This window comes from Acipenser ruthenus, chromosome 12, assembly GCF_902713425.1.
Source record: "Acipenser ruthenus chromosome 12, fAciRut3.2 maternal haplotype, whole genome shotgun sequence".
NCBI classification, from domain to species: Eukaryota; Metazoa; Chordata; class Actinopteri; order Acipenseriformes; family Acipenseridae; genus Acipenser; species Acipenser ruthenus.
Window position 1 is genome coordinate 21,705,091 of NC_081200.1, and position 72,089 is coordinate 21,777,179.

The 72,089-nt window shown below is 41.9% G+C and overlaps 1 protein-coding gene and 1 long non-coding RNA gene across 2 annotated transcripts; both read left to right on the forward strand.

The window, feature by feature from the left end:
- Nucleotides 1-19,327: 19,327 nt before the first annotated feature.
- LOC131739997 (uncharacterized) lies at nucleotides 19,328-30,367 on the forward strand. The gene is made up of 3 exons (XR_009330630.1): nucleotides 19,328-19,481; nucleotides 29,900-29,968; nucleotides 30,285-30,367. It is a non-coding gene; the product is annotated as an uncharacterized LOC131739997 (long non-coding RNA).
- Nucleotides 30,368-36,324: 5,957 nt separating this feature from the next.
- Nucleotides 36,325-40,568, forward strand: LOC131739998 (box C/D snoRNA protein 1-like). Its single transcript, XM_059034178.1, has 3 exons — nucleotides 36,325-36,396; nucleotides 39,212-39,336; nucleotides 39,696-40,568. Exons 1-3 carry the CDS (start codon nucleotides 36,362-36,364, stop codon nucleotides 39,800-39,802), a joined length of 267 nt encoding a protein of 88 aa, XP_058890161.1. The 5' UTR covers nucleotides 36,325-36,361; the 3' UTR covers nucleotides 39,803-40,568.
- Nucleotides 40,569-72,089: the final 31,521 nt, after the last annotated feature.

Below are 72,089 nucleotides of genomic sequence, written 5' to 3' on the forward strand. Positions count from 1 at the left end.
TGTGAACATAGAGCTGATGTGACTTGCCAAAAAGCTCCAGTTTTGACTCCTGTCCAAAGAACATTCTCCCAGAAGGATTGTGGCTTGTCAATATGCATTTTAGCAAATTCCAGTCTGGCTTTTTTATGTTTTTCTGTCAAAAGTGGAGTCCTCCTGGGTCTTCTTCCATGGAGCCCACTTTCGCTCAAAAAGCGACGGATGGTGCGATCAGAAACTGACGTACCTTCACCTTGGAGTTCAGCTTGTATCTCTTTGGCAGTTATCTTTGGTTCTTTTTCTACCATTCGCACTATCCTTCTGTTCAATCTGGGGTCGATTTTCCTCTTGCGGCTGCGCCCAGGGAGGTTGGCTACAGTTCCATGGACCTTAAACTTCTTAATAATATTTGCAACTGTTGTCACAGGAACATCAAGCTGCTTGGAGATGGTCTTGTAGCCTTTACCTTTACCATGCTTGTCTATTATTTTCTTTCTGATCTCCTCAGACAACTCTCTCCTTTGCTTTCTCTGGTCCATGTTCAGTGTGGTGCACGCAATGATACCAAACAGCACAGTGACTACTTTTCTCCATTTAAATAGGCTGAATGACTGATTACAAGATTGGAGACATGTGTGAAACTAGTTAGTTTGAAATATCACTATAATCCAATTATTTATTATCTTTTCTAAGGGGTACCAACAAATGTGTCCAGGCCATTTTAGAATATCTTTGTAGAAAAAGCAATAATTCATCTCTTTTCACAGCTTCTTTGCTTTATTCTATGACATACCAAAGGCATGCAAGTATACATGATAAAATAGCTTTTAATTTCATCACTTTTCAAGAGGAATGAAGCATTATTTCAATGAGCTGTAAGGGTACCAACAAATTTGAGCACGTCTGTATATATATATATATATATATATATATATATATATATATATATATATATATATATTGGTCAGTTGTTTAGATTACCAATACATAAAGCTTTATTACTTCAACATATGCATCTGCTGCATGTGTTCCCCACATATACTGTAGAATCAAATGCAATTACATTGCTTAAGCACTTTTCATGACAAGCATCCCAAAGAGCTTTACTAAAATAAATGTTAATTTATACAAACCAAGCTAGCACTGATTTATATGTCACCAAAAACCCACAGTGGTATTATTATGTACAGTTGGGTGTGCATTATTCCTTATTTTATTAACAGTGTACAGTCATTTAGTACTACACAAACAACAGAGGAATGCTGTGGGTCCCTGTCTGATTGCATCTAGACCATTGGAATGAAGCTGAGCCACAGGACAGGGTGTGGATAGATAAGCAGGAACAACTGTAACATCTAATTTTATAGCATTGAATAATTGAAGTATTTAACAAGCAAAAGAGCATCAAAAAATGGAGATCAGTGACAAGGTTGATCTTTATTTTATGGATTGCTGGACAATTAACAAAGATTTATATGAATGCAACAAAAGTGCTAGACATTACATCAGCGGACTGAGTCATAAAACAAAAATAAATAGCAAAGCCCACTGTTTTGATTGCCATTTAATTATTGAGGAGAAATCCCATGGAGTAGCTTTTTAGCCCTAAGCTTATTGTGTATTGTACAAGGGGAATGTTTGGAAGGCTACAAGTGCACATTTCTCTTGGTGCCATGACAACTTAAACACGGGTTGATAAACACTAATCTCACTTTCTGAGGGACATCCAACACTTCTGCTGGGGATGCTGTTTAACTCAAGACATTATCCTTCGGGGAGGCCTTGCAGCACAATTGGTGCTGACATTACTGATGTCTCAGTTCATATATAATGTGAGCTCCCTGAGTGAGGCTTATCCTGTTTTGTTCTCAGAAGAGCTTCAGTTTTTCTTTACCCCCTGTGAGAACAAGAATGCTTTTGTCCTTTGTTAAGCCCTGTAAACTTCTATGAATTCTTGCGAGGTGTCTCAATATTCTACCAGCTCCCTGGTACCCAACAGGTGGCCCATGGGGTCCGCAGCCCTGGGACTAGCCCTCTGCTGCTGACCCACAATTATTAAACAGACTGGGAAATAATATCTAAATGGCATGCATAAAAAGGCATGCTAATTACTGTGCTTATTATAGTTATTTAGCTACTTTAGTATAAATATATTATTTTATTTAAGGTATCTTGATCTACCCCTCTATTGTTATTCATTTCAAAGCAGACACCCTTATCCAGGCCAACTTACAGTTGTTACAAAGAATCACATTACAAAATCCTACGATGCACTGGATTTGCCTGGCCTCAGCACTACGTTACTGGATACTCAGCTAATGTATTATTGCACTACTATATCATTGTAGACAAAACTTGTTGTAATCCTAACTTGTTGCATCCTATTTCATATTGTATTATGTCAGTATTATTGCACTTACTGTAAACTATACTATATTTAAATATTAATTTTGCATTGTAACCCTGTACTACCCTGTAACACCTGTAAGTCACCTTGGATAAAGGCATCTGCCAAATAAATAAATAAATAAATAAATAAATAAATAAATAATAATAATAATAATAATAATAATAATAATAATAATAATAATAATAATACATTATTTTAAATAACAAAATGCTTCAGTATGTGAACCTTAAAAGCAACTAGCTAAAAAAAGGAGAAAGTTCTGTGTGTTTCACTGAATATAATAATATTTAACAATATGTATTTTTATCTTTTACAACAAACAAACTACAAACATTCAGGTTGGTGAATTTAACCTTGTTCAACACAAGGGGGCGCACCATCTCTGCGGTTTATACTGCAAGTATGTAGTGTCGCAATTCGAGAGAAACCCAGAATACGGCTGTGTCTTCAATTTTCTTGTGGATGGTCTCAAGAAAGTGTGTTGTGTTGGTTTCCAGTTGCAGAGCTCAGGGACTCGACAAGAAGCAATGAGGGAGGGTTTTATGCTCCCAAAAAGTGAAAGCGATTTGGACAGTACTGTAGAAACACTTAGAACAATGAAAAGAAGACTATGCGGCGATCTGATTCAGACATTCAAAATCCTAAGACAATATCGACCAAGGGGACTTTTTTGACCTGAAAAAAGAAACAAGGACCAGGGGTCACAAATGGAGATTAGATAAAGGGGCATTCAGAACAGAAAATAGGAGGCACTTTTTACACAGAAAATTGTGAGGGACTGGAACCAACTCCCCAGTAATGTTGTTGAAGCTGACACCCGATCCTCTTCAAGAAGCTGCTTGATGAGGTTCTGGGATCAATAAGCTACTAACAACCAAACGAGCAAGATGGGCTGAATGGCCTCCTCTCGTTTGTAAACTTTCTTATGTTCTTATGTTCTTAAAAGAAAAATGTCTCTGTCAAAGTAAGACACGAAGTGTTTATATTTGGCATAAATACCCAAGCACATATGTAAGACAGAATATAAGTTGCAAGTATCTGTTGAGGAAGAACGGTCTAGTGTTATGTAAAGTTTAAAGTTTAAACCGAGTATTGTTTTAATGTACATATTGTTTTCTTTGTGTTACGTTTATAGGATAAACATGTTACATTCTAAACAGACAAGAATTAACCAACAATGCATAATCCCATTTTATCTGTATGCATTTCTTCCACGTATTTTGTTTTCTCGCATGTTAATTTGCTGCTCTGAATGTTAATAAATGCATCCTGTTGGATTCTCAGCGTGTCTGTTTTTATTTTTTTTTAAATTAACAGTTGTGAAGCCTGCGGCTGCGGTGAAGCGAAATACAGATGCCCAGGGTGCATGAAGCATTCTTGCAGGTAAGAACTAAGTTAAGTCGCTGTTGCCAGTTGCAATACAAGCAGGACAAGATAAAATTGGAACCTGATTGTGTTGACTTTTCAGTTTGTTCACGCTCCCTAAGGTAGTTTCAAATGCAGGCACACAAGCTCCTCAAAGCCTCCTTGTCACTGGAACTGGACACGGTAGGTTGTACTAAGTTTGTATTAAAAATGCAGACAGTAAATGGAATTCCTTTATTGCTAACCTTATAAGAGAACTTTTTTACATGTTTAACATGGGATTACAGTGATGGAAATAAGACTCCTATTGCATAGCAGTTTCACCCAATATAGGTTTTACTACAAGCTCGATTAGCCAGAGTATACAGGTCACAAGCTCAGAAGTGCCTTATTAAACAGTAAAACCAGGAATGGATCAAATTGCAATGCAAGAGAGTCTTATTTCCATCCCTGGGTTATAAAAGGATTAGTTCAGCAACTTCAGAACCCCCTATGGACCAAGATGTGTTACAGACTCCCACCATCAGGTCGTCAGGACTGTGATGAAGGACAAACCTGCTATGTTGTGATATTGTAGGATCATTCCAGCTCAAGATCAGGTTTTTGGAGGGTTCAAGGGTAGGTGTGTGCATGCAAAAACGTGTCTGAAAATATGTACATTTTAATGACCTGCTTTTTCTTTGTGGGTGATCACCTACACAAATAATAGCATTTAAACTTGTTTACATGACTTTCCAACAAAATCTAAATAGGAGGAGGGCTTTCAGGGGATGGTGTATTGCAGGAATGACTGTGGACCTGAACTTTAATAGAATAAAAGAAGGACCTTCCTCAGAGTAACCGGAATACTCGGGTGCCTGTGACCAGGATGGCGGAATGTGGTGTAAATAATGGCCAGACCAGTCCAGTTTTCCTTAACAAGCCCGGTTTTATTTCAAGTAAAAAAAAAGCGCCAGAGGGCACCAAAATTTAAGGACAACAAACAAAAGGGAAGCCGGGGTACACAGCAATGTGTAACCCGACAAAAATAACAAGAACGAGGGGTTGCAGTCCCAAACAAGGAGAAACAAAAATAAAACAATCCGTCTTTTTTTGTGATCCGGGAAGGGAAAACAACGGGTAATAAATCCAGCACTTCCGGGTTCTCGCTCCTCTGGCGTATTCCCGGAGCGTCCCGTTATTGCTCTAAAATACACAAAAAGACACAGGGGGTTAACAGGTATGCACATACACAACAACGACCCCCTTCCTTATTCCCCTTTTCCCTCTTTAATTCCCTGCTCGTTTCTCTCTCTCTCTCTCTCTCTCTCTCTCTCTCTCTCTCTCTCTCTCTCTCTCTCTCTCTCTCTCTCTCAAATTCAAATTCAAATTCAAATTCAAAAATGCTTTATTGGCATGACGAGAGCGCTCAGGTATTGCCAAAGCTTTTATAATACAAAACAGAAATAATAAAACGGAAATACAATTACAGAACCTAACAAACACAAAAAAACATTGTTCCCTTCCCTTTGAACGATATAACTCCCTCCCTCCCTCCCTCCTCATCAACAGTACCCCCTGGTCGTGTATGTAGGGTGTCACACACTGTCCCTCAGGTTGTGGCAGGCAGACACATACTGTGCTGCTAGATTTGCAGTTCGCTCCTCCTCTCCTAGAAGGATGGGGATTTTACTCGAATTGGAGAGGAGGTTAAACTCTGCCATTTGTTTTTCGAATTGGGGGATATATCTCTCCCGTATCTCTGTGTATTTTGAGCAGGACAACAGGAAGTGCATTTCTGTCTCTACCTCTCCCAGATCACAGTGACCGCACAGCCTTTTTTCTTTGGCAATCCAGGTTTTTTTGTGCCGGCCAGTTTCGATGGCCAGGCTGTGGTCACTGAGTCTGTACTTGGTCAGGATCTCGATCTCGATCTCTCTCTCTCTCTCTCTCTCTCTCTCTCTCTCTCAAATTCAAATTCAAATTCAAATTCAAATTAAAAAATGCTTTATTGGCATGACGAGAGCGCTCAGGTATTGCCAAAGCTTTTATAATACAAAACAGAAATAATAAACGGAAATACATTTACAGAACCTAACAAACACAATAAACCATTGTTCCCTTCCCTTTGAACGATATAACTCCCTCCCTCCCTCCCTCCTCATCAACAGTACCCCCTGGTCATGTATGCAGGGTGTCACACACTGTCCCTCAGGTTGTGGCAGGCAGACACATACTGTGCTGCTAGATTTGCAGTTCGCTCCTCCTCTCCTAGAAGGATGGGGATTTTACTCGATATGGAGAGGAGGTTAAACTCTGCCATTTGTTTTTTGAATTGGGGGATATATCTCTCCCGTATCTCTGTGTATTTTGAGCAGGACAACAGGAAGTGCATTTCTGTCTCTACCTCTCCCAGATCACAGTGACAGCACAGCCTTTTTTCTTTGGCAATCCAGGTTTTTTTGTGCCGGCCAGTTTCGATGGCCAGGCTGTGGTCACTGAGTCTGTACTTGGTCAGGATCTGTCTATGTTTTGTGTTTTTGACCCTGACCAGATATTCTGCCAGGGTAAATTCTTTTTTTAGGGCCAGATAGCATTGTAATTTATTGTGTGATTCAATTTCGTTATTCCAATGTACTTTATAATTGTTTTCCAGATTTAGATTAATTTGTTTCATTTTTTGTGCTGGGAGTTTTTTGTTGGTGGTGTTCTGAAGCTCGCTGGTATTAATTTGACTTATTTGGCTGAGCTTCAGTACCATTCTACTGAGGGGATTCTCTTGTGGGGGCTGTGAGCAGCTCCGCAGTGCAGTGTGGTGGTAGGACTGCGGATCAGCCTGCTGTAGATGGACCCAGTAGTTGAGCGCTCGTTTCTGTATGGAGTGGAGTAAGGGGAACCGGCCCAATTCAGCCCTGCAAGCGCTATTGGCTGCACTCCTGTGAACCTGCAGGAGGTGTTTACAGAATTCCAGATGGAAATTCTCTATAGGGCTTTGATCCCATTTTTTATAATCAGGGTTCATAAGGGGACCCCATACTTCACTACCATACAGAAGGATTGGCTTTATTATGCTGTCGAAAATTTTTAGCCAAATTTTTATTGGTGGTTTAATTTTGTATAGCCGATTCTTTATTGCATAAAAAGCCCTGCGCGCTTTATCTCTTAATGCATTTATAGCCAGGTTGAAGTTCCCAGACGCACTGATTTTTAGACCCAGGTAATTGTAGCTGGTGCTATGCTCCAAGGTGTTGTTTCCCAGGGTGAAGTGGTACCTGTTTCCCTGAGATCTGGCTTTCTTCTGGAATACCATAACTCTGGTCTTGTCCAGGTTTACTGTCAGTGCCCATTTCTGACAGTACTCTCTCTCTCTCACGCATTGTACCTTGCCAGAAGGAACAGAACCCTGGGCCACGCCCCTTTTTGTACACTCCGTCCCGTCCCCATTGGTCAGCGAGGGCAACCGTCGTTAACCAACACGCGATCGCCACAACGCTTCCCGTCTGGGTCGATGACGTTGCGCACCGTGGTCCCGCCCCCTCCCTGGCGCCCTAACCGGTCGGGAAGGAGATCTAAAACAAGAGTTCATTCTCTCTTTGTCACAGTGCCTTATCTAATAGACGAACTACAGCACGTGTTCAGATAGCTTCAGAACATTGGCCATTTAGCAGAAATAAATATGTGTAAAAACTGCTGGTTTTCATGGTCTCCATGGAAAAATGGTTAGTGAATTACTTGAGAGAAAAAAGCTGCCATTAAATTCTCAAATCATTAGGAGACAAGAGTAACAGCTTCGACAACCTGGCTTCGGAAATACTGGAAGAGTACAAACACAGACATTTTTCTGTCAAGATTCAATGTGCTTGAGATGAAAGCAGATGGTTTCTGATCCAAACTTAATCCCTTCCAAAGGTCAGGGAAACTTAAAAAAAAAAAAAACTCTTGGCTTTGCATTTGCTAGTTTTCATACAGTTGAGTAATATGTGCTTTGAATGTGTCTTGTAATGAGACCATTCCTGTTTCCCATTGATGTGCATTCCAATTCTGTCACCTGTAGCTTTTCATTATTGGCAGCCTAAAAATGCTTTGTTATACCTCCATTAGGGTACTTAACCATTTTCTGTTCATGGTTGTCTGCATTTGGTATTGTGGCTGTGCTTGTGTGTCTGTAAACACAGTTCAGCTAAGCAAGTTGGTTTGAGTGACAGATGTAAAACCTTGATGACTTCTGCCATGTTAAATTGCATTACAAGGTTTCTATCGCAAGAAAAGGGTTTTACTCTGTATCTCTGCATCTGTTTAATTTGATGAAGATTCACTCTGTAATGCTGTGGTGATGCATGTGTCTCTCTTTCATAAAGCTTACCCTGTGTGAAGAGGCATAAATCAGAGAGTGGATGCAGCGGGGTCCGAGACAAGGCTGCATTTGTGCCCATTGGTGAATTTGATGAAATTAATCTTCTCAGTGGTGAGGCTATGCATCCCGTCTATTTCAAATTCCCTGTTTGCAGTTTTGTTTAACAATGTCTAACCATCTTGTTGTCTAAATCCTTTTGTTCAGATTACAGGTTTCTGGAAGATACAGGGAGGCTGGCAGATGGTGCTAACAGGGATGCTCTTATTCACAAGCCTATATCAAACACATTTGTAAGTTAATTAACTGGCTGCGTTATTAGTGCTGTTGATGATAAATACCTGTGATATGTAGCCTTTTGGCTCAACACCTCCAGGGAGTCTAGTACACACACAGGTTTGAATACAATTGAAAATTATTTCATGTGTAAATGGCCTTCGCTTTGTGTGTTTGATTTTAATGTTTGTTTGATTATTATTATTATTATTTATTTCTTAGCAGACGCCCTTATCCAGGGCGACTTACAATCGTAAGCAAATACATTTCAAGTGTTACAATACAAGTAATACAAGATGTATAACTGCTGCATCTCCTTGTTCCAAGTCAGTTCTCAGTCAAGACAGCAGATCTAACAGACTAGTAAGCTAGTGAATTGCTGTGACTCAGTTTGTCAGATGTCCTCCACTGCAGATTTCCAATCCAAACTTTCCTAGCGACTATCATTATGAGGAACGGTCACATATTCCTCAAACAATATTTGATGGCCCCACACCCGGTGGGCAGGTGTTTCATACATACACATTTTAAAAGACGGAGCAAAAGCCATAGGAGAACAATAAAAAGGACCATTAAGTACCTCCTAGTGCTTGGAATGGAGACACATTACATATCAGCCACAGCATTTTATTACCTCCTGTGCTTTTTGAGTGTGGTAAATGGGGTTTTGGAAGTGTAGTCTGCTGCATTAATTTTTAATGTGGCAATGCATTAGCTATTTGGTGGAAAAATATTGCTCTAACCTCAGGATAAAACAGTCTGAAAAGAATGTGCTCTAGTAAAGCGATGACTTGTTTTTAAAAATGTAAATATGAAGGCTGTGTTCCCGAGGAATCGCATATTTGATCATGTTGGTTCACTGATAAAGAATAAACTGGTAAACAAATCTGTTACCAGAATTGGTTTTCCATCCATCTGTTCCCCAAATTGTATTGCTCAATGAAATCGGATGTCTCCTCTTTTCAGTACTGATTAACAATGGGGCTGAGCAATTAAAGCTTATATCTTGGGAACCAAGCCACATGACTTTATTTCCTGATGTTAAAGAATAGACGCTTTAACATTATTTGAGGCTGTGAGTGAATTATGAGAGCTTGCTTAAATATTACCTAACACCCTTTGTGGCAAAGCGCCCCGCCCCTGTGTGCATTTGTGTTATGTGTTGTATGTTGCGTGTGTAAATGTTGGTGTATAGATTGGTACACGGGATATAAACGGGTCTGTGTTTCACGTGTATTTAAAGTGTAGATTTGTATTTAGGCACGAGGAGAGCACAAATCACTTCACGTGCTGGTTAAATGTAATATGTGAGCACGGGGTTGCACAGAATTAATTCACGTGCTGGGATTCAAGTGAATAATTAATTAGTAATTGAATCCCAGCACAACAGTATAAATAGGCACATTTTTAGTCAGTCAGGGTTGGGTGTTCGGAAGAGGAGAACGGGTGAGAGAGCGAGGAGTAAAAGTAAAGTAAATAGAAAGATCGTAAATATAATAGTTGTTTGTACTCACCGTGTTTGTTTGTCTCCGTGCACCGTTTGTTTAGTGTTTAGTCCGTTTTGTTTATATGTTTCTTTTGGCTACCAGTGCCGTGTCCTGTTTTTGTACTGTTAAACCTTTTTATTTGTTAATAAACGCTGAGTGCAGCCATTGCACTCAGCTCATCATCACCACCGTCTGTCTGTGTATTCCTTTTCTGGTCTGACGCCACCCACTCTGGCCGTCTTTGTGACACCCTTATTTTTAGGGAGGATATGTAAGGATGCTGAGCTCCTGCACTGCCAGGATTTCGTTCTAACATGTCTCTCTCGCTCTCTCTCTACAGCTCAAATTTCTTAAAAACAGGGCTCGAAAATTCGATCTAGAGCTGAAATTCCTGTCTATTGGATACAAAAAGAAAAGAGAACTCAACATTCTTCAACAAAAAGTAGGTTTTCAACTCCAGTTCCAGTAAAAGATCACCAAAACAACTGTCTATTGTACAGTTCTGTCACAAAGACGGCCGGAGTGGGTGGCGTCAGACCAGAAACAGGAACACAAACGACAGAGAGATGTGGAGTTTGGTGGAGCTGAGCGAATGCTTTCGCTCAGCATTTAATGAATAAACAGACAGAAAATAAACGTTTGTAACAAAACACAAAAACAGGACACGGCACTTGAGCCAAAATAAACAGACAAACAAAACGGACTACACAGACAAACACGGTGAGCTTCTTTTACTACTTATTTTACTTTACAATACCCTCCGTCTCCTAACCCGTTCTCCACTCACCGAACACCAACCCCCGAGTGACAGAAACGTGCATCTATATATACCGTTGTGCTGGGATTCAATTACTAATTAATTACTCACTTGAATCCCAGCACTTGAATTCATTACGTGAAACCCCGTGTTCACATATTATATTTTAAATGCACGTGCGTGATGTGCAATCCCGTGCCTAAATACAAATATACAATTTAAACACATGTGAAACACAGACCCGTTTATATCCCGTGTACCAATCTATACACCAACATTAACATACGCACGCATATATACAACACAGAACACACAAATGCACACAGGGGCGGGGCACTTTGCCACATATACCCTCCCTTGTGCGCAGCACACATGGCCTCAACGGCCACCTCCCCCCTTAAAAACCCAGCAGTCCAGGACAAAGTCTCGGGCTGGGAAGGGAGGCTTCAGTGGGCCCATGGCTGGAAATGCTGTCAGCTTCCCTGCCGGTAGTGGCCCGGCTGACAGCATGCTGGTCCCGTCCTGCAGCGAAAAAGCTGCGGGGGCAGGTGGTCCCCCGACCTCCCCCTTCTTCGTAGCCGGCAGCTCCCTCCTGTGGGGCTCCGGCCACAAGAACTCCTGCAGCGAAACTGCTGCTGGGGAAAGTGGTCTCCAGACCTCGTCCCCCTTCTTCGTGGCCGGCAGCTCCCCTTTCTGGGGCTCCGGCCACCGTACTCCCTGCGGAGGTACGGGCAGCAGAGGCAGCTCCTGCTCCTCTGCTCTGGGCGGTGGCGGAGGCAGAGGCAGCTCCAGCTCCTCTGCTCCTGGCGGTGGTGGAGGCAGAGGCAGCTCCAGCTCCTCTGCTCCTGGCGGTGCTGGCTCCCTCTGCTGTGGCGGCTGGGCATGTGCGCGCCGTGCTGCCTTCAGCAGCATAGCTAGAGGCTGCTGGGGGACACCAGCATCCTGCCCTTCTCCCCCCCAAAAATTTTCAGGGGGTTGAGCCTGTAACCCCTCCCCTTCCGGCTCTTGGGGCTGAACCAGCAGGCATTTTCCCTCTGCTGGTGGCTTGGGTCCCAGGGCTGTGGAAGCCCCGACTTGCCTCCCTTTGGGCTGTGGACGCACCGACTCCTCCCTTTTGGGCTGTGGACGCACCGACTCCTCCCTTTTGGGCTGTGGACGCACCGACTCCTCCCTTTTGGGCTGTGGACGCACCGACTCCCCCCTCTTGGGCTGTGGACGTTCGGGCTCCCCCCACTCAGGCGTAGGACGTTCGGGCTCCTCCCACTCAGGCGTAGGACGTTCGGGCTCCTCCCACTCAGGCGTAGGACGTTCGGGCTCCTCCCACTCAGGCGTAGGATGTTCGGGCTCCTTCCACTCAGGCGTAGGACGTTCAGGCTCCTCCCATTTGGGCTGTGGACGCTCAGGCTCCTCCCGCTTGGGCTGTGGAGGCAAAACCAGCAGGCATTCTTCCTCTGCTGGTGGAGACGGGGACAGCAGGTACTCCTCTGCTGGTGGTCCTGCTACCTGGGCTGCTGTTCCATTTAGGGTTGCCTCCAGGTAGCTGAGGACAAACTCCACACCTTCCTCCAAGGTGTTTGGGGTGTGTTCCTCCTGATAGGCCTCCCATCTCTCACTGTCCATCATCCACAGGGCCCGGACGACTATGGGCAGAGACTGGGCCTCCAGCCCAGCATTCTCCAGGAACCAGCCCCGCAGTTTGATGGCGTCTTCTGCCATTGACTTTTTTTCTTCTTTTTTTTCCCCCAAAAACAATATTTGTAATCCTTTATTTTTTTTTTTATTTTTTTTTTTTTTTAATCCAGACCCCTCCTGGTCTGACGCTTGGAGGCGCGGCTATCCCACTTCTGACACCACGTGTCACAAAGACGGCCGGAGTGGGTGGCGTCAGACCAGAAACAGGAACACAAACGACAGAGAGATGTGGAGTTTGGTGGAGCTGAGCGAATGCTTTCGCTCAGCATTTAATGAATAAACAGACAGAAAATAAACGTTTGTAACAAAACACAAAAACAGGACACGGCACTTGAGCCAAAATAAACAGACAAACAAAACGGACTACACAGACAAACACGGTGAGCTTCTTTTACTACTTATTTTACTTTACAATACCCTCCGTCTCCTAACCCGTTCTCCACTCACCGAACACCAACCCCCGAGTGACAGAAACGTGCATCTATATATACTGTTGTGCTGGGATTCAATTACTAATTAATTACTCACTTGAATCCCAGCACGTGAATTCATTACGTGAAACCCCGTGTTCACATATTATATTTTAAATGCACGTGCGTGATGTGCAATCCCGTGCCTAAATACAAATATACAATTTAAACACACGTGAAACACAGACCCGTTTATATCCCGTGTACCAATCTATACACCAACATTAACATACGCACGCATATATACAACACAGAACACACAAATGCACACAGGGGCGGGGCACTTTGCCACAAGTTCACATGAGCCAATGTTTAAAAACCTATTAACAAAAGGTATACAATCTTGGTGAGATTAAGTTTGCACATCGGAAGAACTTTAATCTAACCAAATTGACTGTGTACAACTTTATTATTAAAGACTGTGTCTTTATTGGAAGCATGACATGCTTGAATCTCTCAGTCTTGCAGATGTACAGTGCCGAGAAAAAGTTTGTGAACCCCAATGATAATTATGGCATTTCCATAGTTTTACCATGATTGCCTTCTTGAATCAAAACCAGTATTTTCTTAAATATCCAATAGGGTTTATATTAACGAATTCCATTTCTTTTGAAACAAAATGATGTATAAATTGACAAACAATGAGTAATTAAGATTCAGGGTATGAAAAAATAAGTGAACCCCTGGTTTTATCAGCTCAATTAAGGACATAATTAGAATCAGGTGTTTAAATAATTAGGTATATCTTCGGGGATGAGTTTGGGAGGCCCCACCCTATATAAAGATCAGAAACTTTGTGAGTTTGGTCTTCACCATACAGGTGTGTGGAAACACGTCATGCCACGATCAAAAGAAATCTGAGGATCTCAGAAAAACAGTTATTGATGCTCATCAGTCTAGAAAGGGTTACAAAACCATTTCTAAGGATTTGGGGCTCCACCAATCCATTGTCAGACAGTCAAGTTCAAGACCACAGTCACTCTACCCAGGTCTCCAAGAACAAACATGAAAATCATCAAATAAGTCACAAAGAACCCCAGAGTAACATCCAAGGATCTGCAGGCCATTCTCGCCTTGGCAAATGTGAGTGTTCATGACTCAACTATCAGAAAAAGACTGAACAAGAATGGTGTTCATGAAAGGATAGCCAGGAGGAAACCACTGCTCTCTAAAAAGAATATTGCTGCCCATCTGAAGTTCAACAAAGAGCACATAGATGATCCACAAAACTTCTGGAACAATGTTCTCTGGACAGATGAGTCAAAGGTAGAACTTTTTGGCCTCAATGAGAAACGTTATGTTTGGCGAAAACCAAACACTACTTACGAACAGATGAACCTCATCCCAACCGTCAAGCATGGTGGTGGAAGTGTGATGGTTTGGGGCTGCTTTGCTGCCTCAGGACCTGGACGGCTTGCCATCATTGACACAACCATGAATTCTGCATTGTATCAGAAGATTCTAGAGGAGAATGTCAGGCCATCCGTCCGTGAGCTGAAGCTGAACCGAAAGTGGGTCATGCAGCAAGACAATGATCCTAAACATACAAGCAGATCTACAAAAGAATGGCTGCAGAAGAAGAAATTCCACGTTTTAGAATGGCCAGTCAAAGTCCGGACCTAAACCCCATCGAAATGTTGTGGCAGGACCTGAAGCAAGCTGTCCATGCAAGGAAGCCCTCAAATGTCACCGAGTTGAAGCAGTTCTGTAAGGAGGAATGGGCCAGAGTTCCTCAAAACCGATGTGAGAGACTGACCAACAGTTACAGGTAACGCTTAGTTGAAGTCATTGCTGCTCAAGGGGGTGCCACCAGTTACTGAATCTAAAGGTTCACATACTTTTTTACACATGGATATTGAATGTTGAATCATCTGTGGATAAATAAATGTTGAAAAAGTATCATGTTTTTATGTCATTTGTTTAATCTGGTTATCTTTATCTATTATTAGGACTTAGATTAAGATCTAATAACATTTTAGGTTTTTCTCGGCACTGTATGCTGTATTGCATAAGGCAGGGGCTCTCAAACCTTTTTTGCTGGGCCCCCTTTGGAAATGTTTCAGGTTGTGACGAAACTCCCCCCACCCTGCATGCGATATCGTATGAAATTACTATACATACTACATAGGAACTTTTTTTTTTCCTTCCTTTGACTCCCATATCTCCTCTCGCATTTCAGATTGTTTCTCAGCATCTCATATTGGACACATTCACATGACCTCAAACTCAACTTGGACCTCCTTTACTTTCCTTCTACTTCTCCTCTGACCTGTCTATCAATCTCCCTTGATGCTATCAGTCTTTCTCCTTCTGCAAGAAACCTAGGTGTATTTTGGACCCTTCCCTCTCCTGTTCTCAACACATCTCTTCACTAACATGTACTTGTCACTACTTTCTTAGCAACATCTATATAATCCACCCTTTTCTATCTACTTAATCCACTCAACTCCTGATTGAAGCTCTTGTTCTGTCTAGATTCCATTATCGTAACCCCTCGCTGGTCTCCCTGCTTTGGTTATTCAACGTTTTCAAAATTCTGCTGCTTGTCTGGTATTCTCCCAACCCCACTACTCTCAAGCTACCCCTCTGCTTCACACTCTCCACTGGCTACCTATCTCTGCTTGCATCCAATTTAAGACCCTTGCTCTTGCCTCTCGCTCTGTTCATCATACTGCCTATTCCTATCTCCAATCCCACGTGTTTCCTTATATTCCCTCTTGCCCTCTCCGCTGATCCACTACTGGCCACTTGTTATGCCTTCACTCTCCTTCCTCCCATTCTCGCTCCTTCTCTTCCCTTGTGACAACCAGCTAACGGTTGTCCTCAGGACTGTTCAGTTTTTTACTGCTTTCTGCCATCTTTTCAAAACCCACTTATTCAATCTTTATTTGTAAGGGGGTTTGGGGGTTTGGGGGTTTGGAGGTGGGAGGTGGGAGGTGGGGGGGGAGGGGGGGGGGGGGGGGGGGACGACCACGGTTTTCAGGAATAAATGCAAAAATTGATTTTTAGCTAATATAAAATGCACTTTCATTTCGACCAAACATCTCAACTATAAAATAAATAACCAGGTTACAAAATGAAACCAAGACATATTAGACCCCCAGAGGCAGAAGTGTTTAAATCACCAACAAGCCTGTCATTTGTGTCACTTGTGTGTTTCTGCTTCAAGATGGTCTTTCTGTGTGAATTAAGATTTAATTTTGCCATCAGAAATGGAGCGAAGCATCGAAAACATATAGTATTGGTACCGTCTACTTGTAGGCTCCTCTGATTTGTAAATTATGGCTGGTTTGTTTAAGTTCCACTTTCAAAGTTTCTTCTTCAGGGGTATGTAGTTACTGTCTGTCTGAAAAATGCATGTCTTACCTTTTGCAGCCAACAGGATGCAGTTATGGGAGCTGGAAGTGCTTGCAAATAAATAGAGTTCGCCAATCATTGTGGCAATAATCATAACATTATTGCCACAATCCTTGGACAATGTTATGATTATTGCCACAATTCTTGGACAATCATAACATTGTCCAAGGATTGTGGCAAATTGAGAAACCATGTGAAACATGAAAAAAAAAATCTGAACATTTGAAAACCGTTTTTTTGACTAGCACTTTATAAGCAACTACATACACATATACACAAGCATCTGGACAACACAACAGGAGGTCTGGCTTAATATTACACCATTTACTGTTAATGATTGAGTGTATATGCGCTGTAATGTAATGCTAAAGATCTTAAGGTTATGTCAGTATTTTTGGGTCTGGACCCCCAGTTTGAGAAAGTCTGACATAAGGCACGCAACAGATATTTAAAGTATTTAAACACGGAACACATACGTGCTATAACAAGGTCTGAGCATAATCATTAGTTTAATGTACAGACAATTTGCTGGTACAGAACATTCACAAAACAGGTAAAGATTTGGTGCAAGACACAATGTAGCCTATTAGTAGCATAATATCAAGGCCAGTAGGAATGCTCAAGGATAAGAAAGGCGACAGAAAATATTGTGAAATTTCACCTGTTACCGTTCATTGACGCCAATCCTAAAACGCTGTTTCTCAGTTCAAGGTTCAGCCATCACAGGCCATACGTCCATGAGTTACAAGGTAGGTACAGTCTCCTCTTATTTCCTGGATTGATGCTTGTGGCTGTTTCTTTTAAATACAGTAGTTATTCTTCAAGAGCAGGTTAGACCATGCTTGCTCTGTTTCCACAGGACACCCGCATCCTTAGAAAAAGAAAAAACAAATAACCTTTTTCCAGGGAAGGAACAGAAACATAAACTCAGAAAACAAAACAGAAAAGAAAGTGATGTCTAGAAGCATCAACCAACCAAGTCAACCAAATGAATGAATGGATTAAAAAAGGACTGAAATGGATAAAAGAAACAGTATTTTATGGATTTTCCCCCTTGGGGAATAAGGAGCAGTCTAGCTTGCTGTGCCTTTTACAAGTTTAGCTTTATCGAGGATAAAAAAGTTCATATTATCCTGAAACCTATTTTGTAATGAGGCCTAAAATCTTTAAAAAAAAAATAATAAAATTCTGGCAATGCTAAAATAATTTGAACCAAAATAACCTTTGTTGAATGTCCAAATTTCCAAAATGATACCATAGAGTGCATGACCATCTTTTATGGGTTTATAAATATTGGCAGACAGTTGCCTAGGGTCTTTAATTTTGAACATATTTGGTAAATAAAAATCAGCTTAATAACAACTGTTAGGCAGGCAAAGGGTTAAGCAGAATGTTCTCCCTTGGTTAAGCAAGTAAAATCCCACTCAAAGTTTACGTGAGAGGCACTAGTTTCTTTTATTTTTGGTTCCTAATATTTATCTGGGAAACTTACGTTTTTGACAACAGTTTTCACTAAACCAGTGAATTGCAGTGAAAGGGTTCCAGAATGTACCAAGAACATTATATAAAAAGCAGATGTTTCTACCCAAGCAAATGGATAGTGACATATTCATGGATCACCAGCCTTTATTGCCAAATAATTTGAGATAATTATTCTTGGATGGGTGTAGAACTATTCCTATTTGGTGGGGAAAAAAATACATAAAGGATTTTTTTTTCCCCCTCTCTTGCTGATCTGCTGATTGGAAAGGGCACATAGTGAAGTATTTCACCCAGATATAATTCGTTTTTATATTGGATTTGAAAATGCTAATTTTAGCATTTAGTGATAATAATAAAAAAATAATCATATGGTAATTATTAGGCAGGCTAATCTTGTGGATACCTCATATGGCCACACATGCAACTATGCTAACTATTCCCTTACATTTCAGACATTTAGGGTGCAGGTATGCCTTTTTAACATTGATTGGGTCAAACATTAGACTCAACAGATTGTAGGGCCTGTATAGCACTGATCCAGCATCAGCCGTCATCCAGGTGTTTCAATGACTATGGAGGGGTACGTGATCACTGCTCAATGATATCTGTCTCTTAATGCGCTGGGAGTGAAAAACTGCTGCAAAGTCTTCACTGGAAACTGTTCCTCAGGAAACAGCAGTGGTCTACTGTCTTGCCCAACCCAACTAGGGCTGGGGTCAATTCCTGTTTTTCAATTCCAACTCTATTGCAAGGGAATTGGAATTGCTGATTTAGAAACATAATAATTGTTCAACTGCTTTCATTTGAAGCCAACTGAATTGCCTAACAGTGTCTTCAGTTTAAGTAATGTGTTACCCCTGTGAGAAGCTCATTTTAACAGAATACTGCTAATTGCAATGTTATTATTATTATTATTCGTTTATTTAGCAGACGCCTTTATCCAAGGCAACTTACAGAGACTAGTGTGTGTGAACTATGCATCAGCTGCAGAGTCACTTATAACTACGTCTCACCCGAAAGACGGAGCACAAGGAGGTTAAGTGACTTGCTCAGGGTCACACAATGAGTTAGTGGCTGAGGTGGGATTTGAACCGGGGACCTCCTGGTTACAAGCCCTTTTCTTTAACCACTGGACCACACAGCCTCCTATGTTGATCAATGATGTGTTTGAATTGATTAAAAGGGAATGGGAGTTGGAATTGGTAATTGATTTTAAAAAGGAAATGGAATTGGAATGAAAAAAAACAAAACTGTAATTTACCCCAACTGAAGATGGCCAGCAACAAGGAAGTGCAGCCCAGTTATATGGAAGTGTGTATTTTTTTCCCCTATTCCTATTGGTATTGAGCTACCTATGATTTGTCTCTGGTGGTCATTGTACTTTTTTTGACTGGGCAGGTTTATCTGTAAAAGCTTGGGATTCAGTGCTGGATGTCTGTTATAGCCTGCATTGTCCCAGATCCTGTTTAACTGTGTTGGCTGCTACAGTTGTGAATTGGTAGGGGGATATGTTATAAGGCTACAACATAGCTGCAATTAAGGATTAAGTCAGTCGCTAGCGAAGCACCATCTAATTGAGGCAGCTTAGAAAATATCTGACAGCAAGCCCAGCCTCCCACTCTGAAGCTTCACACATTGCTTTATGTGGGACTGTCACAAAGACGACCGGAGTGGGTGGTGTCAGACCAGAAGCAGGAAATAAACAGACAGAAAGGTGTGGTTTGGTGGAGCTGAGCGAATGCTTTCGCTCAGCATTTAATAAACAGAACAGAAAATAAAAGGTTGGAACACAAAACAGGACACGGCACTATACGCCAAAACAAAAAAAGACAAACAAAACGGACTATACAGTGCACGGACAGACACACAAACAAACACGGTGAGTTTTAAATAAACAAGTATCGTGCTGGTCCTACCAGCACGTGATCGCAATTGATATTTAAACTTATTTCTCCTTCTCTCTCACCCGTTCTCCACTCTCGAACACCCCACCACGAGTGAAAGAAAATGTGTCTATATATACTGTTGTGCTGGGATTCAATTACTAATTAATTATTCACTTGAATCCCAGCACGTGAATTAATTCTGTGCAACAACGTGCTTACATATTACATTTAACCAGCACGTGAAGTGATTTGTGCCCTCCTCGTGCCTAAATACAAATCTACACTTTTTAAATACACGTGAAACACAGACCCGTTTATATCCCGTGTATCAATGACTATACACCAACATTTACACATGCACGCAACATACAACACATAATATACACACAGGGGCGGGGCACATTGCCACAGGGACTGATACATTTTCATTCAGAAAAGCCTTTAATCTTGACCCAAATGTCTGGACACTTGGCTCTGGCATGGGCTTTTTCTGGATGAGTAGCATGTGCTACAAAAGAAGAGGCATCGGTAATCCGAACTATAACTGCTGTTGCATTGCAGGTTAAACCATTCCAGGTTTTACAACTAACTTAGTTATACAAAGGTTACAAAATTAGGTGTATCAAATAAATAAATAGCCTTTGTAAAACAGTGAGGATGTTCACAGGCTGCTCTAACATACTGTGTAAGCTAGATTGTTACAAATGGCAACATCACAAGATGTTAATGTGAGGGAAAACATTTGAGACCAAAATAGGATTGTACATTACTATCCAACAAGCATTCACGTTATTCTTCTTATTGAACTGAAAAACTGTATTACTTCAATTTGGCGCCGCTGCGTTTATTCTAAATTGATCAAAATGACTGCAGCCCTTAAACGAGGGTGGCGATTATATGAGGGCGGCCTTTATTAATAATACTTTGCTTTAAAAACGCTGCAATGTTTTATTAAATGATTTAAGTCATTTTAGAAACGGCGCCATGAGATGCTCCGATCTGCAGCACTATACTCTTGTGTGTTTTGGGAGCTGGAATGCAGTACATTTACTGACAGTTAACAAGAGCCTATTAGGTGGGAGTTGGGAGGTCAGGGGAGTACTGTACCAGCGAATCATGAGTGTATATTGGTTGCTATGGGGTGAGACAAGAAGAGGAGAGAGGACGGTAGTTGAGTGTGATGCAGTTGTTTTTCTTAACGAAAAATATTATCTCTGACTATCGGTTTGATATTCATTTGCACAGGTTTCTGTTGAAACTAAAATATATCCTACTTGGTTATTTTTTTTTTCTCACTGTAATTTACCTGCTTCTTTGTAATTTCTCTGTAAGAGAAACCAAAACTAAACCTTCTTATAAATAGTAAGCAAGTTTTTTTTTTTTTTTTTTTTAATATAATTGTAAAGGGCTGAGTAAAATTCCAATTGAGTAAAACACAAAACAACTAAACCCCCTACAAGAAGATATCTTCAGCCAGCTTTCGGATAGAGCTTAGAGTGACTGGCAAAGCTCTAAGTTTGTCTGAGTAAGTTTTCACCATCCAAGCTGACAAAGAGGTAAACAGACAGCCCATGTTTTATTCCCTGCTGTGTTGGCACTGAACTCTGCTGGGGAAAAAAAGGGACATGAAGGACTGTTGTGCTATAAGTAGTTCATCTTGGGTTGTCTGTCGGGACTGTACTATAAAATAACATTTACTTACTAAGGTGGGTGTACATGCTGGATTGAGGTTGCAGTCTCTTTGTACATAGGCAAGGTTGCGAGTTTCTTTATTTTTTGAGCAGGGGTAGAAAAAAATACCTTTACGTTTCTTTATTGAGAGCGGCGTTTATTCGAAGACGGCGTCTATTAACCCTTAGCGGTCCATTTATTCAGCGCGTCTCAGACGCGTCAGGTCCAATTTATTTTCACACGCGCAGTTTATTTTAGATGCACGGTTTAAAAGTATTTTTTTCACAGTAAAACAGGTTTAAAAGGCACTGCATATCAACAGGACACTCAGTACTGCTTCTCCAGCCCCACCCCACCCCTTGTTTGCTATATTTTTCAAATACCTCTTAATAATAGTACATACTGATAAATCATCTCTTGATCATTTGTTTTATCACCAAACTCAATAATTATTATTTGTCTATTTAGCAGACGCCTTTATCCAAGGCGACTTACAGAGACTAGGGTGTGTGAACTATGCATCAGCTGCAGAGTCACTTACAATTACATCTCACCTGAAAGACGGAGCACAAGGAGGTTAAGTGACTTGCTCAGGGTCACATAATGAGTCAGTAGCTGAGGTGGGATTTGAACCGGGGATCTCCTGGTTACAAGCCCTTTTCTTTAACCACTGGACCACACAGCCTCCTGTGTATGCAATAATAATGCGATCCAAGTTGTTATTTTATTACTATAACATCTAAAAAAATCTCTGCAAATGTCTGTGATGTTCTTTGAGCGTTGGATGCGGAAGCAGCAGTCTTGTTTGTTTATGTCCATGTTATCTATGTGGTGTTGGGTCTATCAGTATTCACCCCTTTTTTTCGGCTTCTCTCGGCTCCTAATGGTCTTACTAGGCCATTGAATGGTTTTCTCAGCTTTGTCCGGAGAAAAAACGACTAGAGACCTGTTCTTTGCTTCTTTTTGATGATGTCGGACAGGGTCCAACATTGGACCGGAAAGGGAAAATTGCTATGTTGGACCAGGTCCGACATAGGACCGCAAAGGGTTAAAAAGCTGATATTTGAGTGAGGCGTTAATTCGAGGTTGGCTTTAATTAGAAGTAATACAGTACATTTTGTTTTGTTTTTTAAACTGTCCTGTTGCCATGTTCATTTTGGATCTGTTTTAGTTGCCTGAGAATAGTGTTACCTACTGAGGTTTCAGAAACAGCGCTTTCATTGTTCTGTTGTGGGCCCTGGAGCATAAACTGCATTACTGTTGTTTTGTTTATTTGATAACTTGAAAGAGCTGCATGTGGGAATGTGCCATCTTCTTACAGTAGTTGTTGTTTATTTGGCTGTGCTGAAAAGTATATTGAAATGCCCAAGGGTAAGGGAAGTAGAGACTTCATGTGCCTGCATTTGCACTTTTATATTTCCATCAGGATTTCTCAAGCTTGTAATGTGGCCTGCTCTGTGTTGGCTTTCTAGTTACTGCTAAAATAATTAATTTTTTCGTACGGAGTGAGGCATAATTGTAATACATATATAGTACTTTATTCCAAAATGTATATTTTTTCATTTGAAGGTCAATGGTTACAGTCAGGCACACTGCCACTGCGTGCTGTGGGAGCTGACCTGAACACCCTTTACATTGAGTCCTGTGCTGCTCTCAGGCAAAGACATACAATTGTGCCAAATTTGAAGTAAGTTTTGAGATGCAACTTTGGCATATGAGACAGCTGTTTACCCTCACAAGACAAGCAACAAACACCAACAAAAAAACAGACGCCATCCTCAGTTACAAAACAACAACTTTCCATTACCAACCATGCTTACTGCATCTCAACCTTCCAAGTGTATGCTCTGTGATGGCTGGTTATCATTAACCCTGGCATGAACAATGTGTTTGACAGGATTTCAAGAGACACCACTGTAGGAAACATGAGTGCTGACTTCACCAATGGAACTCTGTACATTATCGCTGTGTTTTTTAAATCACTAGCCAAGATCTCCTGGTGAAAAGAGATGCATTCATTTTCAGGCTATAACTTAAAAAAAACAACAAAAAAATATCTAAATAGAAATCTTTCTGGAACTTGGATCGCTGGTCATTTCCAGAACCTATAAACTACAGTACACAAGCTGTCATGCAACCAGTGCTCTGTGTATTTAAAATCATTACCGGGGAACATAGTTTGCATGACTGTTTTTTAATTCGATTTATGATGCCTGAATGATTCATAAAAGTTGTGACGTTTCACATAACAACACTGGCACTGTTTACTGTTTGAATACTGGTAGTTATGAGAACAGTAGCTAAAGTGCTGGCAGGTGGCATTAAAGACCTAGCGAGAAGCACATTGGTTAATAGTATTCATATAAAAAATAATCCTTTAAACTTGGTTGTTATCCTAATGTTTTGGTTCTTTCCATATGGATTTGATTGTCATTTTCTATAGCAGGAGTGTAAAATAAATACCTAAATCTGTTGATCTGGTATCTGATTGGGTTTTTGAGATGAGGGCCTGGCATAGACAGTTGCAGATACTACCAATTGCCTTATACCAAACTATATCTTTGAGCCTTCACAAGGAAGTCACATCTGAGGTTTTATTTTTGGTTAAATGTTTCTGTTTCTCTACCAACTGTGTTGCTCCTAAATTGCCTTGCGTAATCTAGCTGCATGATCTACAATTTATGATTTATATGAATGTTGGAGTTCTTTCTTTCTTTCTTTCTTTCGTAAATCCCACAGACAAGAAGGAGATGGAATACCTCCGTACCTGAAGGGATTTTCTTCAAACCTCCAGCATGTTGCATTTCAAACTGGCTACTAATCCACCACTTTTATGCTGTGTAATGCTAAATCTTTACCTATCAGAATTCGGGACACTTGTATTACCTTTCAAGTGACTAAGGGCTGTGAGTTTCACACTTCCTTCACCTATCAAATGAGATGCAAAGGCATCCATTACCTCAGTACTTTTGGTGACCCACCTACAGCTGGCTCTAGATGAGACAGAGGTGGGCATAATCTGGCACTGCCTGTAGAGGGGTGCAGATATTCCAAAAAAGGGTAGTAGTGCTACCAAGCATTGCCTTCAGAAATCGAGGCACAGGTGCAAGAATTGGAAAGGTGTAACAGCAAAGGGTTTCTTTTGTTTTTTTTTAATTGCACTGCTTAGTTCAACTTTCCCTTCCTAACTTTGTGATGTATTTGAATATGTGTAACAGGTCTGAGGCTGGGTGCGAACTGACAACCCCTCACACCACAAGTGAGCATCTTAACCACTTGTCACAAGGCTGGCTGAGTGGTGACACGTCAGACCCGGAAGAAACACACAGACAGACGGTGGTGATGAGTGAAACTGAGTGCAGGCTGCACTCAGCGTTTAATAACAAATAAATAAAAAGGTTGAACAAACAGAACACAGGGCACGGCACTTGAGGACAAAAATAAATAGACGAACAAAAACGGACTAGACAGACAAACACGGTGAGCAGATACTTTAACTATTCTTTTTATAATTCACAATTACCTCCGTCTCCAATCCCGTTCTCCACTCACCGAACACCCAACCCCAAGTGAGTGAAATGTGCATCTATATATACTGTTGTGCTAGGATTCAATTACTAATTAATTATTCACTTGAATCCCAGCACGTGAATTAATTACGTGCAACCTCGTGCTTAAATACAATTACATCTTAAATAACTCGTGCTGCACACACCCATTTATATCCCGTGCAGCCATCTCTATACACCAAATTTACACACAACACGTAACATATAAACAAACTACGCACAAGGGCGTGGCCACATTGCCACATATACCCTCCCTTGTGCGCAGCACACATGGCCTCAACGGCCACCTCCCCCCTTAAAAACCCAGCAGTCCAGGACAAAGTCTCGGGCTGGGAAGGGAGGCTTCAGTGGGCCCATGGCTGGCAATGCTGTCAGCACCCCTGCCGGTAGTGGCACGGCTGACAGCATGCTGGTCCACTCCTGCAGCGAAATTGCTGCGGGGGATGCTGGTCTCCTGACCTCTCCCCCTTTCTTCGTAGCTGGTAGCTCCCTCCTGTGGGTCTCCGGCCACAAGAACTCCTGCAGCGAAACTGCTGCATTGGGAGCAGGTCTCCTGACCTCCCCCACGATCTCCGGCAGCGAAACTGCTGCTGGGGTTGGTGGTCTCCAGACCTCCTCCCCCGTCTTCATGGCCGGCAGCTCCCCTTGGTGGGGTTCCGGCCACAGTACTTCCTGCTGCGATGCGGAGCAACAGGCAGCCCCAGGCGATGCGGAGCAACAGGCAGCCCCAGGCGATGCAAGGCAAGCATCCTTGGGCGAAGCGAGGCTGGCATCCTTGGGCGGTGCGAAACTCAGCTGCAGCTCCTCTTGTGGTGGAGGTGAAAGCAGCAAGCAGTCCTCCCATGTTGGGGAAGGCGGAACCAGCAGGCATTCACCCTCTGCTGGTGGAGGTGGGAGGGGCAAGCAGTCCTCCCACGACAATGAAGGCGGAACCAGCAGGTATTCACCCTCTGCTGGTGGAGGTGGCGGAGGCAGAGGCAGCTCCTGCTGCTCTGCTCCTTGCGGTGGAGGCAGAGGCAGCTCCTGCTGCTCTACTCCTGGAGGTGACGGAGGCAGAGGCAGCTCCTGCTTCTCTGCTCCGGGCGGTGGCAGAGGCAGAGGCAGCTCCTGCTGCTCTGCTCCTAGTGGAGGAAACGGTGGAGGTGGCGGAGGCAGAGGCAGCTCCTGCTCCTCTGCTCCTAGTGGAGCAAACGGTGGAGGTGGCAGAGGCAGAGGCAGCTCCTGCTGCTCTGCTCTTAGTGGCGGAAGCGGTGGCGATGGGAGCAGCGTGTAGTCTCCTGACGTTGCAGGGGACTGGTGCGGCTCTGCCTCTCTTGCAGGGGACTGTGGTGGAGGCAGTGGCGATGGGGCTGATGCTGGCCATTCAGAGGGAGGCTGTGGCGGTGCTGGCTCCCTCTGCTGTGGCGGCTGGGCTGGTGTGTGCCGTGCTCCCTTCAGCAGCATAAATAGAGGCTGCTGGGGAACACCAGCATCCTGCCCTTCTCCCCCCCAGAAAAATTCAGGGGGTTGAGCCTGTAACTTCTCCCCTTCTGGCTCTCGGGATGGCAGCGATGGCTCCTCCCCCTCTAGCTCTCGGGACGGCAGTAGCAGGTGAACCAACAGGCATGCTTCCTCTGCTGGTGGACACGGGGACAGCAGGCATTCTTCCTCTGCTGGTGGAGGTGGAACCAGCAGGCATTCTCCCTCTGCTGGCAGCTTGGGTCCTAGGGCTGTGGAAACCCCGACTTCCCTCTCTTTGGGCTGTGGACGCACCGACTCCTCCCTTTTGGGCTGTGGACGCACCGACCCCCCTCTTGGGCTGTGGACGTTCGGGCTCCCCCCACTCAGGCGTAGGACGTTTGGGCTCCTCCCACTCAGGCGTAGGACGTTTGGGCTCCTCCCACTCAGGCGTAGGACGTTCGGGCTCCTCCCACTTAGGCGTAGGACGTTCGGGCTCCTCCCACTTAGGCGTAGGACGTTCGGGCTCCTCCCACTCAGGCATAGGACGTTCAGCTCCTCCCCCATCTCTAGGAAGGTGCAGCTGGCCATGAATCCTCCTGCTGGAGACCCTGCTACCTGGGCTGCTGTTCCACTTATAGCTGCCTCCAGGTAGCTGAGGACCAACTCCACACCTTCCTCCCAGGTGCTTAGGGTGTGTTCCCTCCCATAGGCCTCCCATCGCTCCCTGTCTATCAGCCACAGGATCCGGGTGGCTATGGGCATAGACTGGGCCTCCAGCCCAGCATTGTCCAGGATCCAGTCCCATAGTTTCCTGGCGTCTTTTGCCATTGTCATTTCCCCCCCCCCCCCCCCAAAGAAACTGCGGTACTCTTTCCGGCCTGAGTCTGGGGGGCGCTGTTATCCCACTTCTAAAACCATATGTCACAAGGCTGGCTGGTAGTGAAACGTCAGACCCGGAAGAAACACACAGACAGACGGTGGTGATGAGTGAAACTGAGTGCAATGGCTGCACTCAGCGTTTAATAACAAATAAATAAAAAGGTTGAACAAACAGAAAACACAGGGCACGGCACTTGAGGACAAAAATAAATAGACGAACAAAAACGGACTAGACAGACAAACACATCCGAAGAAGGAGAGGAAGAGTATTCACCCTATAATAACGAGCAACGGGAAACCCTAGGGGAGTACCAGAATCTTGTGCAACAGCTGAAATGTACTGTATATATTTATATAATCTCAAATTGTGTTCTTGTTAACAAATAATCTCAACAATGGTATTGGCAGCAAAAACGAAAATTAGAAGTACAGACAGGACTACCTTTTTTATTTATTTATTTTTTAAATAATGCAGTACACACAGGAAGATGGTACTGTCAATGCAGATGTAACGTCAGACAGTGTTTTTACGTTATTGGGAAAAAAATACATGTATACTAACATATATGATTGACATAAAACTCTTTTAGACAGTTTAATTTGCTGTAAATGCAATACCGCTTACCTGCGAATGCTACTGGATATAATTAGGTGCGTGATTTTGTTTTGTAGTTCAGTCTATATTTAATAATGTATCTCATGGGATGCACTTTCCAGAAGCTACTCCTGGACATTTAACGAAAACTTGTAGTCAAAAGTGTTTATTTTAACATACTGCTTACTTTCCAATTTCCTCATATTTTCCAATAATTTCTGTTTGTATTCTTTATCGAGATATTTCTTGTGCTGCTTATCATAAAGAACAAGATATCGGCACAACTACAATCAGACGTTCCCCCCTCCCTCCCCACGCAGCGAATAAACGCTATAGTGGGAACAGCCCTTTACATTGAATTATAAAAAAAATTAGACAAAATATTTTGGTTAAAACTTTATTGTGTCTATTTGCCCTATTGTGTTGTGCCTTGAGAGACTGTTCGTAGTGAAATGTTTGGAGGAGCAGTGCAAATTGTACTGAAATTTATAGATTGTAGTAAAGTGTATTTAGTGGTGGAGAAACACATGATCTACACATATTTAAAATGCACATATCTCCCAATGAGGGGCGGCGCATCAAAGGAAAAGATGAAAAGATCATTGTTTGCCTTAAAGAAGTAAAACAAACAAACAAACAAAAAACGTTAAGTTGTGCCAAGTAAATATAATGTCAGCTCTCATTAAGAATTTTTACATTTATTTTTAAGTCTGAGGACCTTCGTGCAGCTTTGTATTCTGTTAGGACAATTTTATTTGATGATGAATTCATCTAGCTGATTTGGGTTTCTGATAACTGGGTCACTGTAACCCCTACTGAAAAATAATAATTGTGTATTTGTGAACAGGCTGGCTGTAGGGGTGACGTCAGGCCAAGAAATGAATGCAAGACACACAGCAACTGCGGGCGAAACTGAGACGCTGCGGCACTCAGTGTTTTATTAACACAAATAAAATAAAATGTTTAAACAGAAAACAAAATACTGAACAAAATATATAGACAGACAAAACAGACTAAACAAAACCAAACGGTGGACAAACAAACAAGTATTGTGCTGGTTTAAAGCCAGCACGAGTAGCAATTGTTATTTCTCTTTTTTAATTATTTCTCCTCTCTCTCTACTCACGAACACACTAAACCTGAGTGAGTGACTCGTACATATATCTATACAGTTGTGCCGGGATTCAATTACTAATTAATTATTCACTTGAATCTCAGCACGTGAACTAATTTATGCAATCCCGTGCTCACATACTATTACATTATTACATTATTTGCACGTGAAGTGATTGTGCAATCCCCGTGCCTAAATACAACTATATATTTTAAATCACTCGTGCTACACAGACCCCTTTCTATCCTGTGCACCACTATATCCACATATGACGGACAACATGAAACACAAAGATATGCACAGGGGCAGGGCACACTGCTACAGTATTGTATTGCTTTTTAATGTAGGATTTTTGAGTTCTGAATGATTTTCAATGTTTTTTTTATTTATTTTTTTTATGTCTACCTGGTAGCACATACAGTAGCTCCTTCATATATTTAGCCAGCTCGACTTAGATGTGACAGCATGTCACCCCACACCCTGACAAGTCAGATGAACTAATTTCAAACAAAAAAAAAACGTCTGAATAACCTCAGGCTGTTTTTCTCAAGAAACATAATTATGTTATAGAAAATTACCTTCCCTGCACAGTAAGCTTATTTCACCTTAATCTAATTGTTGATGTGAGGGAGTAGCTTTCCAAATATAATTCAAATTATTAAAGTGCAGAGGCCCACACAGTTTTACAAATAGCCTTTACATATTTCAAAAGGTTGTTGCCTTCAGACCATGCTGAAGAATATCAGCTAACAGCAGAGTTACCTTGTGGCTCTTCCAGTGCAGAGCCTTGTTCCAGCCATGTCCTTCTATTGAATTGAGCCATCCAGAGCCTGATTACGACCTGCTCTTTAAGGCCCTGGTTGGGAAAGACTGAAAGCACTGTAAATGTTCCACTCTTCACTTCTGTATTTATGGAGGTGTCCTGTAAAACATTATTGGTATGTAAAAAAAGGAAGAAAAAAAGTCAATCCAACTACCTTTGCCAAATTTAAGCAAGCGAACTGGTCAAAAAGGTCTGCTTTGTGAAAAAGAATACTGTAGCCTTTAGTAGGCGAACACCATGAAATTGTATTTTAATGTACAGTTGAGCATGATTATGGGACCTTATGAGCTTTTAACTACTTTTCCTCTTTTATCCTCTAGGGACAGTAAGTTCTTCTGGCATCTGAAGCTCATTTTTCCACAAAGCCACACCGAATATGTAGAGAAGAGGTAAAGCAGTATTAATAATCTTTAGAGAAAAGACAAGTAAAAAAATAACTGAATAATCTGCCTTAATCTTAATGAAATAAGTAATATATGGAAATCCCAAGGTCATGTTCCTTCTTAAAATTATTTATATGTAGATGAAGGACTCGCTGGTGGAGTCCACGTGCAGCTTGTTAGTTTGGTCTTGGAGCTGTTCTTTATCATTAATCACAGACTTGTGTGACTAATAGTTAAGGATTGTTTTGTGGTGCTGTTAAGGTCCACAGTTTTTTTTTTTTTTTTTTTTTTTTTTTTTTTTTTAATTTTGTGTTCCTTTTAGGGTACCTGATGACAGAACACTTGATGAGATCCTAAACTCCTATATCCATCCAACGGAATCTGATCCCACAGTTCGTCAGAAGTAAGAAGCTGTTTAACTTATACAATAGGGGTATTTTATTAAGATTTTAAACAAATTTGCAGCGCACCCAAAATATGTATGTGTTACTGTCACAAAGACGGCCGGAGTGGGTGGCGTCAGACCAGAAGCAGGGAGTAAACAGACAGAGACTTGGGGTTTTGGTGGAGCTGAGCGAATGGTTTCGCTCAGCATTTAATAAAACAGCACAGAAAATAAAAGGTTTGAACAGACAAAAACACGGGACACGGCACTTGCGCCAAAATAAACAGACATACAAAACGACTAAACACTAACACACAGGTGAAACGGAGACGAACAAACACGGTGAGTACAAACAAAACACTTATTATATTTACGCTCTTAATGATTTACTCCTTCTCTCTCACCCGTTCTCCACTCTCTGAACACCTAACCACGAGTGACTAAACGTGCATCTATTTATACTGTTTGTGCTGGGATTCAATTACTAATTAATTACTCACTTGAATCCCAGCACGTGAATTCATTACGTGAAACCCCGTGTTCACATATTATATTTTAAATGCACGTGCGTGATGTGCAATCCCGTGCCTAAATACAAATATACACTTTTTAAATACACGTGAAACACAGACCCGTTTATATCCCGTGTACCAATGACTATACACCAACATTTACACACGCAACATACAACACATAACACACAATTGCACACAGGGGCGGGGCACATTGCCACATATACCCCCCCTTGTGCGCAGCACACATGGCCTCAACGGCCACCTCCCCCCTTAAAAACCCAGCAGTCCAGGACAAAGTCTCGGGCTGGGAAGGGAGGCTTCAGTGGGCCCATGGCTGGCCATGCTGTCAGCACCCCTGCCGGTAGTGGCACGGCTGACAGCCTGTTGGTCCCGTCCTGCAGCGAAAAAGCTGCGGGGGCAGGTGGTCCCCCGACCTCCCCCTTCTTCGTAGCCGGCAGCTCCCTCCTGTGGGGCTCCGGCCACAAGAACTCCTGCAGCGAAACTGCTGCTGGGGAAAGTGGTCTCCAGACCTCGTCCCCCTTCTTTGTAGCCGGTAGCTCCCTTTGGTGGGGCTCCGACCACAGTACTGCCGGCAGCGAAGAAGCTGCAGTGGGAGCAGGTCTCCGGACCTCCCCCACGATCTCCGGCAGCGAAACTGCTGCAGTGGGAGCAGGTCTCCTGACCTCCCCCACGATCTCCGGCAGCGAAACTGCTGCTGGGGTTGGTGGTCTCCAGACCTCCTCCCCCTTCTTCGTGGCCGGCAGCTCCCCTTTCTGGGGCTCCGGCCACCGTACTCCCTGCGGAGGTACGGGCAGCAGAGGCAGCTCCTGCTCCTCTGCTCCGGGCGGTGGCGGAGGCAGAGGCAGCTCCAGCTCCTCTGCTCCTGGCGGTGGTGGAGGCAGAGGTAGCTCCAGCTCCTCTGCTCCTGGCGGTGGTGGAGGCAGAGGCAGCTCCAGCTCTTCTGCTCCTGGCGGTGGTGGAGGCAGAGGCAGCTCCAGCTCCTCTGCTCCTGGCGGTGGTGGAACCAGCAGGTATTCACCCTCTGCTGGTGGAGGTGGGAGGGGCCAGCAGTCCTCCCACTGCGGTGGAGGTGGAACCAGCAGGTATTCACCCTCTGCTGGTGGAGGTGGGAGGGGCAAGCAGTCCTCCCACTGCGGTGGAGGTGGAACCAGCAGGCATTCACCCTCTGCTGGTGGAGGTGGAACCAGCAGGCATTCTCCCTCTGCTGGCAGCTTGGGTCCTAGGGCTGTGGAAGCCCCGACTTCCCTCTCTTCGGGCTGTGGACGCACCGACTCCTCCCTTTTGGGCTGTGGACGCCCCGACTCCTCCCTGTTGGGCTGTGGACGCACCGACTCCTCCCTGTTGGGCTGTGGACGCACCGACTCCTCCCTGTTGGGCTGTGGACGCACCGGCTCCTCCCTGTTGGGCTGTGGACGTTCGGGCTCCCCCCACTCAGGCGTAGGACGTTCGGGCTCCTCCCACTCAGGCGTAGGACGTTCGGGCTCCTCCCACTCAGGCGTAGGACGTTCGGGCTCCTCCCACTCAGGCGTAGGACGTTCGGGCTCCTCCCGCTTGGGCTGTGGACGCTCAGGCTCCTCCCGCTTGGGCTGTGGAGGCAAAACCAGCAGGCATTCTTCCTCTGCTGGTGGAGACGGGGACAGCAGGCATTCTTCCTCTGCTGGTGGACCTGCTACCTGGGCTGCTGTTCCACTTATAACTGCTTCCAGGTAGCTGAGGACCAACCCCACACCTTCCTCCCAGGTGCTTACGGTCTGTTCCCTCGCATAAGCCTCCCATCGTTCCCTATCCATAAACTCCAGGAACTGGACGACTACTGGGATAGACTGGGCCTCCAGCCCAGCATTTTCCAGCATCCAGTCCCGCATTTTGATGGCGTTTTCTGCCATTTTTTTTTTTTTTTCTTTTTTAAATCCAAACTGCGGTTCCTGCTCTGGCCTGAGTCCTGGAGGCGCTGTCGATCCCACGCAGGACACCACGTGTCACAAAGACGGCCGGAGTGGGTGGCGTCAGACCAGAAGCAGGGAGTAAACAGACAGAGACTTGGGGTTTTGGTGGAGCTGAGCGAATGGTTTCGCTCAGCATTTAATAAAACAGCACAGAAAATAAAAGGTTTGAACAGACAAAAACACGGGACACGGCACTTGCGCCAAAATAAACAGACATACAAAACGACTAAACACTAACACACAGGTGAAACGGAGACGAACAAACACGGTGAGTACAAACAAAACACTTATTATATTTACGCTCTTAATGATTTACTCCTTCTCTCTCACCCGTTCTCCACTCTCTGAACACCTAACCACGAGTGACTAAACGTGCATCTATTTATACTGTTTGTGCTGGGATTCAATTACTAATTAATTACTCACTTGAATCCCAGCACGTGAATTCATTACGTGAAACCCCGTGTTCACATATTATATTTTAAATGCACGTGCGTGATGTGCAATCCCGTGCCTAAATACAAATATACACTTTTTAAATACATGTGAAACACAGACCCGTTTATATCCCGTGTACCAATGACTATACACCAACATTTACACACGCAACATACAACACATAACACACAATTGCACACAGGGGCGGGGCACATTGCCACAGTTACAGATGGGGATCTCGGTATGTAATTTATACAATTGCTTATTCATGCAAATATATATATATATATATATGTGTGTTTGTATATATATATATATATATATATATATATATATATATATATATACAGTATATATATATATATATGTGTGTGTTTGTATATATATATATATATATATATATATATATATATATATATATGTTTTATTCTGGGGTGCAAGGGGGGTTTTAACATTTTCACACTAGGTTTGATAAGGTATTGAAAGCACTGCAAGCAATTCCAAAATTAACTAATTTTACCCCCATAGGTATTTAATATTGAATTTAAAAACAGTAAGTAGTGATTGAGCAAGTACTGCACAACTACAATAGTCGCTGTGTAAGTAAATTATTTGTAACTCTGTAAAACTTTCTGTACTAGTTCCCTTTTGTGAAGCCAACAAGGTGCAACTGTGCTTTTAGTTTGCAAAGAGTCCCCGTGTGCTTGTACCTGAAGTTTGCGATCTGTATTCATTAAGGTTTTAAGGAATTGAAACCTAATCTAATGCGTCGTCAAGGGTTGCAGTTTAATTACGTGCCTGCCTTCAACGTTAAAATAATCTGTCATGAATCCATCTTTCATTGTAGGCTGAAGCTCCATCAGAGTTTATATGGCAAAGCAACCAGCATAGGCTGCTAGTTAACACCTAAACAATTAATATGTTGTATTTAACATTAAATCTTTTTTTTTTTTAAAACAGGGTTGGGATAAATTCCCAATTCCAATTCTCATTCCCTTTTAATCAATTCCAACACATCATCATTGATCATTAAAATTACAATTAGCAGTATTCTGTTAAAATTAACTTCTCACAGTGGCAACAAATTACTTATGTAAATTGAAGTCACAGTTTGTCAATTAAATTGGCTTCAAATGAATTATCTCTAAAATATCAATTCCAAGTCCTTCAAGGAAATTGGAATTGGGAATTGATTTTAAAAAGGAATTGGAGGGTCCCTGAGTGGTTCAACAGGTAGAAGCAGATCTGCGTGGTGTGCAGGGCGAGTCATACAGCGCAGGTTCACGTCCTGGCTGTGCAAAGTAGGACAGTCTTCTCTGGGGACTCCGAAGGGAGCGTCCCATTGCCCAGGTGCGTGCGTGGGTTAGGGAGGTAAAACTGGCAGAGACTGTTTCTCCTCATCGCTCTACAGTGAACCCTGCTGGACAGGCGCTCAGTGATTTCATAGCGGACACCTGCAGGGCTGGCCTTTGTCCTCCAGAGGTCGGTAGCTCGCTGTCATCCGCTATAGAGTTCCTGGGTGAAAAAGGAAGCTGGCTTGGTCGTGGGATCGGAGGATGCCCACTGAATCTTCTGGTCTCCTGAGCCGTGTGGGGAATTGCTGTGGTGAGGAGAAAAGCGATTGGGCATTCCAAATTGAGAGAAAATCAGGGGGGAAATTATAATTAGACACACCAAATAAAAAAAAATTAAGGAATTGAAAGTAGAATTGGAATTAAAAAAGAAATTGACCCCAGCCCTCCAAATAAAACGTTTATATGGATGTTTTCTTGCTTTACAACAGTTTACTGTGGTATCGATATACACACTATGTATACATACAGTTTTTCAATGTGTAATGCTCCAATTCGTGTTGACATTACCACTTAGACATTTTAATAGTTATTGAAGAATTCAAATGTAGTACAGTGGCACGGCTGAAGTTCGGCAGAGGTTTAAATCTGTCCCTGCCAACTTTCACAGGTGTGGCCATTCCCTAATCTCTGAAGTGTGTTTCTGACTTCAAAAGTATGTAAAAGTACATGTTTGTTCCTATTTTTAATATTTAAATGGTGATGGTATTTAAGTGTTATAGACACCCTATGGCAGTGGATTGTCCTACAGAATGTATATAACATATACATGTTGTAGACTTCTGTGCCAGTGCAGCAAACTGATTTACAAGCACTCCTCCTCCTCCTTTTCTTCGCTTTGTTCAGTCTTCTTTCTAGGGCGTGATCTCAGGCTTACGATGTGATAGTGGCTGTTGGAGTGAGAATCAGTTGCTATAGTGGTCGGCTGACCTATTTTAATTCAGCTTTTAATTGTTAGCAAGCCCAGTATTCTGACCTAAAAAACATGGGGGCGGGGGTTTACACTGTAAAGGCATGTGACACTAGTGGAGTCACGAACCAGTGGGACAGAAACACTATGTGACTTGGCGTGCTGTGTTACACAAACAAATGTGCATGTCTTTGCATCTTCTGTTATCTGTGACTTTTGGTGTAGGTAAGAAAAATCTTCCTGATTTTAGATTCACTTTATATACCATATCGCAGCTGGTACACCATAGTGTAGCTTTTACCTTGTTCACCGTGCCACAATCTGACCCCAGTTGAGGTATGTTGTTTTTTGTGATATTTCTACATGCACTAGGGACAGTTTTTTAAATTTTTATTTTATGTTGCAATTCACAATATTTTGTATACCCTAGTCTATTTAATATCCAACATGGGAGTTATTCTGTGGTTATTTTCCAAAAATTATGTATTTTGTTGTATATTTCTACTACTAGATCAGGGGTGCCCAATCCTGGTCCTGGAGGACCGGTGTCCACCTGGCTTTTGTTCCAACTGCCCCCTAAATTACTTAATTGGACCAAATCAAGCACTTATTAGAAGCTTAATTGGTCCAATAAAGCAATTTAGTGTACAGTTGGAACAAAAACCAGGAGGGACACCGGCCCTCCAGGACCAGGATTGGGCACCCCTGTACTAGACAATTGAACATTTCAAGGTGATTTAAAACGACTCTAAGTCTTTGACAGCTGACACTTTGCAAATTGTCTTTCAGGTTGAAGGTGTACATTCTGTCTTCTTGCACACAAAAAATCTTCATGAAAGTTGAAAACAGAAAGTCAAACTCGCTCAGGTAAGAGTATGTATTGCATACCTCAACTGTTTGAAAAAATGTCATTTATATCTCCATCAAAGAACTTCATAGAAAACAAGACCTGCAGAAGTTCCCTTTACCCCTAGTATCATTTATTTGTTGTATAACTTTCTAATGGTTAGGTTTTTGAGTTGGTTGGTCTGAAATACCCCTTTTCCACTGGCTACTTTTTGTCCGTACTGAGCCATATGGATGGTTTTCCACAAGATCATTTGTAATGCCGAGCGAGAACCAAACTGTGAAACTCTGGCCTCAGAGCCAAGCAGGGCCAAGGGTAGGGTTAATGATTTTCATCATTATGTTGCGTCAGTCAGTATACTTGAGGAAGATGATCTACATGGTGTGCAGTGAGTCTTGAAAAGTACAGCCTTAGGACACTGATAAAACTCATTTGTATTCAGTAATACCGGTATATAAAGAACGCAAACAAAGAAAAACCCAACCATAACCTCTGGATGTGATGCGTGTGATGAAAAACAACCAGGCTCCTCCTAAGCTCGGTTGTACAGCGTAAAAAAGGTATAAGTGTAGAGTAGTTCAGACTTTATTATTGCTTGATTAAATGCTTAAAAGCATGGTGGATATGGGACCTTAGCCAAATACTATAATTACACATGCTGGCAAATCATACTTAAATAAAATAAATAAATAAGTAAATGCCAGCTCTTTTCATTAAGTTTTTCACCAATAGAACAATTATTTTAAAATAGTGTCTCGTTGCTGGTAGGATTTTTAAAAATAAATATGATGCCATTCTCAAAGAAAGGTTCAGATTTTAAACTAAACCCTCGGTCTGATCAGCACTGAGCAGTTAAACAGCAACAATGGCTGAGACGGTCGTCCTAGAGCGTGGCTGAAGTCCTCAGTACTTGTACTACTCAGCATTGCAACAAACAAGTTACAGAAAAATGAGAAGCAGTAAAATGGAAAAACTCTTCTGCAGGGTGAATCTTTTATTGGGACCATTTAAACAGCCACACAAGTTCTCTCAAGGCCGTTCCAGTACAGGTGTTGTGTTTACAAACTATTCGATGTGACATTACCCTTCTGCTCCCCAGGGCTGCTTTGTTTTTCGAGCACTGAAGAAAAAATGTTTTAAACATGGGTCGTTAATAGCAGTGGGCATAATAAAAAATATATGCCAGATTAGCAAACAAACAAAGCACGGTGTTTAACTAACCTATTCAAAGGGAGATGAAATTGCTTCCCTCGGGAAGACTGTGTAACTGAGAAATAAGTTAAATGCTCATTTTACAGCTAGTTAATCGCCCCCTTTTACCCTCATCATAAGGCCTGGTTGGGAGCCAAGCAATTTTGCTTATTTTAACAAGGTTCTGGATGTGTTCTTAGCAGGATTCAGTGCAGCCTTTAGCCAAGGAAGAGTGACCTCATATCAGAAGCGCAGTTACATAACTCATAGTAGCCTCATAATGAGGGTGTGGTTTGCATCTCAACTGGGGACAACGTTGGAGCCTCTTAAATTGTAGCACTTTTATTGAGCCACTTTAGGGATCGAGGCAGCATGCACAAGTTTTCTTTTTATATTCTCTAAAAATACATGAATTTGGTCGGCAGCTATATTTAAAATTGGCTTAGTACTGAGGCTGTTGGAGAACAAACATTCCTGTGGTGTTTACTCTTCTAATCCCATGCTATTACCCCACTCACAGGCTTGTAATACTCTTTCCTAAAACTGATCTACTGCTATTTTGATGCAAGTTATTAAAGCATTGCCCAGTGTTTCATAAGTTTACCAGATCACTGTAGAGCTCTTTATTATTTCATAGATCCATTTTGTTTTTAAAAAAAACAACAGTACCAAATATATCAGTTGCATTTGCAATGAAGTAGAACACAATATACATAACAGATGTCTGCAAAACAACTGAGTGCCAACTGAGTGAATTTCATGGCCAGGGTTCAAATAAACTTACAAAGTATGATGTATGGTGTTTGAAACGTTTACTACTCTTTATTTACTTTTAATATAAAAAATTAAAAAAATCTACAAAAACATGGCATTGCTTTTAACTTAAAGCATAATATTTGCCTTTTGAGTTATTGTGGCCTGCCATTGCCAGATAGGCTGCCTGCCTTGTGTCACAGATGAAGAGGAATACATGTGCTCTCGCCAAGAGAGCAAAGAGAAGTGACTATTTTTAAATGTACTCCTATCACAGGAAATGCCATGGCAATTGGTATTAATTTGTGGCTGGAAGCATGATCCAGCGATTAAGAACATTTGTTCAACTCTTCAGTAGGCGTCTTAAGGGACATAAACCTCTGATAGTGTCAAGCTCTATAGCCATCAAAACTAATGTTCTTGCAGTCACACTGTCCACACGTCCACACTTCCACACACCTTGTTACAGGCAACCAGCAGAATCGGCCAATCAGAAATGAAGAATCCTGCTCTACACCTCGCAACTGCGCATAGAGCCACAGCGACATCTGTGCCTACACTGGTTGATTGTTAGCAACAGACAAGCAAACCATGTGTAGCTGTGTACTTCTACTGAGAATGACTTGCCAAAATAAAATGTCTGTCTTTATGTACATGCATAAGTCAAACTGACTTTTTTTCCTGTTATCTGGAGAACCACTCATGTTCTTATTGTTCTAAAATCGTGTGCAAACAGTGGGTGTTGAGCATGGTAGTGTAGGTGATACACAGTACTTCATGATAACTATGTACAGTATTTATACAACCTCAGCTGGAAATGTTTTTTTTTTTTTTTTTAACCAGTATGGGGCACTACTCCTGTAAAAACATTTTATTCCTGATTTTATAAAGGTATTATGAGCTGGATTCCAAGAACGGCCTTCTTGAGAACCTGAAGAACAAGACTGTAATTGGGTACCCAGTGCTTCATATAGTACTCGAAGATCACTTCCATCAGTATGTGGGTCTTGGACAAGGTCAATAAATTACCTTTTTTTTTTTTTTTTTTTTTTTTTTTTTGCCTTTTATCAATATTAAAAAAAAAATTAAAGAAACCATAATGAGATCATTGTTTTTCAGCTCAACGTTAGGTCTCTTGAAAGCATTAAATCATGTCTAAAATGTTGTAAATGGGACCAGGGGGCTGTTTATCATCTAATTTAACTTGGCTGATTTAAAGTCAAAACGGTGATTAAATAATGCGATCAAAGACTTATTTGACATGTTAACATATTTTATCCCCTACTTTTTACAACTTCTGGGTAATGATTATCTTAATGTGTTTTTTTCTTAACTGTATTTTTTTCCTGTTTACATGTTATGCATGTTTTAACAGGGACCAATGAAGGGAATGAAGACTCCTCAGCAGGTATTCCAGTTAAAGAGTCGGTGGAGCAGGAGGAAGGGGAAATCCAGGATGATACTGACGGAGTTCTGAGTTAAGGATATCGGACAGCAGTATGTGATACAAAATCCAGAATGAATTACAAAGTTCTTCCTTATATATAATGTCAATGGCACCCAACACCCCCCTTTTTTGTTAAATGATGCCTTCATTTTTACATGAGCAGTATATACGTTTGAATATGATATTTCAGCAGTGGTTATGTTGAAAAGAAAACCTACATGCACACAAGGTGTGCACTTTTTATTTCTGTACTGCAATTGTTAATCTCCATGTTTTATCCTCTTTTAATGAATTTAATTTATCTACAGAGCCATACCTTATGCACAGTTGTGTTTTTTTTTCATTATTAGGCTATTGTGTGTGATCTGTAACAAACAAAATGATGTGCCTTACAAAACTTTCCCTTTTAGTGAATCAAAACAAATTATGCTGTTAACATGCTTTTTGTATACATTATATGCTGACAGGTTTAGGAGTACTACCTTCATCCACAGCTAGAAAGTCTTTAGTGTCAACTGTAAAACACAAGGAGAGGCATTATCTGACAGCTCAGTGTACATAGGTACTTTGGTAAAAGCGATTATTTGCTGTCGAGATGTGATAAATGTGGTTGTTTTATGTCATCTACAGTGCCTATAGAAAGTCTACACCCTCTTTCAAAATTTTCACATTTTGTTGCATTATAGCCTGGAATTAAAATGCATTAAAATAGTTTTTTTTTCATTTATCTACACATCCTACCCCACATCTTCCAAGGGGAAAAAATATTTTAGAAAATTAATTCAAAATAAAAACTGAAATAGCTTGGTTGGATAAGTGTTCACCCCCCCCCCCCCTTGTAATAGCAATCCTAAATTAACTCAGGTGTAACCAATCGCCTTCAAATTCACACACCAAGTTAAGTGGCCTCCACCTGTGTTAAATTGTAGTGATTCACGTGATTTCAGGATAAATTCAGCTGTTCCTGTAGGTTCCTCCTGCTGGGTAGTGCATATCAAAGCAAAGACTCAACCATGAGCACCAAGGCGCTTTCAAAAGAACTCCGGGGCAAAGTTGTTGAAAGGCACAGATCAGGGGATGGGTATAAAAAAATATCAAAGGCCTTGAATATCCCTTGGAGCACGGTCAAGACGATTATTAAGAAGTGGAAGGTGTATGGCACCACCAAGACCTTGCCTAGATCAGGTCGTCCCTCCAAACTGGATGACCGAGTAAGAAGGAGACTGATCAGAGAGGCTACCAAGAGGCCAATGGCAACTTTGCAAGAGCTACAGGCTTTTATGGCCAAGACTGGTCAAATTGTGCATGTGACAACAATATCCCAAGCACTCCACAAATCTGGCCTGTATGGTAGGCTGGCAAGAAGGAAGCCATTACTCAAGAAAGCCCACTTGAATCCCGTTTGAAGTATGCAAAAAAACACTCAAGAGATTCTGTAGCTGTGTGGCAAAAGGTTTTGTGGTCTGACGAAACTAAAATGGAACTTTTTGGCCTAAATGCAAAGCGTTATGTTTGGCGCAAACCCAACACAGCGCATCACCCAAAGAACACCATCCCTACTGTGAAGCATGGTGGTGGCAGCATCATGTTATGGGGATGTTTCTCATCGGCAGGGACTGGGGCACTTGTCAGGATAGAAGGGAAAATGAATGGAGCAAAGTACAGAGAAGTCCTTGAGGAAAACCTGCTGCCCTCTGCAAGAAACCTGAAACTGGGACGGAAGTTCACCTTTCAGTGTGACAACGACCCATAGCACACAGCCAAAGCTACACTGGAGTGGCTAAGGAACAAAAAGGTAAATGTCCTTGATCTAAATCCAGTCGAAAATTTGTGACATGATATATAATCTTTTTTCTCAATAAAAACTTTTTTCCCCTTAACAGTGTGGAGTATAGTGTGTAGATAAGTGGGAAAAAAATCCTCATTTAAATGCATGAAACTCTGAGGCACTGCCACAACAAAATGTGAAAAAAGTTCTAGGGGGTGTAGACTTTCTATAGGCACTGTATATCTCTTCAGATGAGAGGCTGATTATTATAACTAACTGCTAGATGTCTGTGGTTTCCCCAAGTGTTTTGATGTGCACTCATGCATTTGGTTCTGTCAATATTCATACTGTGGTTTCATAATATGTTCAACGTAAAGTTTGCACAGAGGAGAATGTAATACTAAATCAATTTTATTGAGTGCAGGGAATGTTTGTATAAAAGCTCTGTGCATAGCAGTTGAGCGTTTGACCTATGTACTTCTGTATCCTTAATCAATCAGGATCTCTTTTTTATTGTATCATTTTGTGTAGATTTTTGCTCTGTCTGTCGCAGAAAACAATGGAATTTTTCAGGTAGCACCCCTAGATTACTGGCATTAGGCTGACCTAGCATGTCTATGGGGGCCCATAATAAAGCCGCTATGATGCAAGATGTTCAACATACCACACTTCTTTTACCCCATGGTACAATTAGGGCTGCAAAGAAGGGTACATTTTGACCTTCGAAGGTTTGGAACACATTACCGAAGGAAGGTTCGAACCTTCATTGGTATTAATTTGCATAATGTACTGGTGATGTCACCATAGCTACTTGTTTATATTTGATTGAAAATCCTATTGTTTTACAGGTAAGCCATATAAATAGAATAAGACATTCATATGTAGTTTAAAAATACATTATATAGAACAGTAATTATGTTTTTATAATTTAAATAAAAATACATGTTGTTTATTTACATGTAATTGCTGCTTGTGAGTAAGCTTGCATTGCAGCAGCACGAACTGCAGTGGACTTGGGCAAAACAAACTTAATTTAACAGTCACCGTTTCCAAGCAGGTTATCAGTCACAGTCACATTTTACTACTAATAAAAATAATAGTAATAATAATAATAATAATAATAATAATAATAGTAATATGAACTTACACATGTCAAGTGACCCCAGAGATTGGTTATGCCTCCATGATACGAGTCACTTGCACAGTTTGCATTCAGCTTTTATTTTGGTCGTCTGGGCATTTAACAAAAAAGATCCCAAACAGCAGAGGGGTTTCGAGGCATTTCTTTCAATACAGCTTACGCTATACAATGCTTTGCTGTTGAGATGGTGAATGAAGAAATTTGCCTCTGGTTAACATGAGCTGGAGGTGGGAGGGACGGATGGTGCTCAGTTTTTTCTAAATTAAAATTTAGTGTTAGCGTATACTTTGTATGTTTCAAACATATTCTACCATAGCACTGCTCTACACTGTCTTGTACACTAGATATTCAGATATTCAGTGCATATTTTACTGAAGCACTACAACCGTTATAGGTACCGCCCCAGTGCTTTGGATAATATACCCTGCTGTAGAGTTGCTACGTATAACGATTTGTTTGGATTTTAATACAACAACTTTTGTTTAACCTGTACATTGCATACACTATAAAGCTGTTTGCTGGGGAGTTTGATATGCCTGGGTATGAGTTTCACTGTGATCACAGCCATACAGATGTGTCTCCAGGAAGACCGCATGGACACAGGACACTCAGGAACACCCAGAGAACTCCCAAAAAGAACTGTGACTGATGGATGTGACCAGACGGCTCAGAGAGCACCTGAGATAGGAGTCCTGCACAAAGCTGTACATGACCCACTGTGCTGCACAGAATGTCCTTCCAGGGCACCTTCTGAAGTCTATATGTGTGCACCTCTTTGTTCACACATTTATTTTAGATGAAGGTGATTGTACATTAGTGTCCTCTTTGTCAAGTGAAACAACCATGCGAAGAATATAAAAACAAAATGCCATGAATAAAAACAGACTTGTCTATTTTTATATTGTTCTTTTTTTTAATTTATTTCTGAAATGTGTTTTTCATCTTATCAAAACTAGGTATCTATTGGTTTGCCTTTGAAAAAAAAAAAAGTCTACAATTAGGGGAGTTTGGGGAGTCAAAGGTTTTTATACTCTTGCAAGCTAAATGCAAAAGAAAATGAAGTGGACCTTGTAAATCTGTTTCTAATATTTTGTTGTTTTCCATAAAATATGAATAACTACTGCCATTGATTGTTCTGGTCCTTTCCTACAGTAAAACCTGTATGTGAAGTCACTTGAATTAAGTAGTCGCCTGCTCTTGCCAGTAAAACCCAGGACAAATACAAGTAAATGATGGAGGCACGTTGAATAAGCAGCCACAAATGTCCATTAAGTGGTTCCATAGTAGTATACTATTTGATTTCGAACGCACACTTCCCCAGGGAACAGTATGTTAACCAGACTGCAACAAACCTTTGGGAGTTGGCATTTCAGGCTCTCTATTAACATATGGGTCATGTATATTACGTGTGTGTATATACAGTATGTACTGTATGTATGTTTAAGCAAAACAGCTGGAAAGCATTTGGCAACCTTTACATCTGGTTCTTTTAGGTACATTTTTATATAGCTGCATATCACTGAAGTAAAAGCTGTTTTTCTATTTAAGTAAATTGACTTTTAACAGATAGCTCTGAATGCAAAACATTTAGATAATACATACAATGTGTCTGCTCCCCATCCAATTTTTTTATAAGACAATTTTGAGATCTATACAATGTAAATATAGACAAGTGTTAAGAGATCTGCTTTGATAAGAAAAAAAGTCCAGATTTAGAAATATTGCAAATCTGCATCCCTGCTACTCTGAGGAATGGAATTCCAAAGGAGAGGGTCCTGAAAACAAAGCCAGCATTTCAAATGAAGTTGATCCCCTCTTATTTGCACTACTGCTGCGAGTAGCTGAACCACCTATTTGTATCACAGAAAGATGAAGTATAGGGACAAAGAGGTTTTGAGAAGGAGGAAACTTGATACCCTTTATTTTTAAATCATGGAAGCCTATATAGCAAACAAACACCAGAGATATATATTTAAGTAGTTGTGATGTCTTGGTACTTATGTTAGGACCCCAACCCGAAATACTCCCCCATCTAGGTCGGGTCGACCACATAGGGTTGAGGTTAATTAAAATGTTGTGAACCGTGAAATCTTTTCATGTTTGAGGTGGGGTTGTCTTGAGAATGACCCCCTCGCGATGCAGAAAATTCACTTCAAAATCTGAAGATCATCCGAAAACACAAGCAGTGAGCAGCAACGTCGCAGTGCGCACCAGTCTTCCAATTAAAGCTACAGTACCACATTAGCTGCCCAGTACACAACAGAGTACTATCATTTTTGCTAAATACTCTACTTTCCTGGCTTACTAGTAGGCAAATCTGAATGCAGTCAGCACCTAAGGATTCATGGTGCTTAGAGAAGTATTTAACCTTGGCTGTTTTCATATGTATTAGAAATACTTTTTATTCTGTAAGTCTTTTAACGTGCAACTGTTCTCATGGTCTAATTTTAGAATCTGAGTCTTGCTGTGTTGATACAAATTACTTTTGGATTGTACTTCATGTTTCCTTTGCTTTAATCTGTTTCACTTGTTTTTTAATTTCTTTTTGGAACAAATGGCTATATGTTTCCATTTTAAAGTAAAATCATTTTCCTCCTGCTTTCTCAGTGTTTGCTGTAAGTATTTCATATCAGCTTGAAGTCAGTAATTTTACCCATTTTTATAAGGGTGGGGAGAGGGGTTGAATATATGTTAAAGAATAGTTAGTTTCAGTCAAGGATTGTATTGAAATTTCTTGGTACAGATAAAACACTGGAATTATTTAGTCAGAATATTTCAAAAATGAGTATTATTGCCATTTTGTCCCCCTTTTTGAGCATGTGTTATAAATCTTTGTGGTTCAGTCTTCTGAAGTGAGAAAGGTCGATTTCTTCTTGATGCTGTGTGATTCTGATCTCTTCCCAACAAATGCATTCTTGTTTGCTGTTTTGGCCTTGATCAAAGAGTGGGTTACAGAGCAGATATGGGATCAGATATACAAAGTACATGAAAGAGGATAAAACACTGTTCATCCACGTCGAAGTGTGAGAGATTACCCACAGTAAGAATGCTACTGTTCTTAATACCTTTAGTATTAAACTGGGTCGGTCAGATGCAAATGCAGTCACACAGGATCTAAGGGCACAAATTGCACTCCAGCCCACATTTAGATATCAAAATAGTTCTGCTCTGAGTGCCCTTTTATTGCAAGTCCTATATAAAGAACAGAGGAGCTTGCTATTGAAACTGCTTAGTTTCTTGTTAGGTCTGTTTGCTTACAGCACAGGTTGTCCTCTGGTCTTTGTGAGATATATGTGTATGTGTGTGTGTACAATATATATTTTAATAGTTTGTCTACACTGCAACCTACTTATTGGTCATAAGGCCTGAAGATCAGCGGGCATCCAGTGATCGTGTCATCAGCTGCTAAACCTAGACAACATGATATCAAGCTACTGTACCCAGGAATCGAACGCCTAGACTGAGGTACACCAACCAGACTCATCTGCACCTGACCGTAGGTGTTGTTGAAGCAAGATGAGATGCACAATCCCCAGCCGTTGTTGCTCCCTACTCAATGCAGCACTCTGTGGGTCCCCAGCCAAGATCATCAACTTGGTACAACCGGGATTCATACCATTCTTACATGACTCGTCCTGCACTCTTAGCAGCAGTGTACCCACATCTGTAAAGAAAACTTTACAAGTCTCAGATACATTAGATGGTTTTTTTTGTTTGTTTGTTTGTTTTTCATATCTTAATTGAATGATTTACTGAAGCAAAGATTAACATACATATATATTTACATGTTAACTTGATCTGGAGATATGCTTATGCAATTTTTACAGTTTCACAATCTAGGGATCAGGGGCATCATTTGCTATGGGTAGGGCCCTACCCAATTCACTGCCGTGAAAAACATGACACAGACTATGAAATTTATTCTGCACGGTGAAATCTGGTCTGTTTTGTGTACTTTTACCCTGCACTAAAATCCAATGAAGTTAAATGTACCGTTACAGGTTCCTGAGGTGGTTGTTAGCTTGTTTCAATTTAAACATCATGAACTGGAAAGGATTTATTGACTGACACTTGACTATAGCCAATAACTGGGCTCTACTCACTGAGTGCTAGACAAGGGCATCCAGGGTGGGTTTAGTGTGGCCTACAGTACTACCGTCAGGCGAGTCAAATTAGACCCATATTTTAAAATGAGTGTCCAAAATAAAGTTCTACATTCATTACTGCAGCAGATCATGTAAAAGAATTTGGAAGCCAAATATATACCAAGTAGTAGTATGAGCAGAAAAATACATTAAAAGCACTGCAGGACAAAACAATAAATAAAATACATGTGTCAGTAATTTCAGAGACTTCACGATTTTTTAGCCTTTGAATTCACTGCTGCTAAAGCCATGGTGTTGGCTCTCGAGGCAAGTGCAGATTTTCTGCACAACCTTCCATAAATTCATCCACAAACAACGCTAGGGCTGTGCTTTCTGTCATGAAAGTTTGCTCTTCGTAACACACTGTTCAATAAGAGCTGACTTATGTTACGTAGCGCCACGGCAGAGCACTCTGCCTATTGAACGCAGCCCTGGTTTTCACGCCCATCCTTTGCTTGATCGGGGTGAATAAAGCATTATTTAAATTATCAATAGTATTATACGGTATTGCAGTTCTTGCAGAATACAGTATAATTAACACCAAAAAAAAGCGTGCCGGCACAGTGCACAAGTTGTAGTATGGTAACAGGAATGCATAGCTGCTCTAAAAACTCATTGTTGTCTTTTTCACAGTGGATCGGCAGATAATGATACACTACAGTATTAGATAGATTCTGGTTGACATTTACTGTTATAATTACTTTTTAAAATGTTAGATTGCTTGCATATGCATTTATATGTAATGAAATGATTAGGCAGTTCTATATGAATTAATGGATTTCTTTTTCCAACACATTTTTGGCATATGCAAATGTTGACATTAGTTCGGCAAATTAAAGGTTTTTTCATGCATTTCAAAACATACCTAAGTACAGCTACTGTCGATGAGAGATTGAGTGATATTTGGTTATTGTGAGCCAGCCCGACAAAGCAAAAACATTACTTGCAGGCTTGTGTTGACAAATTTGTCAAGAGGAAAGTAAGACGCTACCCCCTTCATTTTAGTTCATTAGTGATTATTTGTGTAAACTTGTTACTTAAAACTCTGCTACATATTTCTACTTTCGACATTCACAGGAATGTGGTGCTTATTTAGCAGTTTATGTTCATTGGTTTATATTTGATACAGTGTCATTCTTTGTGGAAAGCAGGTGAAATGTATCAAACTTAACTTGAGGTTGTAAGTATGTATCAAATCTGGTGAGATGTATACAGATGGACGAGTTAAAAGTCTAAAATAAAGAGTTAAATTGTATTTTTACCCCTGACTCTTTTTTGTAAAGTCCATGAAATGCATGACATTTTTCTTTTTATTTTTTGAAGATCTGAAATAAGAATAGTCTAATGTCCCTTGCAGCTACTCTAGAACAATTTTTAAAAATTCTGTTGTACTGTTATTTGTTTACATTTTACCTAACTGGGATATCAGAAGCTGTCAATTAGGTTAAAGCATTTACCCACTTTTAAAATATAAAAGTTTCAGTGAAAACCACGACCATAATGTTACACACTTTATTACCATAAAATGTGACTTAGTAGAAAGACATTTTGGATGTTGTTATAAACCAATGTCGTGCTTTGAAAATACTTGCACATTTTGTATAATTTATTTTAAGAATACAAAGTAAAGCCCCTTTCACACTTGGCACTCCTACCCGGGTCTTGACCTGGGTTCTGGCTACCCGAGTCACAATTACTGCATAGTGTGAAACCACATACCTGGGTCATACCCAGGTTGACCCACCTCAGAATGTGGGTCGACACGCTTTGACCCGGGTTGTGTGAGACAAAATGCATGACGGCCGTTCGTAAGCCAATGAAATAACAAACAGCCATGTGTGACAGGCTTAATTATGTTTTCACTAGATTTCTGAACTGATACAAAAACCAAGTGACTGAGACTGTTCCACTGCACTGGATGGGGAGCCCCAGGATATAGTTAAGCACAAGTTAGAAGAACATAAGAACATAAGAAAGGTTACAAACGAGAGGAGGCCATTGATCTTATTGATCGCAGAATCTCATCAAGCAGCTTCTTGAAAGATCCCAGCGTGTCCACTTCAACAACATTACTGGGGAGTTGGTTCCAGACCCTCACAATTCTCTGTGTAAAAAAGTGCCACCTATTTTCTGTTCTGAATGCCCCTTTATTTAATCTCCATTTGTGACCCCTGGTCCTTGTTTCTTTTTTCAGGTTAAAAAGCCCCCTGGTTCGACATTGTCAATACCTTTTAGAATTTTGAATGCTTGAATCAGATCACCACATAGTCTTCTTTGTTCAAGACTGAATAGATTCAATTATTTTAGCCTGTCTGCATACGACATGCCTTTTAAACCCGGGATAATTCTGGTCGCTCTTCTTTACACTCTTTCTAGAGCAGCAATATCCTTTTTGTAACGAAGTGACCAGAACTGAACACAGTATTCTAGGTGAGGTCTTACTAATGCATTGTAACGTTTTAACATTACTTCCCTTGATTTAAATTCAACACTTTTCACTGTATAACTAAGCATCTTGTTGGCCTTTTTTATAGCTTCCCCACATTGTCTAGATGAAGACATTTTTGAGTCAACATAAACTCCTAGGTCTTTTTCATAGATTCCTTCTTCAATTTCAGTATCTCCCATATGATATTTATAATGCACATTTTTATTGCCCGCATGCAATACTTTACACTTTTCTCTATTAAATTTCATTTACTATGTGTCTGCCCAGTTCTGAATGCTGTCTAGATCAATTTGAATGACCTTTGCTGCTGCAACAGTGTTTGCCACTCCTCCTATTTTTGTGTCATCTGCAAATTTAACAAGTTTGCTTACTATACCAGAATCTAAATCATTAATGTAGATTAGGAATAGCAGAGGACCTAATACTGATCCCTGTGGTACACCACTGGTTACCTCGCTCCATTTTGAGGTTTCTCCTCTAATCAGTACTTTATGTTTTCTACAAGTTAACTCCCTAATCCATTTGCATGCATTTCCTTGAATCCCTACTGTGTTCAGTTTGAGGATTAATCTTTTATGGGGGACTTTGTCAAAAGCTTTCTGGAAATCTAAATTAAACCATGTCATATGCATTGCAATTATCCATTGTCGATGTTGCAACCTCAAAAAAATCAAGCAGGTTAGTTAGACACGATCTCCCTTTCCTAAAACCATGCTGACTCTCTCCCAGGATACTGTTACCATGTAGGCAATTTTCCATTTTGGATCTTATTATAGTTTCCATAAGTTTACATATAATAGAAGTCAGGCTTATTGGTCTGTAGTTACCTGGTTTGGTTTTGTCTCCCTTTTTGTGGATCAGTATTACGTTTTCAATTCTCCAGTCTGTCGGTACAACCCCTATATCAAGAGACTGTTGGTTGGTTAACGGTTTGTAAATAACTTCTTTCATTTCTTTGAGTACTATTGGGAGGAACTCATCGGGCCCAGGGGCTTTGTTTATTTTAAGAGCTCCTAATCCCTTTAACACTACTGCCTCTGTTATGCAAAAGCTATTTAAAACTGGATAGGAACAGGTTAACATGTGGGGCATGTTGTCCGTATCCTCCTTTGTAAAAACTTGTGAAAAGTAATCATTTAATATATTTGCTATTTTTTTTTTCTTTGTTTATGATGTTGCCATTTGTATCTCTTAGACATTTAACCTCCTCTTTAAATGTTCTCTTGCTGGTATAATATTGGAAAAAACATTTTGGAATTGGTTTTAGCCTCCTTGGCAATGTTCATTTTTATCTCTCTCTTGGCCTTTCTAACTTCCTTTTTGACTTGCGTTTGCAGTTCCCAGTACTCTTTCTGTGTACTTTGTTTTTGGTCCCTTTTAAACGCTCTGTAAAGTGCCTTTTTTCGTTTAATATTTTTTAAAATTGATCTATTAAACCATTTTGGCCATTTCTTTTAAATTTAGATTGGTCTGCCTTTGGGATGTAATTGTTTTGCGCCTCTAATACTACATTTTTAAGAAACAGTCATCCTTTTTCCATTGATGTTTTCTCTATTTTACTCCAATCTACTTTTGTTAGTCTCTGTTTCATACCATCATAGTTTGCTTTTCCAAAATTGTAAACCTTCGCTTTAGTCATTACTTTTGGGGTTTTTAAAAATCACTTCAAATGAGACCATATTGTGGTCTGAGTTTGCCAATGGTTCTATGACCTGTTTTAGTTATTCTGTCTTCATTATTTGAAAAGACTAAATCAAGGCATGCCTCCCCTCTAGTCAGAGCCTTGACAAATTGCGTTAGGAGGCAGTCATTTGTCATTTCCGCCATTTCAATTTTGTCCGTCGTGCTCCCCACCGGGTTTTCCCATTTTATATGGGGGAAGTTGAAATCCCCCATTAGTATGGCTTCTCCTTTGCTACACGCATTTCTAATTTCATTGTTAGCCATCACTCTCAGACAACCAAGTTTCAGTAACACCTATCACATCATACTTACTTGATAGTGCAGTAGCTTCAAGTTCTAACATTTTTTCTGAGACTTCTAGCATTTAGATAAATACATTTAATGGATGTCTTACCTGAGTTGTTGCCCTTGTTTTGATGTGGTCTCCCTTCTGTTTTTTTGTTTTCTCCCCCCTTTCTTTCTAGTTTAAATGCTTCTAAGTTAACGAAATTTGGGTTTTCCTTTTGTTTTAAAAATAATCATCTGTGATATTTTTCTACATGGTTATGCATTCAACAGTGAGGAATCTCATTGTAACTTGTTAATTGATTAGATTATTCTCTCTTCTTTCCCCCTGCTCTCTTACCTTTTGTATGATGCGGTCGGAACTGAATAAAACTTTTGAAAACTAGTTGAACGGTCTCAGGCCCAGATTTATAAAAGGATTGCGCATGTTTTATGACCGTAAAACGGGCGCTGAAGGTTCTGAATTCTTGGATGGAATTTATAATACACACACAATGGCATAAACACAGCAGTGTGGGCAGCAGTGTGGAGTAGTGGTTAGGGCTCTGGACTCTTGACCGGAGGGTTGTGGGTTCAATCCCCAGTGGGGGACACTGCTGTTGTACCCTTGAGCAAGGTACTTTACCTAGATTGCTCCAGTAAAAACCCAACTGTATAAATGGGTAATTGTATGTAAAAATAATGTGATATCTGTATAATGTGAAATAATGTATAATGTGATATCTTGTAACAATTGTAAGTCGCCCTGGATAAGGGCATCTGCTAAGAAATAAATAATAATAATAAAATAATAATAATAAACACGCAATTAAGACGTGATTTGCAGGGGCAATATGTTTGTGCGCTTTAGCCATTGATACATATGTAATTCTGTACTTGCATGTGTAATTCTGGTGCGTTTCTGAACGAAACCTCTAAAATTGGGAGGGGATTTTTCCAAATGAGGTCTGTTAAATATTCTGTCTAATTTATTAAAGCTGGCGATAATTGTGGGTCTCGTATTTGCATGATTATTTTAAGAACTCTGAAAAGCAGGAGTTAATTTGCTGCAGTCAGACAGTAGACTATATAAAAGGCAAGGTGATGTGGGAGACTTGTCTGCAGTAAGAAGGAGACATCGTTTTCAAGGACGAAGAAACATTTAATTTCATTTTGCAAAGAGCTCATTTTTTTAACCCTTCTGATCAAGTCAGTTTGTAAATTACGGTTTATGATACCGGTATCGTATTGTTTTGCAAACTCCAATTTTCAATACATGTTTCATAGCTTACATGACAAAACAGAAAGTCTGCAAATAGAGAATATAGAATCCATGTAAAAAAGGTTCTTAGCACCTAAAAAGGTCTCCCCACAGTGGCAAAGCAAGGTTCTAACGAGAGCAAATGAATGGTGGAGGAGATTAGGAAAAGATGGAACAATATTCTCATATACCTCATATAGTCTCATACACAATGAGGGCTCATCCTCCACTGTTATTTTAGTAATTCCTACAGAATTAATTTTTTGTAATATGGCATTCTGGTATTTAACAATACTGGTTAAATTCGAGTTGGAAAGAAAACAGTAAAAAATAAAAAGGGGGGGGGGGGGACACAGAGGGACGGAAGACAGTTTTTCAACCATATGTACCATACAGATATGTTTTAAAATCATACATAGAGTAAGAAATACAGGCAAACATAAGAAATAGGAGAGTTGTAACTGCAAAAGACTTAAGAATATATCAGTCGTAGTTAGAAGACTGTTCGTATGCAGCTGTATTGTTGCTGAACATATTGCTGTACAACAATGGAAGGATTATCCACCTGTTTGACTGCCATGGATGTAAGTAAATAAAACGTATTGTTTCTGAAGTTTTAAAAGTCTATACACCTGGAATTATTCTATACGAAATAAGAAGTTGAACTAATATGTGAAGCACAGTAACTGGATGATGCGTCGTAATGTACAAGCAACCTAGACTACAAACTCTGAAGTGGTACATTTGTTTATTAAGAAGCCACTGCACATTCCATATTTTATTCATTTGTCCTGGTAATTGTATTTCAAGCTTGTAACACATCTTCATGTGTTACAAGTACTGCTTGTACCAATATCTCCAATTCCATATTGGTAAATTTCAGTTTTCGCTTCTGAGCATCCTCATCACCACGGCTAGTACCAGGCTGGGGTCTTTGTGTGCCATTCATTATCTTTTGGAATGTGTAGCGTACACACGCAGGGTTGACCCAAACCCGCTATTTATTGTGAGAGGTGTGTAATTCTTCATCACTAATTGCGGTGAGGGGTATTTAAATTGGTTGATTGCGGAATCACCTGCTTTACCTAATTAGTCTCATAAAATAGGTCGTTATTTTGACGTTCGGCCGTACTGAACTCGCACATTACATGGCTTTTTGCGGTCGGTTTTTCCCCTTAATAAATTTGGTACTAATTAAGGTTATCCCCTTGTCCCCTTGTCCCAATGTAAAATAAATGTGCAAGTATATATCTGATAAAAATAAAAAACATGTAATATCAACGCATTATTATAAATTATAACTTTTCTGAAGCGATTGCTATACTTTTGGATGGAAATTCATATTTTAATCGGTATTGTAAAATTGTCCCAGTATATATACCGGTAGCTATTAATTTGTATTTTTATTTTAAATCTATATAAATTCAAAACTTGTAAAAATACAAAGCAACTGTATTAAGTAGAGAATATAAATGTATAGTTATATTCAGTTTTTGTATTTCTATATTTTCTCTCGGTAGTGAAATAAATTGAGCTATTGAAAAGTGTGAATGTATATGAACCTCCTAGTTGTAAAAATGATGCGATCGGTAATTAATTAAATATTTATAGAAAATAAGGATGTATTATTATTAGTATATTTCATATTACAAGAGAGTATTTTGTCCTCCTATTATTGTATATATTTATATTAAAGGAAATCTGTATTACAGTGCAGGGAGTTAGCAGGGCCTGGAGGGCGAGACTGAGCCTGTACTGTCTTTGTTTTATGCAGGACAAATAAAACGTCTGGAATTCTGCATCACTTTGCCTCTTCTACCTTAATTTATCTTTAATTAAAATACACAAATACTATTTTGTCATCACATCAAGACGGGATTCGACCCACGTGACACATGCCTGCGTGAAGGCTTTACTTCCACAAGGAACGTTTCTTTTTATTCTGTTCAGCCATATTTTTGTTGATTGAGACACACCATGAGCCAGACTGCAGCAGGAATGAAGAAACATTTGCTCTAATCAACATTTGGGCTGACGATTCAATGGGGGCATTGATACGCCAATTGTGTACTTGTGTCTGTCACCCAGGTCAACCCTGCTTTATCAAAAGCAGTGTGAAATCGCATAGACGATTTGCATCACACCAGGTACTGATCTGGGTAGAGCATGCCAGTGTCAAAGGGGCTTATGTTGACAAACTGCAGCACACTATCTCGTAAACTGGCCGGATTACTGCCTATATTTTCTCATTCATGATGCTATTTGGGACAGAGAATGTTCAATGTTGACACAACCTTGCATCCCCAAGCATTTTTCTGAAATGACACCCCTGTTAGGGATATGTGGAGGCACCACTCTGTCCATCTGCACCAGTACATGTGTCACATTCACATTTTTTCATGTACACACTGTATTATTAAATAGAATCTAAAACTATAAATCACCAATAACTCATGTGAATACATTAAGTGTGTGGGTGGCTTTTTAACATGTAAACATTTCTCTAATAATAATAAAATGAAAGATATTAGTCTTGTGGAGGACTATACATTTAACACAAAGTCCAAGTTAATTTAGGCATTTAGGGAAGTACTCATTCTTTATGTGATTTCATATATTTGTAATGTTTCACGTGATAATTGGTGTATCATTAACTCTATGCTGCCGGAACGCTCTAATTTCAGGACAAATCCTGATAACACAATCGCTCTTCTGGGTTGTCTCACGGCATTAATAAGTCATGGGACAATCAAATCACTCTTTCTGGGACTTGTCATTGGACAAAACTATGCACTGGGAACAAAAAAATGGTATCCATATGTAACAGGGGGAGATCTGTGCTGACTCTTCTGGTGCGTTCATAGTGCTGCAGGAAGAGGGCAGCAGCCATACGATACTATTTACCATCGCTAGTATTCAGGCCACAGGCAACATCGCCCTCTGCGGGCTAAAATAAATCATAACCACTACAAACAAAAAAAACAGTAAATCAATAAAACTGGGCACCTGTGCGGTGTTTCAAGTACACCCTTCTGTCTCCCGTGTCAGTGAATACCCGCACCCTTCAACACGTGGTGTTAGGGTGGGATTCACTGGCATCCAAAAATGGATGCAACCCAATTTGCGGAGATGATGGATCTCCTGCGCCAGACCCTGACTGCTGCAGTGCAAGGGGCTGCTAGGCTGATGGGACCAGATCCCAGGTTGCAGAGGCCAACCAAAATGATGGCAGAGGGTCAACCCGAAGCTTACCTGGAGGTGTTTGAGGCACTGGCGACCTCTGCCGGTTGGGCCCCAGCCCAATGAGCTAGTTATCTCTTACCACTACCAGCTAACGGGGGAGGCGCAAGCCGTGGCGAGGACGCTGTCTCCCGAACGGATGATGGATTACCCCACGCTGAAAGCAGCCATCCTTTAATCGTGTGTGGGCCACACCGGAGGGATACCACCGAAAGTTTTGGGAGGAGCGCTTCTAGCCGGAGGAACACCCCAGAACCATCGCCCAAATACTGACCGACAAAGGCACCAACTTTATGTCCCAACTAGTCTGCGGAACATGTAAGCTTTTGGGAATTAAGACCATTAGGACATCTGTGATTCATCCTCAAACCTATCATCTTGTGGAGCGCTTTAATAAGACCCTTAAGAGCATGTTGCGCAGATTAATTAGTCGTGATGTGCGTTACTGGGACCAGCTGATCCCTCCCCTTCTCTTTGCGATCAGAGAGGTACCCCAAGCTTCTACACGATTTTCGCCATTCGATTTGTTGTTTGGGCGGAGACCCCGGGGTGTGCTTGATCTGGTCAAAGAGATGTGGGAGGAACAGCAGGATAATTCAACCAATACCGTCCGGTATGTGTTGGACTTCTGCAAATGTCTTGAGTCTGTAGAAAAATGGGCGCATAACAATTTGCAGCAGGCTCAGCACAGACAGGAGACACAGTACAACTGAGGAGCCCAGTTATGCACATTTCAGCCGGGGGATAAAGTACTTCTATTATTACCTAGTTCCGAGTCTAAACTTCTGGCTAAGTGGCAAGGACCTTTTGAGGTTACATGCCAGGTTGGGGCGGTGGACTATGAGATCTGCCAGCCAGAGCGACGGAGAGAGAAGCACAACATATAAACTTCTTGAAGCCCTGGTTGCAACAGGAGGCATTGTTAGCGGCGCAAGCAAATGACGTCACAGACCTGGGACCTGATCTTTCTGTGTTGGAGAGAAAAGGGTCTGTACAGATTGCAGAGAATCTGACACCAACACAGAAATGTCAGGCTTGGGCTCTGGTGACGGAATTTCCTTCTGTGTTTTCTCCCATCCCGGGGCAGACTCGAGTAGCCCATCACACTGAAATTGAGCCGGGAGCGCCAGTTCGCCAGAGGCCGTACCGCATAGCTGAACGCAAAAGGCAGGTAATAAAGATGGAAATTGATGAAATGCTTAGACTGGGAGTAATAGAAGAGTCCCAAAGTGACTGGAACAGTCCTGTTGTTTTAGTAGATAAGCCAGATGGGTCAACTTGGTTTTGAATTGACTTCAGGCGAGTCAATGAGAAATCTAAGTTTGACGCTTATCCTATGCCCCGGGTAGATAAGTTACTGGAGCATCTAGGCACGGCTCATTTTATGACGACACTGGATTTAACAAAGGGGTACTGGCAGATACCCCTGACCCCAGAATCCAGAGAGAGGACAGCATTTTCGACTCCCTTCAGGTTGTACCAATTCAGGACCATGCCCTTTGGGTTGCACGGAGCGCCAGCCACTTTCCAGCAGATGATGGATCGCATCTTGCGGCCCCATCAACAGTACGCTGCTGCTTAAATAGATGACGTGGTTATCCACAGTGAGGATTGGCCGAGTCATCTGTGTAAAGTAGTGGCGGTGCTGCAATCCTTACAGGAGGCTGGGCTCACTGCTAACTCAAAGAAATGTGGCATTGGGAGCAGTGAGTCGGAGTATTTGGGGTATCCAGTAGGGAGTGGCCAGATCACAACGCTGATTGCAAAGCCTTGGCTGACTGGCCGGTCCCTACGACCAAAACCCAGGTGTGCTCTATTTCCTGGGACTAGCGGTCTATTATAAAAAGTTCATCCCGAGCTTTGCCACGCTCGCTACTCCTTTGACAGACCTCACCCGGAAGGATGCCCCAAATACGGTTCAGTGGACGGAGCCGTGCCAGAGGGCCTTTCTCGCTCTGAAGCGAAGGCTGTGTAGCAAGCCAGTTCTGTACAGTCTGGATTTCAGTAAGAAGTTCACCCTGCAGACGGATGTGTCGGAGACAGGTCTCGGGGTAGTGTTGTCACAGGAGATCCGGGGGAAGCGAGCACCCGGTCCTGTACATCAGCAGGAAGCTCCTTCCCCGCAAGAAAAACTATAGTACCATCGAGAAGGAGTGTCTTGCGGTAAAATGGGCAGTCGAGTCACTCCGGTACTACCTCCTGGGGCGACACTTCACCCTAGTTACAGATTATGCCCCCTTAGCGTGGCTTCACCGAATGAAGGATAGCAATGCCAGAATCACATGGTGGTACTTAGCCCTGCAGCCCTATGCCTTCAGCGTTGTCCATCGAGCAGGAAAGCTGCATCAAAATGCAGATTTTTTTCTCTCGGGAAGGCATGGGGGTGTAGGATTTTCGAATGAACTGGTGGTGCCATTCTGGGGGGGAAGATAACAGGGGGAGACACACACTCTGAGACATACAAACACACACACTGAGACACACACACACACACACAAACACAGTCTCAGTGTGTGGGAGTGTGTCTCAGTCACTTCAAGTCATACAAAGAGCATTTCAAGTGAAGTGAAGCGATCAAAAAAAGGCACCAAGTTAGAAGCAACTTGTGTGAATCTTGGGCCCCAGCACCTTTCCAATTGTGCCTATTTGCTTGATGCTTGACCAGGTTGCCCCAATTGCTTCTCCTAACTTGGGCTTTTGTGTCTGATATCACCACTTTAAACGGCTATTGCGTTTTTTAAAACTTGTTTTTTTTACATTGACAGTGTTTTTGTTATAGATATCACTTCTTTTTTTTACTTCAAATAATGAATAAAGCGAGGGAAATATATTTGAGAATGTGTATGGTAAATATAGAGACAGGCAAGCCAAGAGAGTCAATAAGTCAAGTAAAACAGTAATGAGAAGACTTGAAAGTAAGACAGTGATATATGAGGGACTTTGACTGTGTTGAAAGTGTAAAGATTTTATTATTTTGGTTGCAAATGTACCTCCATTAGTGGTAAAAACAATATGTATATTTTGGTAACTTGATTTTTACGCAGGTACAAAAGTAAAATGTTATGAATGGTTCAAAATGTACATATGAATGTCAGTGCTAAAGGGCAGTATACTAAGAGATACTGCAATTGGTAGAATGCAGAAAATCCCTGAAGTTTTTCACCGAATCTCCAGTGCCAATACAATTCATACATGTACTTCATCAATCCAATGAAGAAATGTGTAATACCCAGCTTGCATTGAAGAAGTCATAGAAGTGTCCACTTTCTTCAAAACTTTCCCACAACGTGGTGTAGAAACAAGGTTGTTTTCATAAGAAATCCAACAAAACAATTTTTATTATTATTATTTATTTATTAGCAGACGCCCTTATCCAGACTTAGTTGTAAACAAATACAATTTCAAGAATCACAGTACAAGTATTGTTCCAGCAAGTACAAGTATATGACAAAATACGATTCAGTAACGGAGCAGATAACAGTGTCAGTGGTAGTTACATCAGGATATAATTAAATACAAAATACTACAGATTAAATAACATTTGTGACAGATTACAGTACTCTAAAGTACAAGATTAAATGCAGTAAAATAGGGAGCAGATAAGAGCAAGTAAAGCGCATTAAGGAAGAGTGATAAAGTGTCCAGAGGGAAAAGAGGAGTTCTACAGGTGCTGTCTGAAGAGGGTGAGTCTTGAGGAGGCGCTGGAAGGTTGTCAGTCCTGACATCTGTAGGAAGGTGTAACAAGGTGAGGTGCCCTGTACATTGATTTGTTTATTTATTTTTAGAACGGGGTTTCCCCCTCCGCCCCTGTGTAGTGTGTTATTTTGTATTTGTTTTGTATTATGATTTAGTTATTGTATTAAAATGACGGTGAAAGCCGTGTCTTTTTGGTATATGATTTTTGTATATTATCGTTGTGTAAATGACGGCGAGCGCAGTGTGTTTGTTATTTGTTTTTATTTTAAAATGTGTTCTGGCAGAGGCAAGAGTGGGTACTCGTCCTCTGCCAGGAATAATTAGAAAACCTTGTGCAGAAGGTGGCCATCACCCGAATTAATGAAGTGATTAATTTGTTGCTAAATCGGGAGATGGTCACCTGCATAAAAGCCTGCAGCTCGCTGCACTCGTGGTGGGTGTGTGGCGACCGCCACATAAGATGTTAAAAATACATCATTATCTGTTCTTTAATTAGAATGGATTATACCTGGCCAGGTTAGAATAAATTGTTCATCTCTGCCTTGTTTATTAGCCTATCTCCCGTTTGGCTTAGTTGTCCAGGCTTGAGGGGGATTTATCGGGGTTCATTTTATTTCTTTTTTCTATGTGAAGGCTCTTCTATTATGCCAGTTACGGTAATTGTTTTAATTAAAGCCACCTGGGTTTCATTGATAAAAAGAGCATATTGTGGGAAATGAGGAGGATGGCCTGAAAGGAGAGCTGAGTGTCGTTTGCAGTTTTGTTGCGGTTTCTTTTTTGCTTTTTAAATTATTTAAGCTTATCTAGAAACAATGTAACATTTTTTATGGAGTAGCACTGAGCTAATTGTCGCGAATACAGCTTTGGAATACCGTTCGTTTTATATGGATTATTTGAAACTGAAGAAAACAGATCGATTTACGTTCCAGGAACAACGCGCAGCTGGTCCTCGGACACACGGCAGGAAGGGGTGAGACGGTCTGTTAAACTTTTCCTTTTTTGTGCTGGACAATTCTGGATTACAATTGTTTTTTTTTTCTTCATAGTACTATGGGCGTTTATTTTGATACTTTATTTTTCTCTGGAATATGTTTTTTGCAAGTTTGTTTTGTTTTGAAGCACGTTTGACTTTGTTTTTTGGATTGACTTTGTTTGGTTTGTCTTTTTTCTGCAATAAGGAACTTTATAACCGCATTAATTTACATGGACTGGTTAACTTTTGTTAATACTACTTCATTGTGTTTCAAGCTGTTTTGTGGATCGTTCTTACCAGTAATACCCAGGGTTAACAGGGTCATTTTGAGTGTTTGCTGTATTACTTGCTGTTTCACTGCCAAAATATTTATATCAGTGTATACACTATGCATTCTATTGTGCTATGAGGTTTCTTAGAGCAATGTTTAAGGTATATTTTGCTTCCTTTGTATTGACATTGTACTGTTCTACAGTTTTTTGCCACTATAAAAAGGTTACTGAAGATTATGACACTCTTACCCACGAACTTTTGGTTCCATTATTTGCTGTCAATCAGTCTTTAATTATCTGTTTTTTGAAATCAGTTAGTCTTGGCTTGTGTCTTAAGTCTGGTTGTTACAGAATTGGTGGCCCGTACGGGGACCTGGGTTACGTTTAGAGTGGTGTGTTATTGTTTACAGACTTTTTTAATTGTGATTTTAAAAAAAAATGTAAAATGTCTGTATTAGGAAGTGAAACATTAAATCTTGAGCATTTTGATTTTGCTGCAGCTCCGTTTGTAACCAGACATGAACCAGTGTCGGAACTGATTGATTCCCTAGATGAGCTTTATTTAGATCATTTAGAACGAGCAGAAGGAGAGTTGGAAGATAACCTGTCCCAATTGGAAAATGAAGGGGTGTTAGATCAGGCCCTTAATTTATCAGTTGATGTAGATCAAGTGCGGGAGAAGCTTGATGATTTAAGCAAACATTTTAAGGAGTCCCAGGAAAGTCAGATTAATAGAGAAGAGTCATTAAGAGGCTATATAGATCAGAGATTTGAGAATGTAGAGAATTATGTAAAATCTGCCCTTGCTAAGCTGGAGAGGTCTGTGGTGAAATGTTTGCGTCGTAGAGAAGAAATATGGCAGGAGGAAATGAAGAAATTAAAGAGACAGGCTAGTACACCCTGCATGTCATTTGGATCATCGTTAGCATTTCCTCGAACCCAGTCGGTGGTTTCACATGCCAGAGAGAAGGAACATCAATCTACGTCATCGATAGTACAAAGAGTGGACACCAGTATGATGGCTGGTAAGCTCCCTATTCGAATTAATTTCCCAGAGTTCGGTGAGAAGGCTGAAGAGAAAGATGCGATTGGATACATTGAAAGGTGTGAAGAGTTTTTAGCTCTGCGTCCATTGTCAGATCTTGAAATAATTGCTACCCTCTCTTCAGTTCTTAAGGGTCCAGCCAAGAGTTGGTGGTTGGCCGAACGTCAGACCATAAAGAATTGGGGTCAGTTTAAAACTATATTCCTGAGAGCATTTCTACCTGCCGATTTTCAAACCATGATTGAAGACAAGCTCTGTGACAGAGTGCAAGCGCCAGGGGAAAGCATACAAGACTTTGCCTACGATTATCGCGCTCTCTGTATAAAGTGGAAGGTGGATATGGAAGAAACAGAAGTAATACGCAGGATATTAAATAATTGCAATCCAAAGCTGGCCAGCTCACTGCGTGGTACTGTCACTTCTGTTGCGGAGCTCGTAAAAGTTGGAACAATGGTAGAGAGAGATTGGTCGGTTCAAAAGGAATATTGGGCTAAAGTCAACAACCAGTCAATTGAACGTTCAGACAAGAGGGGAGCTAAAGGTTTTATGAAAAAGCAAACTGAAGTAGGAGTGGTGCAAAGCTTGAAGATTCCCGAAGATGATACGAATATTTTAAAGCTTTTGGTCGTTCAGATCAGCATGGGAAACATGCAAAGTCCAGCTTTGTTGGATACAGGCTGCACTTACACCTGGATGAAGAATCAACTCTGGCAGCAGATTCGGAAACCTGGAGAGTCGCTCATACCATGTGAGGAGCAGGCTTTCGTCCTGGCAGATGGGCGTACTTACGGGGCTGTGGGGAAGATCCTCCTGTTGTATAATTTCCATGGCGTCAAATGGAAAATTGATACTTATGTCATGAAGGACCAACATCTAATTTTTCCTTTGGTTTTGGGGCTTGATTTCCTTCAAAGAACTAACACAAAAATTGACATGTACAGAAAATCATATGGAGTTTGGCCTCGAGACGGCTATAAGTATTGTCCATTCCTTGCGAAGCCCGAGTGGGAGGCAGTCTGGGATGCACAACGAAGCTCTATACTACCTAAGCAGTGCATATACTTTGCAATTTCACGGCCATTATTGGGCAGAGGGGTTACACTTCCAACTACGTTGCTGACTGTGAGGGAAGAATCCTTCTGCCAGGAGCCGGTACAGAAACTGATAGAACAGTGGCCGTCCGTGTGTACGTCCAGTCTGGGAATGACTACGGTGACTAAACATTCTATTATTACTACTGATGAAGTTGCCATACGTAGTAAAGCTTATCGGGTATCGCCACTCAAGAAAGAGTTGTTTGAACAGCACTTGAAGAAAATGAAGGAGAAAAACCTCATAGAAACATCATCTTCAGCATGGGCAGCTCCTGTAGTCCTTGTGCCAAAAAAAGATGGCACTTACAGGTTTTGTGTGGATTACCGGCGTTTAAATGCAAAAACTGTGTTTGATGCCTATCCCATGCCCCAAGTGCATGACATTTTAGAGTCTCTGAGTGGTGCTTGAGTCTTTAGCACACTGGACTTACGCGCTGGTTATTGGCAAGTTGCTATGGCTGAAAGTAGCAAACAGAAAACCGCATTCATTACACCATTTGGACTTTATCAATTCAAGGTTATGCCATTTGGACTTAATAACGCAGCTGCTACTTTCCAGAGGTTAATGGAGCGTGTTTTAGGAGAACTGAAGGGCAATTGCTGTTTTGTATACATTGATGACATTATCATTTATTCACCAAATAATCAAGAACATGTAAAAGACCTCCAATGTGTTTTTAAAAAATTACTTCAAGCCCATCTTACCCTTAACATGGAGAAATGTCAGTTCTTCAAGAAGTCGTTGAAGTTCCTAGGACATATTGTCTCTGAAGCGGGAATACGGGTAGATGCTGACAAGGTCAGTGCCATTCAAGAGTATCCAGCACCAACTAACATCAAAGAAGTTCAGCGATTTTTAGGACTCGCCGGGTGGTATCACAAATTCATTCCACAATTTGCTGATAGAGCTGCCCCACTGAATAACCTAAAAAGGAAAGGAGTGCTGTGGGAGTGGACACCGGCCTGTGAAGCTAGTTTTGAAGACCTCAAGAAAGCTCTTCAGTCATCTGACGTGTTGGCTCACCCAGACTTCACGTTACCTTTTCGGATTTATACTGACGCCAGTGAGGTGGGGCTAGGTGCTGTTTTAACACAGGTGCAAAGGAACGAGAAAGTCATTGCTTATGCATCACGCCTTCTTAACGGGGCTGAAAAAAATGACTCTACTTCCGAGAAGGAATGTCTAGCGGTGGTCTGGGCTGTAGAAAAATGGAAGCATTACTTGGAAGGTCCTCATTTTGAAGTAGTCACTGATCATGCTGCTTTATCATGGGCTTTTAATGCACCTAAAGCTTCTTCCCGGTTGACCAGATGGACATTGAGATTGCAGCAATTTAATTTTACTGTTCTTTATAGGAAAGGAACGCTCAATGTGGTACCTGATGCTTTATCACGAGGCCCATGTTCAGATAAAGCTATTGTGTCTGTCTGTATGGACAGAGAACAATGTTCTTCTGATATACCTGCCACTCTGGATGAAATTGCAGAGGCTCAGGCACGTGATATTTCTATCAACAGGTTGCTAGAGGAAGGACAGTCACGACAAGGTGGGAAACAAGAACGCATTTCCTTTGTTGAGACTCAAGGACTAGTTTATAGGAAAGCACCCATGGGTGATGGTGGAGTGCGATACCAGCTGGTGGTACCAACATTTCTGCAGTATTACCATGATAATCCACTCGGAGGACATCTAGGACGGATGTAAACTTTACTCCGCATTCTGAAAGTGGCGTGGTGGCCGTCTGTGCCCAGCGACACCTGGAAGCATTTAAAACAATGCATGATTTGTCAGAAATATAAGCCGTCCAATGTGAAGCCGGCTGGGTTGCTTCAATCTACCCATGTTTCTGAGCCTGCAGAAATGATGGGTGTTGATTTGATGGGTCCTTTCCCAAGAAGCAAAAAAGGCAATACGTTTCTTCTAGTAGTCATTGACTATTATTCGAAGTGGGTGGAAATGTTTGCTTTGAAGGACAGTAAAACCATGAAAATTGCTTGCATTCTTATTAATGAAATTTTTACGAGATGGGGAACACCTCGTTTTTTGGTTTCAGATCGGGGACCTCAATTCACAAGTCAGCTTCTAGTTGATGTCTGTAGGACCTGCAGGGTTATTAAAAAGTTGACCACAGCTTACCATCCTCAAACCAACCTTACGGAACGGGTTAATCGCACAATCAAGAGTATGATCGCCTCCTATGTAGGGGAAAACCATCAATGTTGGGATGAGTTCCTGTCAGAATTCCGTTTTGCTATTAACTCCGCCAAACAGGAAACCACGGGTTACTCTCCAGCTGAGCTTGCGGTCGGGCGTTGTCTTAAAGGGCCTCTTGACCGTCTCATTTCTGTGCCGCCTTTGCCTGACTCAAAACAGTATTCTGTTTTGGAGCGCCAGCATCAATTAGCAGAAGAGGTGAGAAAGCATGTGCAGGGAGCTCAGGCCAAGCAGGCTAAATACTACAATGTTAATAGGAAGCAGACAAGTTATCAGGACAATGATTATGTCTGGGTTAGAGCACACCCGCAGTCAGAAGCAGCAAGTAAATTTTCAGCTAAACTGGCACCTAGATGGTTGGGCCCAGTTAAGATAATAAAAAAATTGGGCCCAGTAAACTATGAAATACAGTGGATGAACCCAACTCAGAAGGTTGATGTGGTGAATGTGGTTAATTTAAAACCATATTTCGGGGCAGATTCCCCTGTACCCCCGGGGGGGGGGGGGAGACTATGTGGCGACCGCCACATAAATGATGTTAAAAATACATCATTATCTGTTCTTTAATTAGAATGGATTATACCTGGCCAGGTTAGAATAAATTGTTCATCTCTGCCTTGTTTATTAGCCTATCTCCCGTTTGGCTTAGTTGTCCAGGCTTGAGGGGGATTTATCGGGGTTCATTTTATTTCTTTTTTCTATGTGAAGGCTCTTCTATTATGCCAGTTACGGTAATTGTTTTAATTAAAGCCACCTGGGTTTCATTGATAAAAAGAGCGTATTGTGGGAAATGAGGAGGATGGCCTGAAAGGAGAGCTGAGTGTCGTTTGCAGTTTTGTTGCGGTTTCTTTTTTGCTTTTTAAATTATTTAAGCTTATCTAGAAACAATGTAACATTTTTTATGGAGTAGCACTGAGCTAATTGTCGCGAATACAGCTTTGGAATACCGTTCGTTTTATATGGATTATTTGAAACTGAAGAAAACAGATCGATTTACGTCCCAGGAACAACGCGCAGCCGGTCCTCGGACACACGGCAGGAAGGGGTGAGACGGTCTGTTAAACTTTTCCTTTTTTGTGCTGGACAATTCTGGATTACAATTGTTTTTTTTTTCTTCATAGTACTATGGGCGTTTATTTTGATACTTTATTTTTCTCTGGAATATGTTTTTTGCAAGTTTGTTTTGTTTTGAAGCACGTTTGACTTTGTTTTTTGGATTGACTTTGTTTGGTTTGTCTTTTTTCTGCAATAAGGAACTTTATAACCGCATTAATTTACATGGACTGGTTAACTTTTGTTAATACTACTTCATTGTGTTTCAAGCTGTTTTGTGGATCGTTCTTACCAGTAATACCCAGGGTTAACAGGGTCATTTTGAGTGTTTGCTGTATTACTTGCTGTTTCACTGCCAAAATATTTATATCAGTGTATACACTATGCATTCTATTGTGCTATGAGGTTTCTTAGAGCAATGTTTAAGGTATATTTTGCTTCCTTTGTATTGACATTGTACTGTTCTACAGTTTTTTGCCACTATAAAAAGGTTACTGAAGATTATGACACTCTTACCCACGAACTTTTGGTTGCATTATTTGCTGTCAATCAGTCTTTAATTATCTGTTTTTTGAAATCAGTTAGTCTTGGCTTGTGTCTTAAGTCAGGTGTATACAGGTGTATGAGGAGCGACAGTGGAGAAAGCGGCGAGAGGGAAAAATTAAAAGATTCCAGGAACAGTGACAACTGCAGCCTGACCTGGGATCGTATTATTTTGCTGTTGAGATTTGTTTTGTTTACCTTTTTTATTTCGCTCAGTGAGCAAGTCTTTTTTGTTAAAACCTTTTATTTATTTTTGTATTGTTTAAAATAAAACGGCGCCGCCACATCTTTTGTTTTCAACTGCAGTACTTGGTGTCAGTGTTTTTAGTTCCTGCTTCTGCCTTGACGTCACCGCCCAGCCACCCTGTCAAACGTGGTGTCCTGTGTGGGATCACCAGTGCCTCCTGGATTCAGGCAGAAGAGGATACTGCATTTTTTTCGTTTTTTTGTTTCGTTTTTTTTATTACGTGTGGAGAAAAGATGGGAGGAAGAAGAGGAAAGGTGGGAGGAAAAAAGAGGAGCTGGAGGAAGCAACAGCCAGGGCAAGTCTGCCTGACATGCTTGAGGGGGGGAAGAGTGGTGTTTCAAAGTTGGCGAGGTCGGCCACGTGTCGCCCGACTGCTACCACACTCCACCTCAGAAAGAGGAGGTGGAACTAGGGCTACTGCCACAGGAGGCGGTTGGCTGGGAAGCCCTCCTCCACAGCATGGGAGTGCAGTATTGCTGCTGCATCTGTGAGGAGTGGGGGCATTTCCCAGCGAACTGCCCCCTCCCACCAGAGGAACGCCTGCTGTGCCCACCCCCACTACAGCCCCAGAGAGAGGAGCCCATGCGTCCTGCGCCTGAGTAGGAGGAACCCGAACGTCCTGCGCTTGAGTGGGAGGAGACCGAACATCCTGCACCCAAGAGGGGGGAGTCGGTGCGTCCACAGCCCAAGAGGGGGGAGTCGGAGTGTCCACAGCCCAAGAGGGGGGAGTGGGTGCGTCCAGAGCCCAAGAGGGGGAAGGCCGAATGTCCACAGCCCAGGCCTCCACCAGCAGAGGGAGAATACCTGCTGATGCCACATCCTCCGCCGTGGGAGGACTGTGTGTCTCTCCCACCTCCGCCAGCAGAGGGAAAGTACCTGCTGGTTCCGCCTCCACCACCACCACCAGCAGAAGGAGCCTGCCTGCTGGTTCCCCCACTGCAGCCAGAAGGGGAGGAGCCCCTGCCACCTTTGCAGCCAGAAGGGGAGGAGCCCCTGCCACCTTCGCAGCCAGAAGGGGAGGAGCCCTTGCCGCCTTTGCCAGGAGCAGAGTAGCAGGAGCTGCCTCTGCCTACACCACCACCTGAGGGAGAGGATCAGGAGCTGCCTCTGCCTCCACCACCACCTGATGGAGAGGAGCAGGCGCTGCCTCTCCCTTCAAGACAGGACGGACCGGGACAAGATGCTGGCGGTCCGCAGCTGCCCTTGCATAGGCTGCTAAGAAGAGCAAGGGGGAAAACTGCCAGGTCACCGCGGCTGAGAAGAGGGTCAATCCCAGCACCACCGCTGGTCCTGGCTCCCCTTCTGCAATTGCCTCCCGAGGGTCCACTGCCGCCGTCGCCTCCTGAGGGACCGCTGCCGCCCTGTCGTGCATCGCCCGGGAATGTAAGTTCGCCATCGCCCGGGGATGCCTGCCTCACACCGCCCGAGGATGCCTGCCTCGCACCGCCCGGGGATGCCTACCTCGTACCGCCCAGGGATGCCTGCCTCGCACCGCTCAGGGATGCCATGCCTGGATCGCCTGGGGCTGCCTGTTGCTCCGCATCGCCTAGGGCTGCCTGTTGCTCAAATCAGCTTTGTTAGCAGAAGAGTGTCAGTTCCAGAATGCACCAGGGGGTGTGCGAGGGCGAGAGGCAGAGGGATGAGGTTAGAGGGGTTGGAGGAGTAGCGGCACAGAGAGGGCAGAGGTCAGAGTGAGAGGACAGAACAGGGATGTGAGAGACAATCATAGTAGGACAGGCGAGACAAATAGGCACAGTGGGAGTGGTGGAAAGGGGAAGGCGGGGGGGGGGGGGGGGGGTACAGAAGTGACTAGTAGATGGCGTCTTCCAGAGCGCTGCTACTTTCGGATCTTTTCCAACAGCGTCTCCTTCAAACTTTTGTTGTGAGGATCTTCGGTTTGCTGGCACACAAAATAGCCTAACTGACTAATATAACAACTAGGTGGAAAAAAGCTGTGTGGAAACCAATCAAATAGCAAATCAATCTCTATTCAATAGAGGAAAACATGGCAGCAGGCATGATAGGTGTTTTCAAGAATATGTTTCTCAGAGCCAAATGCTATACCGATCCCTTTGGGGCTATATAATGAATTGAAATACATATTATCACTACGACATAGCATATAAACCAGGTGTTTAAACACGTAGGCTATTTGTCACACTTTTCAAACACATTACTGAATTTATGATTCTAAATGTGTTTAGGAACTAAACACCTTGTGGCTTTTATTTTATGTACTCTTAGACCTGTTGGAGTTGTAACATTTTTAAAATGTTCATATGCGTTAACAGGGTTGTTTTTTTTTTTTTTTTTTACATACAATTACCAATGTTTATTTCTGGAGCAATGGGTAAAAAGAGCAGTGTGTCCCCCACCTGGTATCGAACCCATGACCCTCCAGTACGTAGTGAAGTGCCCTAACCACTATAATATAGGCTGCTATATTTTATATATAAATACACATATATATATATATATATAATATATATATATATATACAGTGCCTTGCAAAAGTATTCAGACCCCTGACCAATTCTCTCATATTACTGAATTACAAATGGTACATTGAAATTTCATTCTGTTTGATATTGTATTTTAAAACACGGAAACTCAAAATCAATTTTTGTAAGATGACATTGGTTTTATGCTGGGAAATATTTTTAAGAAAAATAAAAAACTGAAATATCTTGCTTGCATAAGTATTCAACCCCAACACATTAATATTTGGTAGAGCCACCTTTCGCTGCAATAACAGCTTTAAGTCTTTTGGGGTAAGTATGTACCAGCTTTGCACAGAGTGTCGGAGTGATTTTGGAACATTCTTCTTGGCAATTTTGCTCCAGGTTGCTCAGGTTGGTTGGACGACGCTTGTGGACCGCAATTTTCAAATAGTGCCACAGATTCTCAATGGGACTGAGATCAGGACTTTGACTGGGCCACTGTAGGATATTCACCTTTTTGTTCTTGAGCCACTCCAATGTTGCTTTGGCCTTGTGCTTGGGATCATTGTCCTGCTGAAAGGTGAATTTCCTCCCAAGCTTCAGTTTTTTAGCGGACTGAAGCAGGTTCTCTTGCAGTATTTCTCTGTATTTTGCTCCATCCATTCTTCCTTCAATTTTAACAAGATGCCCAGTCCCTGCTGATGAGAAGCATCCCCACAGCATGATGCTGCCACCACCATACTTCACTGTAGGGATGGTGTGTCTTGAGGCATGGGCAGTGTTAGGTTTGCGTCACACATAGCGCTTTGAGTTTTGGCCAAAAAGCTCTATCTTGGTCTCATCTGACCACAAAACCTTTTCCCACATCGCAGTTGGGTCACTCTCATGCTTTCTGGCAAACTCCAGACGTGCTTTCAGATGGTACTTTTTGAGTAACGGCTTATTTCTTGCCACCCTCCCATACAGGCCAGTGTTATGCAGAGCTCTTGATATGGTTGACCGGTGCACCATTACTCCACTCCCAGCCACTGAACTCTGTAGCTCCTTCAAAGTGATTGTTGGCCTCTCTATGGCTTCTCTCACAAGTCTCCTTCTTGTTTGACGCTGAGTTTTGAGGGACGACCTTTTCTTGGCAGTGCCTGGGTGGTGTGATGCAGCTTCCACTTCCTTATTATTGATCCAACTCTGCTCACTGGGTTATCCAAACACTTGGATATTATTTTATACCCGTTCCCTAATCTATGCATTTGTATTACTTTATCTCTAACTTCTGTAGAATGCTCTTTGGTGTTCATTTTCCTTCAGATTCACAGCCTGACCAATGATCCTTCAACAGTGGGGTTTTTATCCAAAAAATGTGACAGCAACTTTACTGGTTCAAAGGTGGAGGCCAATGGTAAGGTAATTGTGTCCTCGTTAGGGCAATTTCTTTCATCGGTGTAAACTGGGAGCTTCCACAGCACAGGGGTTGAATACTTATGAAAGCAAGATATTTCAGTTTTTTATTTTTCTTAAAAATATTTCCCAACTGTAACACAGCAGGGAGGGGGTTAATCCTCCCTGCATGGAAGAAAACATGTGCGAATGCACATTTGTGTTAATTGTTAATTATCCCCTGCACCTGGTAATTATTGTTAAATTAGGACCAGGTGCAGGGTATATAAGAGGTGCAGTCAGTCTGCTCAGGGCTGCTGTATAGAAGGAGGCAGGAAGGTGTGCTCTGCTTCCAAGCAGTTGGCAAGTGTAGAAATCCTGTGTGTTTTGTGTTGTGGGGAAACGGCTTAGCCATCCCACTTTATAGTCAGGGTGTTCCTGAGTTTTAGTTAGCGCTCCGAAGGAGCTAGGTGTTTGTTTTGTTTTTGTGTTTCTGTTTGTATTATTAAAAGTGCGCGGAAGCGCTGAACCCCCAATTTCTGTGTCTGGGTCGATTTTTAAAGGGGCAACAAACCCAAGTGAGTTGCAAATCTATCACATATGGTGTCAGAAGCTGTGGGCGCCCCTACGACCCAGTAAAAAGAAAAAAATGATTTTCAAGAATTGATCGAGAAGATCAAAAGAAATACAGCTGCTCAGGAAGAGCAAAACAAGAAGTGGAGAGTGGAGCTAGGGCTACCGGAGCCGGAGCCTACAGAGCTGGACCTGCTGCTCCAGAAATGGGAGGTAGAGCAGCTGCCCCGAGAGCCAGAGAGGGTGGAGCTGCTGTCCCGAGAGCCAGAAGGGGTGGAGCTGCCAACCCGAGAGCCAGAAGGGGTGGAGCTGCCAACCCGAGAGCCAGAGGGGGTGGAGCTGCAGTCTCGGGAGCCAGAGGGGCTGGAGCTGCCGTCTCGGGAGCCAGAAGAGGTGAGGGAGTCACCTCCACCACAGCCCCGACCTCCACCCCTGGAAACCAGTCCGGTGCTGCCGGGCATGGTCCCTTGCCCCGTGCTTGTTGACACCCTGCCGGATTGCATGGACCTCCCTGTGCTCGACCTCGTGCCCAGGTCGGGGCACCGCCAGGCACAGTTCCTCACCTGGTCCCTTGCTCCGCTCCCCCTGAAACCTCAGACGTCACGACGCGGTCGTGTGACGTCACTGGCGTTCCCCCTTCCTCCCGCTATGTTCCCCCTGGAGTCTCAGATGTCGCTGCGCCGGTCCCGTGGCTCACACCTCTGCCTGTCGCTGCACCGTCCAGGTTACCGGCCTATGCATCGGTCGCCCCTGGCAAGCCGTTTGGGTCCCTCCTCGCCGGATCGCGGTCCCTTCCTCTGGGCATCGGACTTCAAAGGGGGGGGGGGGGGGGGGATGTGGCCTTG

Excerpts from the sequence above, each read along its gene's own strand:
- LOC131739998 (XM_059034178.1), top strand. The coding sequence starts at position 36,362 with ATGAAAGTTGAAAACAGAAAGTCAAACTCGCTCAG. Across the intron at positions 36,397-39,211 it reads AGAAAGTCAAACTCGCTCAG|GTATTATGAGCTGGATTCCA; the intron begins GTAAGAGTATGT and ends GATTTTATAAAG. Across the intron at positions 39,337-39,695 it reads GTATGTGGGTCTTGGACAAG|GGACCAATGAAGGGAATGAA; the intron begins GTCAATAAATTA and ends ATGTTTTAACAG.